General features: G+C 38.8%; 2 protein-coding genes and 1 long non-coding RNA gene across 4 annotated transcripts; all 3 read left to right on the forward strand.

The window, feature by feature from the left end:
* The first annotated feature begins 6,756 nt into the window (after positions 1–6,756).
* Positions 6,757–8,561, forward strand: LOC104226372 (uncharacterized). The gene is made up of 2 exons (XR_710836.2): positions 6,757–6,918; positions 8,139–8,561. It is a non-coding gene; the product is annotated as an uncharacterized lncRNA (long non-coding RNA).
* An 18,958-nt stretch (positions 8,562–27,519) lies between these two features.
* Positions 27,520–34,559, forward strand: LOC104226371 (calcium/calmodulin-regulated receptor-like kinase 1). 2 transcript variants are annotated; one of them, XM_009778348.2, is made up of 8 exons: positions 27,520–27,776; positions 28,629–28,999; positions 30,563–30,716; positions 31,379–31,505; positions 32,304–32,389; positions 32,611–32,682; positions 32,839–33,042; positions 33,972–34,559. In XM_009778348.2, the coding sequence occupies exons 2-8, from the start codon at positions 28,686–28,688 to the stop codon at positions 34,305–34,307; spliced, it is 1,293 nt and encodes a 430-aa protein (XP_009776650.1). In that variant the 5' UTR covers positions 27,520–27,776; positions 28,629–28,685; the 3' UTR covers positions 34,308–34,559. The 2 variants fall into 2 exon arrangements, with proteins under 2 accessions (XP_009776650.1, XP_009776651.1); XM_009778349.2 differs by lacking the exon at positions 27,520–27,776 and adding an exon at positions 27,946–28,052.
* Positions 34,560–36,238: 1,679 nt separating this feature from the next.
* Positions 36,239–38,844, forward strand: LOC104226369 (large ribosomal subunit protein uL24c). The gene is made up of 5 exons (XM_009778347.2): positions 36,239–36,395; positions 37,602–37,640; positions 37,978–38,208; positions 38,340–38,557; positions 38,673–38,844. The coding sequence occupies exons 1-4, from the start codon at positions 36,309–36,311 to the stop codon at positions 38,544–38,546; spliced, it is 564 nt and encodes a 187-aa protein (XP_009776649.1). The 5' UTR covers positions 36,239–36,308; the 3' UTR covers positions 38,547–38,557; positions 38,673–38,844.
* The last annotated feature ends 33,245 nt before the right edge of the window (positions 38,845–72,089 follow it).

Genomic DNA, 72,089 nt, shown 5'->3' on the forward strand with positions numbered 1-72,089 from the left:
TAGCAGCCTAGGTTCCCCCCCCCCATGAGCCCGGTAACCACAGTTCCGATGACCACCAAAATAACATCACCGATGCACCCAACCACCCTGAACATGAATCCGTTAACCGTTCACCTCGAATCAACCCGTAGCTTCTCGAATCTTCAAACGAAGATTCGAGCAAAAACCAGATCTACACCGATTGACCCCAAACTCACACCACAGCCCCTCCTGACCTCCCTCACCCCATGAATGGCTTTGGTTCCGTTCGAATCTGACTGGAATTGAACGGTTCCCAAATCGAATCTCAAGAACCCTAGGATTCAGATCTATGGGTTTTGTCCGAATCAGTGGCAGGATCAGGGCCTAGCAGACTTTTACCGAAGTGTTCTCAGTTGAGAACGCTTCGGTTAAAGTCCATTAGACCCCAAAATCACCTAGCCCGAGCTCGATCTTGAGTCAGTCTTAGTTTCAAGTCCCGGAGGTATTTTCCCTTTTTCTTTTGTCATCCTAAACTCTATCTGTCGTACATGTTCTGGTCTGTTTTGGTTTCTGACTCGTCTATCCATGTGTGTACATTTTGAGTTTAAAGTTGAGTTTGTTTTGTTGATTTTATTGGTTGTTTGCTGTATGTTATAGTTTGTATAGTCATCTAAATAAGTGTCGTCAACTGAATCCAATTGAATGTTTGAAAATTAGGAGCCTACATTTCAGTACGATTACTGTGCCTGTTTCTTTTATTTTATGATGTTGTTTGTAAGCCTGATATAGTAGCACGTCGATTATAGTTTACACCCTTGACTGCATATTGGATCAATTGGTTGTGAGTTGGTCAGGTTTGGCTCCCAATGTGGCCAACTCATACCGTTTGATTGGCATCCCTGTTTGCTTAAAGTTTGAATCATTGTTTGAACTTAGGCAGAAAATTGGCGACCAGCTTTAGAAATCTAACAAATCAGCCTGAAAGCAGTATTGAGTTTAATTAGCTAGTAGTCAGGTATTGGCTGAAATCAGAGAGGTTTATATACTGACTATTAAGAGTTAGGGTAATACAGTAATATGCAAGGTATAAGGGTAATCTTGGCATAAGACAGGGTCTGATTAGGGGATAATTTCAGAATATGTCAAGTGGTAATTAAAATATGATTAACCTAATGACAATGGGGAACAAAACATGAGGGCATGGGTTCAAAATGAATACTTTAAATACACCCATAATCCTTGATTAGAGCAATAGGACAAAGCATGGGGGCTGATTAAGTTTACCGAGAAAGATGCCTTTAGGCATGGGGAGTTAAGGGGTATGGGCAGATTGTAACTGGCAGGATCCAGGCAGCTTGACTGCACTGGGTTGTTGGCTTATAAATAAGCTGTTGCAGAACTAAAAAAGGGCTGGACTTTTAGTCTTCAGAAAAAAAAAACAGAAAGAGATTTCAGAATACTGTGAATAAGTATCATTTGAAAACTGAGAAAGAGTTCAAGTTGTTCAAGCTGTCTTTGCTGATTGTTGTTGGCTGTTTGCTGAGCTTTTGTGGTTATTGATTTTCTGCTGTTACTGCATTGAACATTCTGGTTTTTCTTGGCTGCATCGTATTACTCTTTTCTGGGATTACTTGTTTGGTGCTCGACCATCTGCTAGTTTTCTTTGTTCTGGAAACTGTTGCTGGTTGTCTGTGGACTGTGGAAAACACTTGTGGTTGTTGGTTTGTTGCTGTGTTGTCGCTGTGTATCTGCTGTTGCTGTGTTTATTGCATACTGCCCAGCTGATCATTCCCTTCTTCTTGTCCTCTATACCAGGTACACGATTAACAACATCAATGTAACTTGAAAGTTGAGCATGAATACAAAAGAGAAGATTTGAAGATTGTTTTTTATACATAGACTATTATATTGAATATCATGTAATGTATAATAGTTTACATTTTGTTTGGATACTAATGGTAGCTTGCACGCCTAGTAGATATCAATGTATGGTGATTGAATGTTAGTTCGTATATGTATGCTGTTAGGTAAAAGTATTCCCAATGCAGTAGGTTGTATCTTAGACTTAGTCTAATCGTGTAGCATATTCTCTAATACATGCCAAGCATGAAGCTATCCGTTGTTAGCTAAGTTCATTTCCTTTTGATAAACTGCCTTATTATAATTGATAAACCACACCTTTAAAACAAAGAACATGAGTTTACGGTCTCAACCTCACGAAGGTCGAGCCCAAGTTGAAACAGACCAAGCAGGCCTCGTCAGAAAATCAGTGGCCCAAGCCTGGCCAATCCCGCACAAACTGGGTTTGGGCCCATGAGATTCGATCGCTTGTCTGTGGGGCGCAGCCTTGTTTCTGATTTTTTTAAGCATTCTGAATCCTGCTATAAATGACCTGCAAGCATATAATTAACTAGGATTATCTCCGCTTTCAATTAGTAGAGACAAATGCGACAAGAAACGTAGTTGCTATAGGATATCCTTTTAAAATAAAGACGAGATGAGCCTCGACAAATAAAAACGCACAAGCTGCGGGGCCCTCGTTAAATGTATATTATCGAAGCATTCAGTTTCCAGGACGGGTCGTTTAGCAAATCTCACGGCCCTCCCAGAATAATAACGCGATAGTCTCTTTAAGCGCGTACCTAATAATGTTATCTCCTTAAACTCGGGTGCACATTTATGTGACCCAAATCCAAATCTCAACGGAATCGAAATGTGTCTCTAACCACGGGTACATTGATTGTAGCGTGGTCTGAGATGCACTTCCATGACGTTGCAAATTCCTTTTATAAGGAATGAGACAAGCCTCGACAAACAAAAATGTACAAAGTGCGGGGCCCTCTAAATGTATATATATAAAAATGCTTAGAATTCGGGACATGCCGTTTAGCGAATTTCATGGTTTTCCCCAAAATAACAATACGCTAGTTGCTTTAAGCGCGCCTTTAATAATTTATTTTCCTTAACTCGGGTGCACATTTATGTGACCCAAATCTAAATCTCAACCGAGTCGAGATATGTCAACAATCACGTGTACATTGATGTAACGTGATTCGAGGTACGTTTTCACGACGTTGCAATTCCTTGTAAAAATAATAATAATTATGAAAGCGGTGAAAGTTTAAAATTTGCACATAAGTTCATATTTGTATAAAATCAGATAATCAAGCCGAATATAACAGTTGAGCGACCGTGCTAGAACCACGGAACTCGGGAATGCCTAACACCTTCTCCCGGGTTAACAAAATTCCTTATCCGGATTTCTGGTACGCAGACTGTAATATGGAGTCATTCTTTTCCTCGATTCGGGATTAAAATTGGTGACTTGGGACACCCTAAATCTCCCAAGTGGCGACTCTGAAATAAATAAACCAATCCCGTTTCGATTGTCCTTTAATTGGAAAAACTCCCTTGCGCCCAGAAAATGCATTTGTAGCAATTTGAAAATGTTCTAAAAAATCTAAAAGAATTTTAACATTAGTCCAATCTTGAGTGGTAAGCATTTCATCATCATCCTCACCACCTACCCGAGAATTAAACGTTGCATTAATTGGGTTTCTATATTCATATGCTACTACTAAACTTTCGTACATACAATTCCATCTAGTCGGGCAAGGTTTAGGAACCTTTCTTTCTCTAAGGCCATATTCATCACATTTTTTAAAATACTCTCTAAGTCTACTTCTACGGTTTGAATAAAAAAGCCAATTAAGAGCCATTCTAACCTTTTCAATTTCTATGTTTAATATTCGCATACCATCACCGACAATTAAATGATAAATATGACAAATACATCTAACATGGAAAATATTAGTAAATGCAGGATTTAGTGTTGTTGTAAGCATGCCTATAGCACTAGTGTTACTAGAAGCATTATCCATTGAAATTGCCATTATTTTATCGCTAAAGCAAAAATATCTACAAATATCTGCAACAGTGTTAGCTATAAACTTACCTGTGTGACGCGAATTAATTATTCTATATGCAATTATGCGTTTTTGCATTATCCATTCCTCATCTATCCAATGACTTGTAACAGTTAGATAATCACAATCATTACCACTTCTACCAATATCAGTAGTAATAGAAATCCGATTAGGTATATGAGTAAATAAATACCGCAAATATTGTTCATATTCATGTTTGAATTTATAAATATCACTCTTAACTGTTGCGCGAGGCCAACCTTTATAAGTAGGATTAAAAACTCTTCTAATATAATGAACCCAATTAGGATTAGATGCAAAAGTATAAGGTAAGCACATAACAGTAATCATCTTTGCTAATTCTTCACGATCTCTATTTGGATCGTAATATAAAATACCTCCGGTGACAGTGTTAATTCCTGGTTGAACTAGATTTGAACCTGTACTAGGGTTAACCGCAGAATCTACACTTGTCCCCTCTAGTTGCGCTTTCATTTGAAAAAATCTAGCCTTATCTCTAGGGTGTGTTTTTATGTGCCTAGTCAAACTACCCGTGCCGCTACGGTCTCCAGTATATTTATGCACCATTAATTTCCCACAAGTTTTACACTTAGCCTTATTTTGTTCTCTTACTTGAGTAAAAAAATTCCAAACTAATGATGTTTCTAGGCGTTTAGCAGGTTCTCTATTAAAAGTAGGAGTTTCTACAGGTGGGTCGACCGGTGCATCAGTTGGGTTATTAAGAGGACTAGTAGGTGTATCATCTAAATCCGGTGCTTGGGTTTCATCATCATCCTCATTTTCCTCATTATTTTCTAAGATGGTTTCATTAGGATAAAGAGCATTCATAATTTCATCATCTAATCTTTCACCTGGTGCAACATTATGGTAAAATTCACTATCGGTAAATTGAAAACAAGGGTGATCACTATCAAGAATTACGGAAGGAGGAGGACGTCTAGGTTGGCGACTACTTTCAACTTGCTTATCTTTTCTAGGTCGGGGAGCCGGGGGAAGGGTAGTTGGTTGGCCACTACTTTCACCGGTTTTATCTTTTCCTTTACCAAACATTTTTTTCAAAGTAAATGCCATATTAATTATAATTATGCAAACTAAACCACACAAAAATATATTCTTAAAACGTAAGAGTTGAAACGAGTTTACCGGATTGCCGAACAACTTCTTGAAAATTGAAAATCGTTGAACACTTGAAAACTTCAATTCAACAACTTCACAATTTTTCACGAAATTTCAACAATAAATTAAGTAATTGTAGTAGAGAGATTGAGAGATATTGATGAATTGGTGAATAAAAATGAAAGAATGAGGGGGTATTTATAGTTGAGAAATGGGGAAAAAGTGTAATTATATAAAGTTTGGGGGCCAAATGGCCATTTTTTAAACTTAAAAACGGTCATATTTTCAGCCCAAACGGCTAGATTTTAAATATGGCCGTTGGAGAATTTTAATTTTTTTTTTTAAAAAAAATAATAGCCGTTGGGCCCGCCAGGACCGGCCCAGGCCCGCCTGACGGTCCCAGGCTAAACGGTCCCGGGCTCGTGGGCTCATACTAGAAGACCGGCCCATCACGGACTTCTCAGGACCACCAGGACCGGCCCGTTAGGACCACGGGCCCGGTCCGGTCCGGTTCAGGCCCGGCCCACCTAGCAGCCCTAAGTAGAACACAAATAGAGGAAAACTTGCACGTGTTTGCATGTGTTCGTCACATGTTGTTGGATCAGAAGCCCGATATGATTAAAACGTTGTGTTTCGGCGAAATAGGAGCATCTTTGCGCTAAAACACAATGAATAAATAGGTTTGTTTCTGATAGTACACATACCTTTACACGGCTAAATCGATTTATAATTATTGAAAACTCTATAATTAGTTTGATATTCGTTTCAACATTAATATATGTAATCCATAAGAAATCTAAAAACGTTATTTTTTTTAATTATAAATTGTAAAGGAATATGATATCCAAATAACACAACTTAAAATCTGTACTAAACACTGAACATCTCATATTCTGTGGTGGAATTAGAAAACAAATAAAATTAAAATAGTCATTGCAATATATGTGCAATTAACTTTGATTTATATCCTTTTATTACTTCAGTGATGATCTGCCCACTTGTTAAAAGAGGTAATTTAAAATGCCGTCTAGCAAGAATCCGCTTTACGGCTTTTAAGGGTATGCGGCGGAATTTGGGGGCGTTGGCTTCACTTGGTTGTCTTAAAGCACGCCCATTTGGTCCCCTCTTTACGCAACAGTGATGACCCCTACCCTAATTTTTCTGCTTTAATCAATATGGACATATCCCGTCAAGACATTCTGCTGCTCGATCTGTGTAGCATTTGATATATTAATGCTACCCCATTTCCATCCTTATAATGACTAGACTAGATTCCCCGAACCTCGTTTACGTTGGTTGATGAATGATGCACCACCTCTATTTAGTACTCGAAGTTACCAATCTACCCCTTACCTACTTGATGTTGTACTTGCACATTTTTGTAGATACTAATTTCGTGAATCCTTTAAAAAAAAGTCGTCAAGAGTAGTGAAGAGTAGTGATGGGATGAATGAGCAGTCGGCAAGCAAGTAAAGCTAGTGCTGAAGGGGCCCCAAAATTTCTTAACCATTAATATATTTATCAATTTTTAATAATAATAAATATTTAAAAAGACAAAAAAGCTGAAATTTTCAAGAAAGTGGCCGTTTGACAATGGAATAATTTTGACATCCATGCAGGCATGACAATTCCACTATCTTGTGTCATAATGCAGTATTATTATTATTATTATAAATGGGCCCACATTTATTTTTATCTCTTTTTAACTTCTTCTCTCTACTACTATTCATTTGGTTTCTCTGCATTTCAATCTCATTTATCACTAATAGAGCAGAAACACTACACAAGTACCATCTTTTTATTTGTTCTCAAGACTCAAGTTCAAGTATATTGACGTTATATCAATAATTTTGAAGTAGCAAAAGCTTATTAAGTTATCTATTTGTTGAATCAGGTTTGATTGTTCTACATTTTATTGTTTGCATCTATTTTTAAAATATTTTAATATATTTTCTTTGTAAATTGTAAGTATAGATTGTCTTTTTAGTTATTTATTAGAGCTTTGTTTTAATATGTCAACTATAAAATTTGAATTTGAGTGTTTAAAACATCAAAAAAGAAGAAGGATTGAAACTCTAATACAATCCCAAAAAGAGCACTTGATAAATTTGTCAACTAGAAAATATGAATTTGGGTCTCTTGAAGAATCTTTTAGAATTGATTACTTCTTATACATAGTAGACCAAGCTATTTTTTCACTTCAAAATAGATTTGAGCAATTTGAAGCTTATGAAAATATTTTTGGTTTCCTATTTAGTGGCAAAAATTGTGATCTCTAGATGATGAGAACTTAAAAGAAAAATTGCTTTAACCTTGAGTGCTCTTTGAAACATAATAGTCTCTGTGATATTGATGGTTTAGACTTATTTACTGAATTAAAAGTTTTAAGGGAAATAATACACGTAGAAGATGATACTCTAATCGATATGCTTAATCGATTATAAATAAATTATTAATAATTTCGCATATCAAAAAACTAGAAAAATAAATTTCAAATAAAACTATGAGTTTTCTTCTACAATAAAAATTTAGGGCCCTTATTGAAGTTTGGCTTTAGGCCACAAATATCATTGAGCCGTCCCTGTGAATGAGATCCTACATTCTTAATAGACGTCTGGAATTCAAATCTTAAAAATTGAGAAATTCCTGGTACGAATGTTTCCCCCTTAAATCTACACGAATTCAGATTACACACAAAAAAAAGTAATCTTTTTGAAAAAAAGAGAGAAGAGAATCCTGATGAATGGAGTGTGTGACTTTCCTCCACGTCCTTAGATCCAAAGATGGGATGATTCTCATTTCTCATCATCATCAAACAACATCGCTGCACGTTTTCATCCGTTCTAGACATGCATATATGCATGTTAAAGGGATAAAAGGAGTTGCTATTCACGATTAGTCTTACATATTAACAGACGCATTACCAGCTTATTGATGACGGATGAGAAACACACGGAAAAAACAAAGAAAATCAAAAAGAAACAAACGCATTCTCTCTTAGTTTTTTCTGCGACGTGCATTGATACATGGTGAACATGCAACTTAATTAGGTTTTATTAATCATCCTAGCTCTTGAAAACAAAATTATACCCTTATCAATTGTCATTGTTTTAGTATACGGGTGAAACCGAGCTTGTTGGACACCTCAGTTTTGGGTGAAGCAAACAGAGCAGAGGCGTGACCGTAAGGAATCGGAATCGGGGCGAGGAGCTCCTCATATCGAGATTCGTGAAAAATATCTGCCCTCGAGAGGCCACGTCCCTCCAGATCCAATTGAAATCCTAAAACTCCAGAGAGCATTACCAGACAATCGCGCACGACTAACAAAAGGCCGTGATATCTGTGCCCAACCAGATGTCAGCGTAATTCTCGGCTCGTATCAGCAATGGATTAGTGATTAGCAAGAAGAAGGATTTTTACCCTTTTTAGAATTGTACTTAGGGTGAAACCCCTCTACTATATAAAGGGAAGTCTAATTATTCATGAAGGGCATTATAGCATGCATATCAAGGCAATATACTATTATTTTTCTCTGTCCTTACTTCTGTTCATCAGTTCTCCATCACTGTGAGCCCAGGATCGAAGGCAGGCATTTCATTAAGCTGTTACTGAGTCCGGGATCACTCCCACTAATGGTTTGGCAATTTATTACATCTTTTCTCCGTTTAATCTAACGTTATTAATCATTTGTATTTAATTAATATGCATATCCTTAAAACCACATATAAATTCAATTGTTATCCATTTTTAGGGTAAACAGTTTGGCGTTCACCGTGGGGCTAAGGATAATAGTGGCAATGTGATACAAATTTCCATAACGCACTCTGCTTTACTCTTGTTCTTTGAGATCTTAATTTCAGGAAAATTTAAGAATGTCAAACAATCAATCGGCTCACTTGAACGTTGATGCTGAGTTTGGCCACCACGGGCGAGAATAATAATATAGTTCCCAGCAACGAGGTTCCCCCTGCTGACCCCAACAGAGCCCCAGGTCTGTGCCCCGGTCACAGACCCAATAAACGCCAACTCCCATGTGGCCATCGATGCTAACTTGCCCACCGACCCAGAAAACAGTGTTCGCGGAGGAGCCAAGTCGGTAGCCAGGGTACACTTGGTGGTGAAGGCAATATGATCAATTTGCAGGTGATTTTGAAATATTACAAGCTCAACATGTTGCAATATCCCAGTTACAGAACCAAGGCCACGCTCCCGGCAGAGTTGAGCCCGAACCATCCCGGGAGAATACCCGAAGAAATGAACAAACCTCGGAAAGGCCGGGTGAAGTTGAAATCGGGTCTAGCCCCAAAATAATAAAGATGCTCGAGGTTTGACAAAGCGGGTGAAATCGGGGGCACCCCAATAACTCCAGGGTTGATCAGATCCCAGGAGCACCCCAATATTGAAAGGCCTGGATTCCAAGAAATTTGTCCAAAAACCTTTCCGTCTGACCGTAGCTCCGAAACCAACCCTAAAGAAGTTCCGTATGCCCGAATTTTTGAAGTACAATAGAACAACTCATCCAAATGAACATGTGACCTCCTACACGTGTGCCATCAAAGAGAACGACTTAGAAGATGATGAAATCGAATCTGATTTGCTAAAAAAGTTTGGAAAAACCTTGTCGAAAGGAGCTATGATATGGTATCACAACATATCCTATAATTCTATTGATTTATTTGCTATGCTTGCAGATGCCTTGTAAAGGCGAACGCCGGGGCCATCAAGGTCGAAACCCGGAAGTTATACCTTTTCAAAGTAAAGCAAACAGATAATGAGATGCTCATAGAATTCGTGTCAAGGTTTCAAATGGAACGGATGGATCTGCCTCCGATCGAGAACGATTAGGCCGTTCAAGCATTTACCCAAGGACTTAACTCCCGAAACTCATTGGCTTCGCAGTAGTTGCAACAAAACTTAGTTAAATACCCGGCGGTAACTTGGGCCGACATCTATAACATGTACCAATAAAAAATCAAAGTCGAAGATGATCAGCTCGGGACCCCTTTCCGGGTCCGTGTATCCCATCAGAACTAGTGACATATGCAAAAAAGTCATCGATCATGAACCAAGATCTAACAACAATCGATATCAACCCTATAACAGAGATTGAAGGAGTAATGGGTCCGGACACAATCCTGCGAGTAGTGAAAAAAGAACAATCGAGGACACAATAGTCGAAGACCCATGAGCAAAAACGGTTTTGACAGGCCGCTCGGGGCCAGAGGCTCTGAGATTATCGGAATACAACTTCAGTCTCGACGCTGCTAGCATCATATCCTCCATTAGAATCATCAATGATACCAATGGCCTCGACCATTGCAGTCTGATCCTTCCCAAAGGGACCCCCAACCTAATGTGTAAGTATTATGGCACTCACGGCCACAAAACCAAAGACTGCCAATAACTAAGGGAAGAAGTAGCCCAATTATTCAATAACGGACACCTCCGAGAATTCCTGAGTGATAAAAAAAATCACTTCAGGAATAGGGATTCTAACGAACAGACCGAGCAAGAGGAACCCCAACACATCATTAACATGATCATTGGTGGAGTCGGCATACCCTATGGGTCGATGCTAAGGCGCACTAAGGTGTCCATTACAAGGGAAAACGGACTCGAGATGATATGTCGGAGGGGACCGTATCTTTCAACGATGAGGACACCAAAGGCATCGTACAAATACATAATGATGCACTGGTAATTTTTGTACTCATAAATAAAACTCGAGTTAAGCGTGTGTTAATTGATCCAGGTAGCTCGGCTAATATCATCAGATCGAGGGTCGTGGAACAGCTGGGTCTATAAGACCAAATAGTACCTGCAGTCCGAGTTCTGAACGGATTCAACATGGTATGCAAAACTACTAAAGGGGAGATAACCATGTTGGCGAACACTACCGAGACCATCTAGGAAACAAAGTTCTATGTAATTGAAGGATATATGAGATATAATGCTCTATTCGGAATGCCATGAGAGCAATACCCTCGACACTACACAAGGAATTAAAACTCCCCATACCGAGAGTGATCAAGACAGTTTACAGAGAACAGTAGGCCGCAAAAAGAAATGTTCGCAGTCGATGAGGTGACCCCTGTGTCCACACTCTCGACATCGAAGAATTCGGAGTCGGAAACTAAATAGCGATCACCGACACCAGTCCCGACCAAATCGGAGAAGCAAGATACAGGTGATGATGATGATTATGGAGATCCTAGGTCGTTCATAGCCCTTGATGATTCCGATGCCACCAAGTCGACGGTCGAGGAGCTGGAACAAGTCATATTGATCAAAAACTTTCCCGATCAGAATGTATACTTGGGCACGGGGTTGACTCCCGAGCTTAGGAAAAAACTCGTTAAATTGCTTATAACTAATGTTGATTATTTTTCTTGGTCCCATTTAGATATGATAGGGATCCCGCCAGAAGTAACCACTCATAAGCTAAGCTTGGACCCAAATTTCCACCTGGTTAAACAGAAAATAAAGCCTCATTCCAAAGTCAAGCATGCATTCATCAAAGACAAGCTATCCAAACTCCTTAAAATATGTTCCATTCGGGAAGTTAAGTATCCAGATTGGTTGGCTAACATAGTAGAAGTACCTAAAAAAGGAAATAAGTTAAGAATGTGTGTAGATTACAAAAACTTGAACAAGGCGTTCCCCAAGGATTCTTTTCCTCTGCCCAACATTGATCACACGATCTATGCGACGATAATGCATGATATTCTTAGTTTTCTTGATGCCTATACGGTACAACCAAATCTGGATGGACCCAGGCGATCAAGAAAAAACTTCCTTTATCACTAAATTCAGAACCTATTGTTATAACATAACGCTGTTCGGACTAAAAAATGCCGATGCCAATTATCAATTCCTAGTAAATCGGATGTTCGAAGAACAAATAGGAAAACCAATGAAGGTTTACATTGACGACATGTTAGTTAAGTCCCTATGAGTAAAGGACCATTTGAAATATTTGCAGGAAACTTTCGACATAATGAAGAAATACAATATGAAGTTGAACCCGGAGAAATACATGTTTGGGGTAGGATCCGAAAAGTTCCTTGGACTCATGGTGTCCAATCGAGGGATCGAGATCATTCCTGACAAAATCAAAGCTATAAAATATATCAGAGGCTAACCGGGAGCATAGCCGCTCGAGCCGGTTCATATCGATATCCTTTGATAGGAGTCATCAGTTCTTCTCATTGTTGAAGAAAAAGAATAACTTTTCATGGACCCCGAAGTGCCAACAGACTTTGGAAGAGCTCAAATGATACCTTTCGAGTCTACCCTTGCTCCATATTCCAAAAACAGATGAACAAATGTACCTATACTTAGCGGTATCCGAGATAGCGGTAAGCGAAGTCTTAGTCCGAGAAGAGGAAGGTACGCAAGTTCCTATTGATTATGTCAGTAGAACCCTAGGAGAGGTCGAAACAAGGTACCATGTTGCGACCAAAAACACTCACGCAAGTGCACGTGATCGTCAAGTAATAGAGTAGTGAGTAGAGTATCGTTCCCACAAAGACTTATGATTAACTGTTGATTAATTCAAACTCAATTAATTTGTCTATCCAAGAAGTTTTTCACAAAATAGAGATGTAATTGTTTTACTACCTAAACTACCAAGCAATAATCTAACTAGAGCAATTAACCAAACAAATAACAATTTCGAGTAACAAATAGTAGTAGGGGATATTCCAGGGTCACAAACTAGTTAACAATCGTGTTATGTTCTTAGCTTAAAATGACTAATCGATTTACCTAGATTGTTGATTGATAGGGTTAATGTTACTCATAAGAATCTGTTGAGTTCTTACTCGCCTATTCAAGTTAACTCAATGCCTATATGTCGATGGAATTAAGATTAACAAGAATGCATTTACAATTCCTGTATTTCAACCAAGCAAGGCAATTGGGTATATGTCTATCCCAATTGCTAATCTGTTCCCCGAGGTCCGAGTTCAAGAACTTGCCCTATTTAATTCTATATGCAATCTAAAGTTTCCACTTTCGAGTTCAACTAAAGATTCGTAGATAGTATTTCACTATTAGCTACTCAGCAAAATAATTAAAAGCAGAATTAAATAAACAACCCAATATGATAAACCAACTTTGTCAAATTGAACTTCAAACAACAACATTCATGTTTCACCTATGACCCTAGAACAATGGGTTTTAGCTACTCATGCTAGTGTTCATCACAAATAGATTCAATTTCATCCCAAATAGCAAAAACCAAGAGAAGAAAAGAAGAACTTGATGGTCAAATCTCCTCCTTGCCTCTTGTCTCTCTATTTCATGCACTAGACTATGCAAAACCTCCTCCCTCTTCCTTGGGCGAGCTTGACTTTATATAGGTTAAGTGAGTTTTCCTACAGATTTCCAATTCTGCCCCTAAATAACTCTTCTCGGATTTTGGACTAGCGCGACCGCGCACCTGGACGCACATCTGGCCGCGCTAATTGGCTGAGATTCTGTCATGGACGTGCTAAAAGTAGCGCGGTCGCGCACCTGGGCGCGCATGTCCAGTTATGTGTTTCATCACTTCTATTCCTCGTCTTCAAGCGTACTCAGCTCTGAGGGGTCTTTCTTGCTCCAAAATGGTTCAATCACAATTGTTTAAGGCATCACCTAGGCTCCTCATCCTGCAATATATACAATTCACAATTAGATCCTATTTTTCATCAATTAATCATATTATGATGTTGGAATATAATCAAGTGGGAGCATAAACAATCGCTAAATTACCTAGATTTAACCTATTATCATACCCTCACCTAGAAATATTAGCGCTGGCTTTGCTAGGCGTCTCCATAAAATTGAAGCCATACTTTCAATGTCATCCAATATGTATTATAACTTCTTACCCGTTAAGAAACATAATGCACAAACCTGAGCTCTCATGCCGGTTGGCCAAATAGGCAGTAGAAATTAGCGGGTACGATATCAAATATCTCCCCCGGACCGCTATTAAATCTCAAATTTTGGCAGACTTCGTGGCCTACTTCACACCGGCCTTAATATTCGAAGTCGAAAAGGAATTACTGATAACCTCGGGGACTTCCTCGGGAATCTGGACCCTCTTTACGGACGGTGCCTCGACTGCAAAGGTGACCGGACTCGGCATCGTACTGAAGTTGCCTATGGGTAACATAGTTAGGAATTCCTTTAGAATTGTTAAACTGACTAACAATAATTAGCTAAGAGCCTAGGGGCCGAAGTAGTTGAAGCTAAATGTGATTCTCTTCTTTTAGTAAATCAAATCAATGGGACATTCAAAGTATAGGAAGAACGAATGCAGAGACACTTGGACAAATTAGAGATAAAACTACATCGATTCAAGGAATGGACCCTACAGCACGTACCCCAGGATCAAAATAGTGAAGTCGATGATCTGGCTAACTTGGGGTCATCGGTTGATGACGATGAATTCAGCTCGGGAATGGTTGTTCAACTCATGAAATTAGTAGTGGAGGAAGGTCATTCTGAGATAAACTCGACAAGTTTGACTTTGGACTAGAGAAATAAGTATATAGATTAGTTTAAGACTGGGAAGTTGCCATTGGATCCTAAAGAATCAAGGGCTCTGCGCACGAAGGTGGCCAGGTTTAGCTTGTCGGAGGGTACTTTGTACAGAAGAACATTTTGACGGCCCACATGCCGTATGCTTGGGGCCGGGAGACACCGAATACGTCTTGATAGAAGTTCACCAGGACACCTGCGGAAAGCATTGGGGGCAGAGTCTTTGGTTCGGAAGATAATTAGGGTTGGTCATTACTGGACCGATATGGAAAAAGATGCAAGGGACTTTGTACGAAGATGTGACGGTTGTCAGAAACATGCATCGATGATTCTTCAGCTCGGGAAGCCACTATATTCGGTCTTGTCTCCTTGGCCATTCATGAAATGGGGAATGGACGTTGTCGGTCCATTACCGTGGGCATCCGATAAGGCTCAATTTATATTATTTATGACTGACTATTTTTCTAAATGGGTCAAAACTCAAGCATTCGATAAAGTCCGAGAAAACAAAGTTATTGATTTTATTTGGGACCACATAATATGTCGGTTCAGGATACCAACCGAGATCGTCTGTGATAATAGAAAATAGTTTATCGGCAGCAAGGTAAGCAAATTTTTTGAGGACCATAAGATCAAAAGGATCTTGTTAACACCCTATCACCCCAGTGGGAACGGGCAGGAAGAGTCTACAAATAAGACCATACTCCAAAACCTTAAGAAAAGATTGACCGATGCTAAAGGGAAATGGAAGGAAATTTTGCCCGAAGTTTTGTGGGCATACCATATGACCTCAAAATGTAGTACCGGGGCCAATTCATTTTCGTTGGTCTATGATGACGAAGCATTAATACTGGTTGAGTTAGGAGAACTGAGTCTCAGGTTCTGATATGCAACCGAAGAGTCAAACGGTGAGGCCATGAGCACGAGCCTGGAACTATTGGATGAGAGGCATGAGGCCGCCCTAGTCCGGTTGGTTGATCACATCCAAATTCACTCCTCTAACGAGGTATGATACGTTGTTTGCAATAATAAAACTAACAAGGAATCGAGATCGAATCCACAAGGAGCTGAGATGGGAGTTAGTAGTATATATTTGGAGTGAGTACGTAAATATCTACATTGCACTTCCACAAATAGGGTATTATTTATGTTGTTTTATTGATTGGGATGTATTATAGCTCACAACACTATGTTGCCACTCAATCCTCTCGGTCAGAGAGTGGTTTTGCCCAATTTTGCCTTTTCAAGTCCAAATGGGTATCTACCAAAACGGTTGATAAGAGCTCAAGTCGGGTTATTACTATCTCTAGGTAAACACCTTAATTGGGTTAATCAATCTCTCAATTGACCCAATTTCTTGTTAGCTGAGTTAACCTAGACAAGGTCTCTCTTTCTCAAGAAGAAACTAAGTCAAATAGGCATGAATCAATGTTTGCAACCATTAATTCCACAATTGAAGCATGAACCTAGCTAAATAACAACACACATTCATAAACAAGCATAAAATTAATCACCCATAAGGTTTACACACTAGGGTTGGGTCACAACCCTAGTACAAATCTAGCTATTCATAGTGGGTGTAGCAGAAAATAAAGAAGAAGAGATAATAAAACTCATATTGAAAGAATAAAATATAGAAATCCAATGTTAAATCACTAAAATAAGCTAAAGTTGCCTAAAGAAACAAAGATAAACGGCTACATCACTTTGAATATTCAAAACTTGACCTAAAAAAGTGAAACTATTTTATTTATACAACGCTGGAATTTTCGGACAAAAATGCCCTTTCAGAGGTTCTGCGGCCGCACAACTTCATGTGCGGTCCGCACTTTGCTTTAGCTTCACAGGACTTGGATCTTTGCGGCCGTACCATTCTGAATCGCGGCCGCATCTCTCATTTTCTACAATCCGCACATTTCTGGGTGCCGCTTGTCACGACCCAAACCTATAGGCCGCAACAAGCATCCTAATCATATATAAAGTGACTATTAAAGTCTTGCATAGATGGCACAATTTGGAGAATTAAAGTGGCTTAGTCATCCACTAAGTAGGGGCCCACACCCAAAAGACTAAAGAGAGCTCTTAATTCATTTTGGAATCTCTACAATTCAAAGAGAGGGCTTCTGTAATGATAATGTTCCAAATGTAACATGATTTACTTCAATAATGCATATGAAGATGTTATTATGTAGTGGCAACGTGAATTTGCAAATTCCAAGAGAGCACGGTCCAATCTTTCTTAAGAATATTATACGGATTTTTTCTACTTCGATCCGCCGTTATGTGATTTGTCGCAATCGACGTATGTTAGAGGGATTGTCAAGAGAATCGGCTTAGGTATGTTAAGGCTATCCCTTCTTTCTTTTTGGCATGATCTATACGACACGAACGAAATGAGCAAATGCATAACTTCCATAAATGACTCTATTTATAGAAGTATTAGAGATCCCTATATTCTTGAATTCCCATATGTCATATTATTTTATCATCTGTTAATGGGTCTCGGAAAATACGTAAGTTGATTTTATGATATTAATCAGAGGCATAATGGTCTTATGAAACTCCGAAATATTTTGTTGACGTACTTCTCATGCATTGCATTCATGTACATTGACCCATGATCAGATGACGTTATATACCCGTATATATGTACTTATATGTATATGGGATATGGGAAAAGGTTATAGCGTTACATTATCCACACTCTATTTCCCCAGTTCATTTAATTAATTTCCAGACATCTTTATAGTTTATCATCAACTAGACACAATTAATCAAGACATTTAGTACACATACGATCAATTATGAGTATTGAGCATATTGAGTTTTTCTCACCTGATATATTAGTTTCTATTTAAAATACAACTCAAAGCCATACCATTTTTAATGAACAACCCATACTTTAAACATCTATCGTTCAATATAAGGCTCGTTCGGAAAAGTCAAGTTTATGAGTTTATAAGGGATAACCCGGAACGTAGAAATTAGGGATTTGGGCCTATCATAAGTAAACTTATGGAAACATTATGGAATTTAATTTCGAGAGATAAAGTTTAGCCCACATACCTGTTTGAGCTTTCCTTAAGTTACTACAACGCACCAACACCTCTACACCACCACATGATCAGTTGGCACACATTGATAATGTTGTACACAGTGGCCGAGATGATATGATGAGATGCCCTCAGAGGCTTGGTGATATTATGAACACATGTACCTATGCTCGACATGATATTCATACACATATGCATGGCACTATAAGTATTTCATAAATTACAGTGTTGTCCAGACTTATAGGTTGAGTCATGTACTTTATATTTCTTCCATGTCTTTTATGTACTTATTTATGTACCTTACATATTCGGTACATTATTTATACTGACATCCCTTTTGCTTGGGGATGCTGCGTTTCATGCCCGCAGGTCCCGATAGACAGGTCGAGAGTCCTCTAAGTAGGCTATCAGCTCAGCGGAAGATGTTGGTGCGCTCCATTTGCTACGAAGTTGCTTGTTTGGTCAGTATGATTTAAACGCGTATTGTTTGGTATGGCGGGGCCCTGTTCCGACCCTTATGATAAGTATGTACTCTTAAAGGCTTGTAGACAGATGTCATGGATACGAATGCTAACATGGCCTTGCCGGCCTATGTTTTGAGTTTACAAATGATGATGTTGGCCTTATAGGCCCGTATATCATATATATAAATTTTTATATCAGGTTGGGTCATCCTATATTGAGTATTCCTCTATATTTATTCTGGTTAGCCTATGACGGTACGTTTGGTCCATTTTCCAACAAAAGTACAATAAGAATGATATGTTATGTTAGTACTCAGTTAAGTAAGGTACCGGGGGCTTGTTGCAGCCTATAGATTTGGGTCGTGACATGTTTGCACAAGGCTCTTTTGCGAACCACACATTTTTGAGTGCGGCCTCGTAGCTAACTTCTGCGGCTGCACAATAATTGTGCGGTCCACACTTACTTTGAGCTTGAAATAAGAACTCTCTGAAATTATGCTCTTGCTTAGATTCTGCGGCCACACATTGCACTTGTCTCTGATAAGCTTGCCTTCACAATCTGTGGCCATAGATGATATTCTGCAATCTGCAATTTGAGCTTCTGTGCTTGTTTTTTTTTCTTGAGTTCAAATCACTCCTTCTTGAGTTGGATTTCATCTTAATGGCTCATTTTCCATTACTCCTATAATTAAGCATATTTTATCAGTTTTCGGGAACACAATTAAATTCTTTTGGACTAAATGAAAGCTAAAAGGCACTAATATTGGCCGCCCAGAAACAATGGATAGAAAGATATTACAACCGAAGAGCCAATCTCCAACACCTCAATATCGGGGACTTGGTGTTAAGAAAAATAACACTGAACACTCGGAACCCAAACGAAGGGAAGTTGGGACCAAATTCGGAAGGCCCATATCGAGTCATTAGAATTACCAATAAGGGCTCGTACAAACTCAAAGCGGGGAACGATACACAGCTACCGAACAACTGGAACGTGACCCACCTAAAATGGTACTACTGCTAAGGTATGACCTCATTCGCTTATATATATATATATATATATAGAAAATTGAGCTAACACTTGCAGGTAATAGCCAAAGGAGAATGTAGCTTTTAGGTCTGAAAGCACGTGTTGCACTCTTTTTCCCTTAATCCGATTTTGTCTCAAATGGATTTTCCGGCAAGGTTTTTAAAGAGGCAACAGTGGATCGTGCTAACTTAGAGTCGATGACCGATTTTAAATTGGAATTGATTTTCGCATTAACAGTATCCAAGCCCTCTCGAAGATCGACCTCGAATAATGGGGCCCATCACCCTCGGGTCAAGATTTTTAGAAGGGGGGGGAAACTTTGTGCTTGAATAGCCTCAACTTTGTGGATAGGATTTATAGTAAGGGCCAAGTGGTAGAATGAACTGTGCCCGCATAGATGACCTAAGCCATAATACGAAGCTTTTACACCTCACAACCCTTGTATGTTTCGCACAAAAATGAAAGAAAGTTTCTACCTTGTTGATACACATTTTTGTTCCATAAAAGTATCGAACCCAAGGGACACCCCTATCCAAACCCAAAAGATTACCCCCACTCGGGGAATGTCATCCGAGACGAACTCAAAACGCTCGGATTGCCAAAAATCGGAGACACAAAGCCTATTATATAATGCCTAAACTTAAAAGGCTACGACCACCCTAAAAACGGCCCGAACCCAAAGGGTAACCCCACTCGGAGACTGTTGTCCAAGACATACTCGGACGGCTCGGGTTATCAAAACCTGGAGGTACGAAGCCTATTAGGTAGTGACTAAACTAAAAGGCTACTTCCACCCTAAAAACAGTTCTGTGAACTCCGAAGCCCGTTTTCAAAACATGAGGCCTTCAAACAAAATTCCAAACCTATTCAAAGTTTACCATCGCAAAGATATAGTCTTAAAACACATAAATAAGCACCCCCATCCCCCATAAGTTTCGAGCAAAGATTGCACCGAGGATAGGTCTTATTCGAACCTCAGAAAAAAATGACTTATTACCACGTTTGATTCTACACTAAGGCATTTGAAATCTTTGCAATTGTGAAAGGATGCTAAAGATAATAGACTTGAAAATTACAAAGGGAAAAATACTTTATATACATTCTGGAATATCTTTATAAAGGCCAATGAAAATGGCCCCAACAAAATAAATGTGCAAAATACAAAACAAAAACAAAAAATCCTAAGGTATATCCGCCTGGTCTTCACCGGAATCCGACCCATCACCAGAATCCTCGGGGCCTTCGGACTCTTCAGATCCCTCGGAGCCCTCTTCACCTTCGGGATCAGCTATCTTCTTGGCCTCGACCTCAAGTCCTTTTGCCTCCTCGATCTCAGCAGGTAGGTCGAAGCCTCAAGTATGGATATCTTTGAGGGTCTCCCTTCGAGATAACCACTTCACGTACTCGACAGTGTTTTTAGGCGGGCCTCGGCTACCTCGACATCGTCCCTATACTGGGCCACCATCTTTTCAACATAGGCGGAGGTTGTGCACATTTGAACCTTTATATCTTCACACTCACTGCCGAGGGCATCCCACTCTGCTAGGGCCAAATTCAGTTGAGCTCAGAGTTCATCATTCACCTGGGCCGGCTTATCGACTTTCTCCTTCGCCCCCCGAAGTTGAAACTCTACCAATGCCAGCTGAGTTCGGGCAGTTTCCTTCTCCAAGGCCAACCGGTCCATTTTGCTCTTCTAACCATCGGCCATAGCCTGGACCTCATTCATTTCAGCTCAGAGCTAATCTATCCGGTCAATCTTCTGCTGAACCTGCGAGGTTTGGTCATTAGTCCCCATGGCTAAAGCCTCATTGCTAACTTCAAAAATCTTTACTTATTCAACCAGATTAACATGTTCCCTCCTTAGGGTCGAAGCCTCCTTCTGAGCCCCGTCCATGCCAACTTGAAGATCCTTGATAACCCCTTCGTGTTGCTCACTAAGAAGCTTGAACATGTCCCTTTTCTGGGCAAGCTCCTTAACCTCGAGCTCAAGTTGGTTGACCTCAGCCCGGTACCGAAGGAAGCTCTCGTGGTAGAGTACAGAGTCCTACAAAAGGATGAACAAAAAACATTAGAAGTATAAAGACCTAAGTAAAGGCTCGAAGGGTCATAGTGACACCTTACCTGATTCAGCGCCTACTGCGCCTCATTAAAAAGGCAAAACATGTCCACCTCATTCATCTTCACCTAGTCCTCCTCGGTCACCAGGCATCGGAGGTAACTCGCTACTCCCACGGGAGGTGAAAGAACCCGGGAATCTTCCCGGACGGTGATGATTATCGATCTCTTGCGGCCGGGATCCGTACTCGCAGCGGGGAACTAGTTGATTAATTTTGGGCTCGAATTCAGTTCGTCGATTTCTAAAGACGAATCCTTTATCGACACTTCCAGTTCGCCCAACCCGGTGAAATCTTCTAAAACGGCCAAGTCCACACCCTCGAAAAAGGAATGAAGGTCATCCGCATCATGAGCCCCTTCGTTGGATCTCTCATTCACCGCTCGGGCCTCCTAGAGCATAGACTCGGTGTACGAGGGCGACCCTAAAATCTCTATTATAGCCGGTAGAATGGAGCCGATGTCCCAAGAGGTCTCAGACCTCATCTTTTTATCGGTCTCCCGAACCTAAGGGAGATTGACCTTTATGGTCTCCTCCTCGGCTGCTGCCTGCTCTTCGGAGGAGGTCAGCCCATGGGCCACAAAAATATCATCTTCCTCGGGCTCGTCCCTGATCCAAAGGAGTGACTCCGAGTCTGGTGCTCGGGAACCGGAGCGTTTCTTTGGCTTATGAGCCACTCTCTTTTTTGGCTTCACCGCGGATCTCGGGGAGCCCGAAACCTTTCTTTTCTCTTTCTTCTTTTCCCCCACTGCAAACCCGAGCTGGCCCAAAGCGGAGGGATCAAGGGACGAGGGCAAGTCCTCGTTTCCTTCTAAGGGCCTAAGATCATTGGTCTTAGGCAAGCCTGTAAAACGAAAAGAGAGGAAATGAGAATATTTTGCTAAAAAGGGAGCCTAATGTTACTTATTTGGGAGGGAGATCTTACCGTGAGAACGGGCCTCCCAGCGGTCCTTAGAGAGTTCGCGCTATGTGCGTTCAGAATAAAGAACCTGCAAACAAATGCCCTCGATCCACTCCTTGAACTGATGAATGACATTTGGGACTCGAGTAACAACTGCACCACCACAAGTACTAGTGAGGAAAAAGAAGAAAAACATAAAATCAACATTTAAAGGAAAGTCGTGCTTGTGTGATGCATTCCACCTCTCAGGGAATGGTATGAACTCGGAAGGGATCAAGTCTTCAGTCTTCACCCGAACGAATTGTCTCTGGTAGCCCCGATCCTGGTCCTTATTGATGCTCGATAATGGGGCTTGTCTAGCTCGGCGTGTGAGTTTTAGAGCTTTATTAGTCCCCCTCAGAAGATTCAGGGACTGTATAGGCAGAGTAGGTGATCTATGGTGAACCGACGGGATTCGGTCTTGTTCACGAAATATCGAAGAAGGATCACAATCCTCCATAGTGACGGATGGATCTAACCGAGGCATACTTCGTATCTCTTACAGAAGTCCGGAATAAGTGGGTCCACCGGGCCCAGTGTAAAGGGATAAGTGTAAACATTTAGATACCCCTCCGCATGGGTAGTAATGGCGTCCTCAGGCCCGGAGATTACTACGTCCTTACCTACCCAGTTGTAGTCATTTCGGACGTCAGGAAGGAAGTCTTCGGTGATAGAACATATGTACCTTGATGCCACCTCACCCCGACCATGCACCGACGAGGGCCTTTCAATCTTATAGTCATTGGAAACCGAACAAACCCCGGGGACAAACATTTTTATGGGAGGTTTGGGAGCTGGTTTCTTGGTAGCCACATCAGGAGTGGACATCTCGAGGACGACTACATGAAGAGCGACCTCCTCGATTTCATCGATCGGTTATAAAGAAGAAGAAGTGACTTGTTAAGGAACAGATTTGGAAGATTTAGCCATTGTTATCTAGAAAAAACTTGAAAAATAGGAAGAATAGTTGAAAGATGAAGAATCAAGTGCACTTATTTGGGTGAAAACTAGGTAAAAACTTGTAACTTACTAAGAAATCCTGGGGAACGAAGGTAAAAATATGAGAGTATAAAGAAGGGTAATGATAGCCTGAAAACTCGAAGGTAGAAACTTGGTCAAAAGGTAAAAAATGAATGAATGATGGAAGTATTTATAGAGGTTTTGCGTTGCTTCGCCTTCAAGGATGACCCGCCTATGGCTGACACGTGTTCGAAGTCATAACGACACGACTGACGGGATGCTTCAGATTCTTTGTCGTTTCTATCACGGCGTATTGAAGAAGGAATCGAAGTGCGTCTGTCGTTTCTCATCGTTTCAGTAAACCTACTCTCTGAAAAACGAGGGGACTATCTATATACGGGTGAAACCGAGCTCGTATGACACCTGGATTCTCGGTGAAGCAAACGGAGCAGAGGCGCGACCGTAAGGAATCAGAATCGGGGAGAGGAGCCCCTTGTGTTGAGATTCGAGCAAAATACCTGCCCTCAGGAGAATCGAGGCTACGTCCCCCCCAGATCTGATTTAAATCCTAAAACTCCGGAGAACATTACCAGACAATCGCGTATGACTAACAAAGGGCAGTGATATTCGTGCCCAACCGTATGTCACAGCGTAATTCCCGGCTCGTATCAACAATGGATCAGTGATTAGCAAGAAGAAGGTTTTTACCTTTTTTTAGAATTGTACTTGGTAAAATCCTCCTACTATATAAAGGGGAGTCTAACTATTCATGATGAGCATTGTAACACGCATACATGCAATATACTATTATTTTTCTCTGTCCTTACTTCTGTTCATCAGAGTTCCATCACTGTGAGCCCGGACTGAAGGCAGGCATTTCATTAAGCTGTTACTGAGTTCGGAATCACTCCCACTATTGGTTTGGCAATTTATTACGTCTTTTTTCCGTTTAATCTAATGTTATTAATCGTTTGTATTGAATTAATCCGCATATCCTTAAAACCACGTATAAATTCAATTGTTTCCGTTTTTGTTAGGGTAAACAGTTTTACTTATTTTATCTTACCGATTAATTTACATTTACAGACAAATCAAATCAAATCACCCTTTGGCCTATACCGATGAAAGCCATGTGTCGTACGTTGCGAATCAAATAAGGATAGCTATTTCCTCGGTATCTAGATAAGTTCTAGGCATGTTTTGGATTTCTTTTTAGGTTAAAACTATCCTGGTCAACTTCTAAGTTAAGACAATCAGGATTAGAAAAAAACAACCAACCAGTAAACACACATATGACGTATATAGATTTCATGAGCTGGAAAAGAATACTAAAATGAAGCTTTCACATTCAAGAAATTAATGTAGTCGCTCTTTTTCTTCTTTAATTTGCTTTTAGGAGATGAGGGAAATGAAAGTCGCACTCAAACATGGTTCCAACGTGGGGGCTGTCGTATGGTTGCCATATCTTGTCGTGTTTGAAATTTGCTGATATGATTATTATATATCAAACTTGGTTGGGTTAGGTTTACAGTTGATTACTGCCATAGCTATTTCATCCGAATTCATTAACTGCCAATATCTACCTCTTTTATCTTGAGTTTCAACAACAATAATAATGACCCAGTAAAGTTCCACAAGTGAGATCTGGAGAGGATAGCATGTACGCAAATATTATCTCTACCTCTGGAGAATAGAAAAATTGTTTCCGACCTTCGGCTCAAGAATTTCATTTTGAGTTTCCTATTTCATTAATTTCCAAACTTTAAAAAGAAATAATTAATTGCAATGGCAGATCTGGATAGGGTCCTAATTAATAAGTCAGACCAAACACCCTTATCAATCCTAATACCATTAAGTTGTTAAATCAAACATCGGGTATTAAATTGTATTAGAGGAGATGATTACACGATTTAAAATGTTAAAATATTAAATAGAAATTTGGGGTTTGAATTTCCTTGAGAGTATGATAACTCTTTTAACTTTATTTTCGTCCTTTATAAGTATCTTCTAATGGTATTACATCTAAAATGATTTCACTATATTTATAATCTCCCGAATGGCAAGTTACTAAAATATTCATCGAATCGTTGTATGTGGCAATGTGCGGCATGATATGCAAACACAACAAACACGAATTTTTTGAATTAAACCTTGCAGGTTCTTATTGATTGGTTGATTAATTGTGTTTTGTGTAGTTTATTAGTACAACTTTGATAGTTCATATTTCATGTTGTGTATTATTAAAAAATCACTTTTAAGGGAGACTTATGGTATGATATGATGTTTGACAATTTAGATAAATGGTTTGGTGAGGGTTGACATGACTTAATTTGATTTTGTTATTAATGTTAACTTCCCGAGCTTACCAAAACACAAATAGACAAGATATTAATCAAACAATGTTTGGTACACGGAAGTCACATTCCATAAAAAAGATTACGAAGGATGCTTTCCTTAAAAATGTTTTCGGTATTTGCTTGGTCAACGAAAAAAATTCGGAAGAAATAATATCACATTAATAATAATGTTAAAATCTTGAAGATTGTTTTGATGAGATTTTCGTGTACTTAAGATTAATAACAATAATATTTACATGTTAGTTGGCTAGTAATATAAAATTAGAAGGTAATGAGATAATTGTAAGAAGAATGATTTCACTCATTAATGAGAGAACGTTTCCTCTTTTAATGAAAAATATATTTTTTAAATTAATTTTTGATAACCAAACATTATAAAAGACTTTCTTATGGAAAATATATTTTTGAAAAATGACTTTGATCATGCAAACAACAAAGGTCGAGAGGTTTGTAACATAATCCACACATAGGTCGCAACAAAACATAATACGAACCATTTACCAAAACATCATTTCAGTCCCAAAAAATAAATAAATTAAAGCTAATAATAATAATAATAAAAATAAAAGATGCCTTTTAATTTCTCTAATTCAAATTGCACAGATGTGTTTTTGAATTCTCGTCCATGTTAAAATGTTCCTTTAATGCAGCTTTTCTATATCCCGATTCATTTTTTAAATTCTTCTAGAGCCATAAGATGTCTTGTCAACCTTTTGAAACTTCAAATAAGTATAATTTTTGTTGGTTTTCTACCTGGTGTCCGGTACTCGTATTGGAGCCTGATTATATCTGAATTCGCACCGTGTAGGGCCTCATTCAAGGGGGAAGCGCTTCCTACCAAGGATTTTCCATACTCAGGGCTCGGATCCGAGACCTCTAGTTAAGGGAGGAGTAATCACATCCAGTGCACCACATCCTTTGATGGTCAAATAAGTATAAGTTGCTACACTATCTTGAGCAAAAAACAAATACTCTAGCTATGTTGATAGAACTATCCGTTAAATTGTTACAAATTGCCATAGAACTATCCGTTAAATTGTTACAAATTGCCAATTAGTAGTCTCTTTGTTTCATCACACTGAGTAAAAACTTCAGGACCATTATTCATGGATAATGATGATAAAGGGAAGTTATGTACTCGTAAAAGCTTAAAGGGTTATGCTTAGTTGTAGTTAAACCCAAATAACGGTCAACGTGGATCCACTTTATCATGGACTAATGATTGTTATTTGCTGCTAATTAATAATTTCCATGTTAGATTGCCTAACGCAGCTAGCGAAATTTTAAGGTTATACATTGTAGAGTGATTGAAGGAGAGCCTTGGAGCAACGGTAAAATTATCTCCGTATGAGTTATAGGTTATGAGTTTGAGCCGTGAAATCAACCACTAATGTTTGTATCAGGGTAGACTATACCCTTGGGGTGCGGCCCTTCTCCGGATCCCCCATAAGTGCTTTTTACATTGTAGAGTGATTACATTAATTTTGTCTACACACTAAAACTAGTTTACATTGTAGAGTGATTACGTTAATTGTAAGATTTTAGGATATTTGCTTATATTATTTATATTAAAGAAATTGGGGCCTAAAATAGTTAAGCCCTTAATCCTTATCATGATAAATCATCAAAATTGAATGTTGTGAAAAGTTTGTGTTTCACCATCAAACAAAAATGATTAAATGAGTGAGATTTCTCACCTTTAATCGGAGAAAATAATTTAATATTTTCAAAAATAAAGAAGCTTCTTGTGAAAAATACTTTTCCCTTAATAAAATGTAGGAGCTTAAAATTTTAATAAATTCGACCGGTAATTTGTTAGAACTGATTAATACTTTTCCCTTGATGAAATCCAGGAGCTTTGTCTCTCTCAATCCCCTTTTTCCTTGTAACACAAGAAAAATAATGCAAATTTATATAGGGCCCATAAAGTGGCTAGACCATCATTTATTCTATTTTATTCATCATAAAGAAAGAAAAAGACGTGTGAATTGTCTGAATATATTGTGTGTATAAATATATAAACTATAAGGGCATTACGGGAAGGTAAAATAATCATCATTCGTCACGCGCGTTTAAGTCTCAACGTAAATGTCGAACGAGTCCACCACAGTTGCCAAAAGAACACTCTGCTCTCGCCTCTTTTATTTGATTTTTCTGAATTTTCCTCTCTCTAAGCAATTTCCGCTGTTCCAAACACTGTCTTAACCAGATTCCTTGCTTTTTTTCATCTCAAATTCCCTACTTTTTGTTGCTTCGCAACGTGGCTTAGATCCTTCTTCATCACGCTTTGTAACTGCTTCACTCAAGGTACAATGGATGAATGCACGTTAACAGTCTATCCCTTGAAAATGGCTCCTTTTCAGAGCTTCCTTTTTCATAATTTCTTAGTACTTTTATCATTACTGTTTGATCTGTACTATTCTACTTTCTCATGTTTAGCTTTGTACTAATATCGATGTGTTTTTTCATTTGATCTGTTGTTTGGTTGTCCACAAATTTATGAGCAAAAGGAATGGAACATTCATTTCTAGATTTTGCCTTTTTCGCTGCTGGTGGAATAAGCTTAATCGTTTTAGAATCGCTGTAAGCTCAGTGATTTTTTTATTTTCTAAAATTAGCAAACAAGACTCTTCTCGTAAAGCATGTTTCTGTTCTCTTATCGATATAAATTTATTTTATCATTACGATTCTCTTTATACCGATGAAATTGGAGATCCAGTTTTGGATTAAAATTTAATTCATTATTTCTTTGAACGAGATTAGCCTACACGAAACTAAATGGTTATTGAGGATTCCTATGGCTGATCTCAACTAGTTTGGAATTGCGGGAAGTTGTTGTAGTTTCTTTCTCGGAATTTGAGTTGTAGTCTAAATGAAATTATGCTTTTACAGGAGCTGTCCTTTCCGAGATTTATACGTCACTAGAAATATAAAGAACAGGAGTCATTAGTTCTTTGAACGAGATTAGTCTACATTATGCACTTACAGGAGTTATTTTGTATATTACTGGCCTGAGATGATATAACTGACCCTAACTTGTTTGGGGCTGAGTCTTATTTGTTATTATTGTTGTTGTTGTTGATGATGATGATGACTCTTGAGTGCAAAAGATGCTTGAGCCACCAAGTGCAGAAGTTAACTGCTTTTAATTTCTTACAGCTATTTCACGATGCGATCAATGCATAAGTAGCTGAAAATTCGAAGTGCGCAGAAGAAATGGAGAAGGAGTCACATGGATTAATTATAGGCATCTCAATTGGAGTGGTGATAGGAGTGCTTTTAGCTATACTTGCATTTTTCTGCTTTAGGTACCATAGGAGACATCCTCAGATAGGGAATAGCAGTTCTAGGAGGGCTGCCACTATTCCTATACGTGCAAATGGTGCCGATACTTGTACAGTATTATCTGACTCTTCCATTGGTACTGAGTCACCAAAATCGACTATCCAGAATGGCATGTCAGTGTGGCTTGGCGGCCTTAGAAAGGCAAATGTTGTTTCTGCATCCGGTATACTCGAGTACTCCTACAAGTATGTACTGTGACTATATGCAAAGAGTGTTGCGACTTTTTAGTTTGATTTCCAATCTACTGCTCTCTCATTGTATGTGCAAAGTGAAATGAGATTCAACAGTTTTTCCATGGCTTATTATTGTAGAGCTTGTTCAAAATCAGTACTTATTCTATTATAGTTGTTTCAATCACCAGAAGTAGAATAAAGTAGAAGGATCCTAGGAAATCCAAACTTCCTTTTTCATTTTAACCATGTCCTTACAGTACTTGCCATAGCAGAAATGAAGCATTCCTTTTATTTACTCTTTATCACAGAAAGTATCGTGGACTGTAGGAAGCTTAAGTTCAAACAGCGACCATCCTAATGTCTGGCTCCTTTGAAAATTTTCTGTTTAAAATTCCAACAGTGTATCTTTGTGGATGTTCTGTAAAACTAGGAACATACTCCAGTAGCAAGACTTTGCATCTTTGAGCCATGACAATATCCAATTAATGCCTCTGATTCATAAGTCTGATGAATGGTCTTGCAATTCCCTTCACATTATTGACCATAAATTGCACTCTTCAATAAATAGACCTTGCATCTTAGGGCCATGATTATCTGCTTTTGATTCATAACTGTGCCGAATTATCATACACTACTTTTTCATGACTGTTTGGCATTACTTGCACCAGCTAGATCCACATCTTAATCAATACACTATATATGTTAGCCTTTCAACCAGTATCAACCCACTTAGCTCTCCTTTGAGAAGCACAAAGTATCAACATCAACCAGACTTTTTGCTAAGTAATCGCAATAGGAAGGCATATAATGAAGCTGCTGAGCTGCCTAACTCACAGCAGTTATGTCTCAGTAGCCCTTTCACCCCGTGATAGTCTGTCCATATGCTAACTCAAAATAATCTACATTTGATATGCTTAAACCTTATGAATGTTTGTTGCCAATTCTCCCACAAAGCAAACCAGCAATCAACCTTCACCCATCCTTTTTCTACAACAACATCCCCAGTGTGATCCCACAAGTGGGATTTGGGGAGTGTGGAGTGTACGCACACCTTACCCCTACCTTGTGCGAGGTACAAAGGTTGTTACCAATAGACCCTTGGCCCACCCATTCTTTTTCTGGAATGGTAAATATGCCATTTCACATATGCTAACGCGTGTCTCACTTCTTTCCCATTTGTAAACTTTCCCATGTGGTTTGCATGCCTGATGAAGCCTCTTTTGAAGAGTTTTGGTGTCAATGTAGCGGTTAGGCAGAAATAGGAGATGTTAGCCTGAAATCAAAAACTTTGAAAATGAATATTAGTGCCTATTGGGTAATGAATTTGTTTTAATATGGTCAATATTGCGATTAAGGATTTGTTTAAATGTTAAACCTTTGTATATGCATATTTTAATTTTACCATTTCTAGAACAATGTGTTTTCCGATATCAGAATGCCACAGAAGAACCTGTAATCAATGAGCAGCTTTTGAACCATATATATTTATCTTCTATAATCCTTTACATTCTATTGAAGTTTTTATTCTGAGAGATGCTTAAACATTTAGTTAACGTACTCTTTCTTAATGGGCAGGGATTTGCAAAGAGCAACCTACAACTTCACCACATTGATTGGTCAAGGGGCCTATGGTCCTGTCTATAAGGCTCAGATGTCTACTGGTGAGACAGTTGCTGTCAAAGTGCTCGCAACTGATTCCAAACAAGGAGAGAAAGAATTCCAAACAGAGGTACTCTAAACGTCAGAGAAGCATACCTTTCATGATGGTTTGCCATCTATTTGACAAGTCACCTTGCTCAAACATTTCTCGTAAATTTTGACAACTTTTGGAACTGGGAAACAACCATGTTGACTGCGTTAACATATGGAAAAGCCAGTTCACTAAACAACCAGTTGATAAATATGGTGTAGTCGTGGAATGCTAAATAAGTTTACTCACTTTTTTTACTTCGTAAATTTTTTACCTTAAATCATGAGATATCACTTAGAGAACATGCTAGCATTACAACCTCTAGTGATCTTTAACAAACATCCAGTTTACAAACAAAAAGAGAAGGGTATATTTACTATAACTCCGCTCATATTTTGATTCAGTAGTTGGTGAAGTGCTTGCAACTGATCCTAAGCAAGAGGGGACAGGAAATTGCTGTATCCTCCTAATGTGTACAATGTTCTCTAAATGCCACAGCACACCAAAACATTTATGCAAATTGTAGTGCTTTTAAGTTAACAAAACCTTTCATCCTGTAGGGTTCCAGATATCCTCTGAGCCTCATTCTTTTATTCGTATTTTGTGCTAAACCATATGTGTATGCTGTAATTGCTGAACTACATTTTATATTGTAAATTTTAAAAAACTAAATTGACTTCCAGCTTCTTTTATTTCCACAGGTCATGTTACTGGGAAGGCTACATCATAGAAACCTGGTGAATTTGGTTGGATATTGTGCAGAGAAGGGTCAGCATATGCTTATCTACGTTTACATGAGCAGAGGCAGTTTGGCTTCTCACTTGTACGGTATGCTATGGAGAACTCTGTCTGATGATTTAGTGGGAGAAACAATTCTTTGAGAGGCATTCTTGACAGTGCCTTTTCCCGCAACATTCTACAAATTGAAAACATTCTCTGATTGGATGATGCTGATATTACCAAATATTGCATGCCTGGATGTGCATTTTTCACCTCAATTATGTTGCATTGAATGACATATATTGGTCATCGTTTGATTAAGGCAATAATTAACTGTGCATATTATCAGATCTCTCTCAAATCACCAAAATCACAAGAAGTTAATTTGCAGTAAATTGAACTATAGTTAGGGTAAACTTGATTAGTCTTCAGCAGTTTACTGCCAGCAATAGCTAAGTTTTGGGTGTTGTCAGTCTGGTGCTTACCCACCACTGTATATTCAAGCAGTCTAGAAATGAGTTCCGTTCTGAACAATATTTTCTTATATCCGTGATGTCCTCCATTTGTATGCGTTCAGCGCAAACTATTTAATTAGTTTATAGCACGGCTCCCTAAGGCCCAGTTTAGCGCTGCCAGTCCATGACACTTGTGGCTGCACATACACTGAATACTAGGGACTGTATATGACTATATCTCACCACCTCAAATTGGAAATTCTCCATTGTGTTCTGTGAGATTCACGTTATACTGGCATTTGTCTTTTGACTAGCATATTATGTACTCATGCAATCAAAGTTTTCATAGCAAATTGTAAAATATTGTAAAATCACCAGATATTTGCTTCCAGGATAACCTCTCGCATGCATGATAATATGTTAGTCTTTTAACAAAGTTACTGTTTGACAGATGAAAAGCTTGAACCGTTGTGCTGGGATTTGAGAGTTCAAATTGCTCTTGATGTGGCTAGGGGCTTAGAGTATCTTCACGACGGGGTAATCTTCTCCCATAATTTGCATTTAATGCTTCTGAAACATGATTAACAACCAATCTCTCTTCTGTACCACGGTTCCTTGAAATAAGCACAAATTACCATTCACATACAAAATACATTTTTGGGGATCTCAATTTCTGAATCATGCGTAGTGGCAACTCTCCTGCTACCGTATATTGCTCATTCACTGACCTCTTTAATCTTTGTTATTTCCTTTTTCAGGCAGTTCCTCCAGTTGTACACCGGGATATTAAATCATCCAATATTTTGTTGGATCAGTCAATGAGAGCTAGGGTATGCAGTTGCCAAATATATTTCTTATTTCTCTCCAAAAGTGAAGTAAAAGGCATAGATTTCTTTGGTTTTGATGATAATTAAATGGCAGATTTTGCGGCGGTCATACTGTAAGGCCATTTCGGGCTAATGCTAATCATTGGGTTTAATACATAGGTTGCTGATTTTGGGCTTTCAAGGGAAGAAATGGTCAGTAAACATGTATCCAACATCCGTGGAACATTCGGATATCTTGATCCTGAATATATATCAACTAGGTCATTCACTAAGAAAAGTGATGTTTACAGCTTTGGGGTCTTACTATTTGAACTTATTGCTGGTAGAAACCCTCTTCAGGGGCTTATCGAGTATGTTGAACTAGTAAGATCTCTCTCTCTCTCTCTCTCTCTCTCTCTCTCTATCTCTCTCTCTCTCTCCCCTCTCATTATGAGATGTGAGACTGCGTACAATAGGCCCTAGTGGTCCGGCCCTTCCCCGGACCCGCGCATAGCGGGAGCTTAGTGCACCGGGCTGCCCTTTATTTTTTGACGATGATATGGTGAGAACTAAGGGCCCATGATTTCTTGAGCATATACAGCTTTATGAGATTGCTTATGCCTTCTTTCTTTTCTTTTAGTTTTCCTTACTTTTTTGTTGTAATATCTTTGTTTACTCCTATGTCTTTCCTGGTTGTACTTGGATGACTTCATCATATGTTTATTTTCACTCAACATTGATTCAAATAAGTCCGTTTTTCACATTGGATATACTGTATAGTATCTACTTGCAATAGAATTTTGCTTCTAGTAGATATTACTCTCTTTGCTCTTATATTGCCTAATTCAGTTTTGAGTGCCATGTTTCACATTGGATGTACTGTATGTTTACTCTCTTTTGTTTCTGAGTGCACAAGTTTTTAGTGGAAAAGCTTGCAAGGACCTTGTTGCATAATTGGTGATGGTGGTGAGTTATGAAGGAAATGAGACAAATTTCACAGGGCATTTCTTTCTAAAAATGAGAGAAAATAGTAAAAGAATGCAATAGCTGTTTCATAAATCAAACAGACCCCAGCAAAAGAGATACTGGGGTCTGAGTCTTCAAGGTTCCTGCATCCTGTAGTCCATGTCTGCAGTTAGCTTATCACTGTTGCATGTATTACTCCTCAAAATGTCACTACTAGCTTTAGGGACACGTGAGCACTGATTGTCGAGCAACTTTTGCAAACATCACCCCCCCCCTTTATTATCCAGATGTTTCTTAAGCCTATTCAGTAATATAGAAGTTAAGCTCCAAATGATTAATGATCGTAGGCAGCCATGACTACCGATGGAAGAGGTGGATGGGAGGAAATTGCAGATTCTCGTCTTGATGGGAAGTATGATTTGCAAGAGCTTAATGATGTAGCTGCACTTGCATACAAATGTGTGAATCGTGCCCCCAAGAAACGGCCTTCCATGAGGGACATTGTGCAGGTTCTGTCAAGGATACTCAAATCTAGACACGACAGAAAGCGTCACAAGCGTTCTTCATCTGCAACAGCAGAGGAGGTTACCATCAATGTTGAACAACCAGATCATCGGAGTCCAAACTCTGGACACCGACGGGGGGAATCTATGGACAGCACAGCTGACTCATGTGAAGTTTAACTCAGTTCTTCCATTTGTTTATTTTTTTTCTGTTTACTTCTTCCTCTTCTTTTGTTCTTGTAAAATTAGGTTCTCCATTCGCAACACACTTTTGCCTTTGGTGAGTTCGATTGGGATATTTAGGATCTGTTATAGTCTGCGTGTAAGATAGCATTTCTTTCTTTCCAATTTTGTTAAATTTTTGTAAATTTGCGTGGAAGGTAAATGAATGGCAGAAGGAAAGGGGGAAAAGCCCGGATCAGCATTTTCCAATTCTATGGATGTTCATATCATCTTCAACAGCCAAAAGTATCTTTTTTCCGACTGGATTTGTAGGATTTACACGACTTTGCTGGAATTAGCAGGAAAGCACAATGGCATCTAATTTCCGGTATTACTAGCTGTTGTTTTGCTCTTAAAAATATTCGTGAGCTAGAATTACCTCAATGAGCCAATGCGTTCTAGTACTATTGTGTTTATGGAAGGCAGTTTAGACTTATTATTTTTCGTAGTCTAATAGGATTTGACATGATTGCAAAGGGCAAGAAGTTGTCGGAATTTAAGTGCAAGTTTGATTCGAGAAGTATTTAAATATTGTAACATCAGAAGATACATTCTTTTTTGTAGAGAAAAGAAAGGTAGTAACTGATACTAGCTACAGTTGGATCTCTTGCAAAATAGGAAGTAAAAACATCTTAGCTAATTAGTTTTTGTTATAGTAATGATATCCCAGCTACTTTCTTCACACCTTAATTATTCGTAAAAATAGCACGGTCTAGCCAGTTTTCGAACTGGTCATTCAAAAATAGCTAGCATTTACCAAGTCAATGAAAAATAGCCACTATTTTGCTGCAACAGAGACCGGTTCAACATACTATACTGGAGTTCGGTGCACCTGTGTATGAACTTCTAGTATATTATGCTGGACCGGTATACTTTGTTGGCTCCAATATATTATGCTGGAGTATTTTTTCGGATTTTGAACAGTGTTTTCGTTCAAATTTATCTTTACATGAAAAATGGCTAAATTTTGATTACTTTTGAAACTGGACTATTTTTGAACGACCACTTGTAAATCTGGCTATTTTTGAATTTCTTTCTAATTATTCTATTGAATACATTGTAGTACTCTTATCAATACGCCTATTAAAATTGTTAAAATAGCACGGTCTATCCAGTTTTCGGACTGGTCATTCAAAAATAGCCAGCATTTGCCAAGTTATTGAAAAATAGCCACTATTTTCCCGCAACAGAGACCGGTCCAGCATAATATACTGGAGTTTGGTACACCTATGTATGAACTTTCAGCATATTATGCTGGACCGGTATGCTTTGCTAGCTCCAGTATAATATACTGGAGACTGGAGCACCGGTGCTCCAAACTCCAGTATATTATGCTGGACCGGTATATTATACTGGAACTCCAGTATATTAGCCTGGAGTTCCAGTATAATATACCGGAACTCCAGTATATTATGCTGAAGTATTTTTCCAGATTTTGAACAGTATTTTTATTCAGATTTATCTTTAAATGAAAATGGCTAAATTTCGATTAATGTGACTATTTTTGAATGACAACTTGTAAAACTCGCTATTTTTGAATTTGTTTCGAGAGATGATAAGAAACTGCATATAAGTAAATTAATAAAAATACAAGACAAATAACCGCGAGAAGTGGTTCCTCAAACGAATTGGTGAACTACATGGTCTATTTAAGAACTCCTACATCATCCTGTTCAATCCAATTTTATTAGAAAGCATCAAGATATATTTTGAATCAATCCAGGTTTTAACTGCTTTTCCCCAAGTTTCCCACCCCTCTGTCAAAGTTGGTCAAACAAAATCAGTTTTAGATTTGGATAGGCTCTTTGTTAGTTGGGCCGGACTCGACCCGTCCAAGGTCCAATCATTCGGATCGGTTGTCTGGACAGAGAAGAAGAAGGTGTTTATTATCCTATCCTCAAAAACTCACCTGTGTGTTCTTTCTTACTACACAAAAGGATTTGAAGCACGCCCTTTGGAATGGCAGCTCTGCAGAGCTCCTTTGCTGGTCTCTCCACCTCTTTCTTCGGCCAACGCTTCTCTCCTCCTCTCTCCCTTCCTCCTCTGGTATGGTTTTGAAAATACACCGTCTTTATCCCTCACTCTCTATTCTCCTAATTTAATTTATTACGAAAGGTCTCTTTTTGACTTCAATGTTTTGGATAAGGGATAGTTGGTATCCATCTCAATTGATTACACCTTAACTTTCTAACATTTGTCTCCATACCATTGTCATTGTGGTCACCATTGCTAGCCGAATTATATGTTTTCACTGTTCCAACTTTTGAAATTTTGGTCTATTTCTTGCTCAGTATGTTTGGACGAGTATATATCTAGCTGCAAGTGAAAATTTTAATACTATGTTAAGACGCCTAAGCTCCCCTGCAATGATTCCTCAAAATGTCTTTTGGAAAAAAAATGTCTAAAAGTGTATTAAGCATATGCTAATTGATTAACTCAAACTTACTCCATCAGTTCCAATTTCCATGACAGACACTCTTTCCTTTTCCAAAGTTCCAAAAGGTTTACTACCGTTCTTTTTGTATATTACCTTCACTACTTTAAAGAATCTAATATTTTTAACTATTCAGCTTTAACTATAAAAAAAATTAACATGATTAACACTTCTATACTTTGATAGTATGATGTTTCCTCTATTAAACTAACTTCTCAACCATTGCTTTGATATTTTTATCTATCATCACTAATGTAATATATAAATCAAACTAATATCTTAAACTACGTACCAAGTCAAATATGACGACAGAACATGCTCGACCATTCTAGTTGTATTACTTCTTGATTCAGTGTGCATCTGATTGGAGAAGTTGCGCGTATATACTTGAACACTTGTGCTAAGATGCTATGCCGCTGATAAACTTTGCTGTACCATTTATTATTATTTTTAAACGAGTCTTTAAGGGAACATTTCTTTTATTTACGTATTATTTCGATAATACAACTGTTGTCATATCTTTGCTATCTTTCCGACATGTTCACCATGACGGATCACAAACAGTGATAAAATTGTTGCATACATGCCTGTAAAATCATAAGCAATAGAAAGCAAAATATGGAATGAGATTTGTCTCCAGGAAATGCAGTTGCTCAGTTGCTCTTATTGCACTAATGCTCTTCATTGCAATTGTCTACCCTGTCCTCTTTGGTTACCATACGTGCTTTACACAATTTGCCAATTTTTGCTGCATCAAACAGCAAACATAGAATAATCTTTCACCACTTGAATGATGATCTCCATATGACACTATGCAGGTCAAATCAACAGAAGGTCCATGTCTGATTCAAGCAAAGGTTGGTATCTTGTTCATTTTCTGGTCTTTTAATATTTGTGTAATTGTGTCCAAGAATTTTTTTGCTGCAGCTACTTTTATAGGGTTACCGCTATGCGGTCATGCACTTCTTTTATAACTTATGACCTAATGAGGGAAGTGCTTAAACTAAATCATTAACAGTTTTTAACAATTTCCATGTTTTCTATTGCTGATCTTGGGGATTAATTGTTACTTGTTAGGAAACTGATATATCACTTGCATCGGGAGTATGATATTCTGTAGATGAAATACCAGTATCCGTGATTACAATTAGTTTTATCATTGAATAAGAACAATCTTTTTTGTCTATTTTGCAGCTTAAGCGATGGGAGCGGAAAGAGTGTAAGCCAAACAGCCTTCCAGTACTACACAAAATGCATGTTAAGTTGGGAGATACAGTAAAGGTAATATCCGGTCATGATAAAGGTAAGGTTGGGGAGATCACCGAGATCATCAAGCACAACAGCAAAGTAGTAGTAAAAGACGTGAACTTGAAAACCAAGCATGTGAAGAGTAGGAGTGAGGATGAACCAGGCCAGATAGTCAAGGTTTTATTTTGATTCCTCTCTTCTCTAACTTGCCTGAAAATTGTGTTCTTGAGCTTTTCGTTTGGTCTTGACTAGCATTGGATAAACCCTTGACCTACCAAGAAAGTAACTTTTTGTGTTAACGTTTTCAGATTGAAGCTCCTATTCATAGCTCAAACGTGATGCTTTACTCGAAAGAGCAGAAGGTTGCCAGTCGGGTGGGTCATAAAACACTAGACAATGGAAAAAGGGTCCGCTACCTCATAAAAACTGGGGAAATCATCGATAGTGCAGAAAACTGGAAGAAAGCAGTCAAAGAGAAGGAGAAAACAACAGAAGCAGTAGCTGCTGCTTCCTAGGAGACTGGCCTGTAAATTCTAGTTGATTTTGCTAATTGTGAACCTTCTTTCATTGTTATAGTATTATTCTGTTATCACCTTAACCTTCTTAAAATCAGTAACAGAAGAATTTATATTAATGAGCAGAAACCAGCATTAAGATATTGGTGGGAGATTACAAAATTTGTGCCAGATGAGCTGTAGTGACGTCAATTAGAGTATGTATTTCTTAAACATTCTTGAGATTGCACCGCATGGCTAGTTGTTATAAATACCTATATATTTCAGATTATACAAAGATTCAGTTCTCCTTCGAAAATCTTTGTTTCTTTCCTTCCAAAGAACCCACAAAACACTGGAAGGAAAAGTGATCTACATGTTCTTCACTTTTTACATTCCTTGAAAAACATGTACCATAAAAGTAATGCATTTGGAAAATAGGACATACTCTTGAGCCTGGCTAGTGAACTATTTCAAGGTAAGGCATAATGAAATTAAAAAAAATCACGTCTATTTTGCACCTTGTTTGGGGGGGGGGGGGTGTGTGTTGTGTTGAATTCGACCCATTTTGCTGTCAAAATGGCATGGCATAGCCCTTTTTATGTGTGGTTATTGAAAAATAGTTAGTGTATGCAAAGTTATTGAAAAGTAGTTACTATTTAAGGCGGAGATAAAATCTGGACAAAAGTACCCAAGATGAAACAGAGAAAGTTTCAGCATAATATGTTTGCTTATGGAACTCTTACGTATAAACTTCCAACATATTATGTTGGAAGTTTAGCACATTATGAATTCCAACATGTAATGCTGAAATCTCATATGTAAAAAATTCGAACTCGAGCATATTATGCTGGAATTTTTTTAGATTTCAAAGGGTGTTTTTGTTTAAATTTTATTTTCATATGGAAAAGTTGCTAAATTTCGATTACTTTTGAAATTGTGGCTAATTTTCAATTACCAGTTGTAAATTTTGGAGGTATTATCACTTTTAGCCCGCCCCAGAAACTATTTACATTTGGTAGCCGAAAAAGTGTATAAAACTTGTATAATTTTTGTATATTATTTTTGTGTGTGTATATATATATACATATATTTTTTCAGCTATTATTTTTACACCGACTATATAGTATCATTTTTTTTTTTCCATTTTGCCTTGCGGTGTGCAAGTCCAATCCCTTTTTTCCTTTTTCTTCCTAATCAATGAGGGACACTTCCTTTGAGATACTCCCTAATTTCTTCGAACAGAATGTCACCTATAATAGGATATGAAAACTTCTTGGTAACAGAGAGGGCAACGGGGGAATTAATGTCTTCAGTGTTATTGAGCAATATAATTAACAGGCATCAACAAGTTATTAATGATGTTTACCCTAAAATTCGAGTAACAATTAAACTTGTATTGTGGTTTTAAGAATATGTGATTTAATTCAATGCCAATTGATAAACAAGGAACTAAATAGATAAATTAAGGAACAAGATAGATCAAACCAATGTGTAGGCAAAATCTTGACCTCGACCTATGACAGTCTCGAGGTATGCTGATGGGAATAAATGATAAAGCAACTCTAAAGAACAGTAAGTAAAATAGCAAGAGGATAATGTGCGTATATTTTCTTATCAGCAAAAAATAGTCGTTACAAATGAATGAGATCCTCCTTTATATAATAGAAGAGTCCTAAATAAGGTACACTTCTAATAATAGTAAGAAATCATATTTGACAGCTGTCTAACCGCCAAAGACCAATCCATTCCGAAATTTACGCCGTGATCTCCGGCCCGTTGCGGGTATCTCGCTCTTTCTGTTATTGAATCATAATGGTATCATCTCGAAGCATGCCTTCTTCTGACCTCGGTAAATGATATCGACCTCGATATTGAAAAGGAGCTTCGACCTCGAGCTCCTGGCCTCCCGACGTGGTATCACTTTTTCCATCGAAGAACGAAATCGGGCAGCCCCAATTTCCACCGTATACAGATAGTCCCCTCGTTTCTTAGAATAAAATGATAAGAAACGATTTGAACCTAAATTTTCTAGAGGCCCGATGATGATGTCATCCCCATGACGTAAGCGCTCGAGGTGACCGAAACTTTCCGTTGGTTCGTTTTCCCAAAATATTAAAATCTTGTTAGTGATGGTCGGCCACTAGCGGTATCGAACCGTCGTCGTGAACCTACAAATACAGGTTTCTCATTTGAATCAAACTTTACTTCCATCTTGAGCAATTTCTCTAAGTATTTTCATCTCTCCATCTCTTCTCTTCCACCGCCCGTTGATCAATCTTTTAGGACCAAAAATGCCAAACTCCACTTCTTTCCGCTTCATCTCATCTGAATCAATGGCGAAAACCTCCAAAGCCGTCCCTCAAAAGGAGAACGTCTCTTCTTCTTCTTCTTCCCGGCTGACCGGTGACAAAACGCCGGTGGAACTGCTCATTCATGAGATTGTTCCTGAACCTTGTGTTCTAAAAAATGACTTCAAAGTCAATAACCCTCCATCGGTCCCTGGCCGATGTGAACACGTATCGAGGTATATTTGCTCGGTAACGGCGAAACAGCTCGATGCTGTGAAGGAAGATTGCAACTGGGGGCCGAGGTCGTGGTACAGATCCCCACCCCCGAGGAAAGCATCACCACTCATGTGGAGAGGTTTCTAAGTGTTTACACTTACCTCTTCACATTGGGTCCTCTTGACCCAGTTACCATTGACTTTTGCAAGATGTACCAGGTTACCCTAGGCCAGGTGCATCCCTTATTATGACGCATAGTAATTATGCTCCGCTTCTTCTCTGGTAAGGCTTAGGGATTGGAATTTACTCTCAGCCACCTTATACGACTGTATCGACCAAAACTTTACCGGGGATTGATCAAGTTTCAACGCCGATCATCAGAGTCTTTTTTTACAAGTATCGATAAAGACAAGGACCGAGGTTGGATGAGCTGGTTCGTGTGGGTAAGGACCTATGACCTTATCCCCGAGGAGAAGCTATCGTTCCCCGAGAAGTGGAACCCCAAACGTAAGTGTTAGCCATTAATCTTCGTGCTTTATTTTTTGCTTTGTGTGACATTTTTATGGGTTAGGAAGCGGTTTCCTGGATGCCCCACGCGGTCCCTGACCTCGAAGACTGGGTTTGGAATCTGGCTGCAACTTCCTCCTACGCCGAGCTTGGCTGGCATGACCTGGCGAAGGGTAAATAGGAGGCTAAAAATCACGGTAAGTTTATCATGTATGCTTACGACGTCCCTTTCTGAAACAATTCTTTCATACATATTTGATTCCCTTCTACGCAGGCCTCGGGGATGTTTCTGAATTGAGGCCAGCCCCGCCTGGGGGAGAGGTGGTTCTCAAATTGGCCAAGGACAAGAAGAAGAGAAGGGCCTCACCTTCTGATACCCCGGAGCCAAATAAGAGCAGGGCTCGTAAGCCGATGGGCGACTCTGCTACACTTTCTGTTGGCGTAGCCCAAAAGCTACGAGATGAAGAGGAGAAGAGGGAGGACGCCGGTTGTGAGATGGTCTCTCGATAGAGGGGGAGCATCAAAGCTTCAATGACGGCTGGGCCGGTGATGGCCACGGAGATTTACCCTCGGGCCGAAGAGATCTCAGAAGGTACTCCGAACAAAGTCCCCAAGCAATCAGGGGTAAAAGATATTTCCTGTCGTGATCAACAAATGGCGAGTGTGCTGCCTCTACGGGATCGACATGCTTTTCAAAACCACTTTTCCTTATAAGCCCTCGAAAATTTTATCCTCGATCGTTTCTTCGATCATTCTGGGAGGGATTGCTTCCCGAGCTATTGTTCCTTCGATCTGCGGTATATGGTTGATATCATTCTCTGTTCGACCTTGGTTCCTTGTCGATGTCCCTCGGGATTTTAACTGCCAACCTATTTGGATGTACTGAACCGGAAGGGGATCCTAATTGGTCATCCTCGACCCTGATCTTCGATTGATATCGATTGTGCATATCGGCCCAAGTTATAGCTGGATACTCGACCAAATTTTGTTTCAACTGTCATGATGCTATCGAACTTTGCTCGTTCAACCCTTGGGTGAAAGCTTGAACGGCCCAATCATCTGTGACCGATGGCAACTCCATGCGTTCTATTTGAATTTGGGATACAAACTCCCTCAACATTTCGTTATCCCTTTGTCTTATCTTGAAAATGTCCAATTTTCTTGTTGCGACCTTTATGGCCCCGACGTGTACCTTCATAAAAGAATCTGCTAACATGGCAAATGAGTCGATGGAATTTGGTGGCAAGCTACGATACCAAATCAAAGCTCCCTTTGATAGTATTTCCCCAAATATTTTCAACAAAACAAACTCGCTATCATCGTCTTTTAAGTCATTTCCCTTTATTTCGCATGTGTACGAAGTGATGTGTTCATTAGGATCGGTGGTCCATTTTATTTAGGTATATCCAACATACGGAGCTTCTTAGAAATGGGCTTCGGAGCTGCACTCTACGGAAAAGGCTTTTGCACGAACTTTTTTGAATCCAAACCCTTTAACATCGGGAGTGCCCCATGTCACACCTCCTTTTTACCTACACCCTGAGAGGGTGTATAAGGGAGTTTTTTTCAATTTAAGTGACAATCGAAACAGGGTTATTTGTTTAAAATCAGAGTCTCCACTTGGGATAATTTATGGTGTCCCAAGTCACCGGTTTTAAATCTCGAATCGAGGAAAGATTGACTCTATTTTACAGTCCGCCAATACAGAAATCCGTGTAAAGAATTTTGTTAACCCGGGAGAAGGTGTTAGGCATTCCCGAGTTCCGTGGTTCTAGCACGGTCGCTCAACTGTTATATTTGGCCTATTTACTGATTTTAAGTACATGTTTTAACCTATGGTTCAATTTTAACTTTTTAACCGCTTTTATTCATTTTAGGAAGATTGCAACGTCATTTAAAATATGTCTTGAACCACGTCACATAAATGCACCCGTAGTCCGCAACACATTTTATATAACATTGTTGAGATTTAGGTTTGGGTCACATAAATGCGCACCCAAATTGATATTTATGTATCGTGACCATGCCATGGGAACCGTGCCCATAGTCACGACAATTTACTATTAATCGCGCCTAAAACAAGCTATGACATTCGCAATTTGAGTATTCCTAAGATTTGGGATGAACATGAAGCCATGAATTATGGATGATTATTATGGGAGAGATAATGTGACTTAGCTTTTGTAATTATTTTCGGAGAAAAATACCTATTAAAGAACCAAGCACTGACTATCTTGTTAAGGCCAGATTAATGACCTGATCTTCTCTTTCCATTATTATACAAACTCCTAATTCCCATGAATTCTTTATTTAAAAAAAAATTGAATTACAAAACTAAATCCATTGAATGTTCAAATTATCCCGACTAATGATGGCTCCCATATTTCATAACGAGATGCACAACCACAAAGGGTGAATGTGCGCGCGCAGACTATAGACACCAGAAATGGCCAAGTTTTTTAAGAGATTACTATATTATCAATATTCATATAACATATGGCTCATTATATACTCCAGTAAATTCTATCAGAAGAAGAATCATTTTTTTAACTTTTGAAAGGAAAAGCCTTTACACAATTTTAAAATCAAACACTATTTCTCAACAGGTTAGATAACAACATGAGCCAAGAGTAATATGCATCAGATTCTCTAGACTTATAAGAACGTTTTAAGCAAACAATGAAACAAGCAGAACAATCACATGGCAAACATAATCGTCGAAGCTAAGAAACGAGAAAACAGAGAGGAAATTTAAGATTAGAGTAGGAAATTGACCTCAAAGATTGACAGCCTTTCCAGTTACAGCAAGGGTATATGAGTGAAAACCCGAACCGAAGAACCTCGATGGCAACGGAAAACTCGACTCAACGAAAACCCACCTTCTCTGTGAAGTTTGAACAGTACAAATTTGGAGAATAAGAATTGTTCTTTGCTGCTTTCCTCACTAAGCTAAGGTGATGTTTTCTAGGATTTTGACCATCAGTGAAAGAGTGAAGTAGGATAGATCTAAATATTTTACAATATCCATTCTCTTGAAATCAAATTTCATCCATCCTCACTTCCCTCTCTGCTTCGTTCCCTGTTCTTTGCAGCTAGGTAGTGTCCGTTCCTTTATTTGTTAGTTCTTAATTCCCTTCAATTTTGTCACTTTTTTGTTGCTCTATGTGTGTGTTTATCTATTTGTGGGGTGAGTTGAGGTTGACAGGATGGAAAGGGATTTAGAAGTGGGTTTAAGGTTTGGGGGAGTTGGCAGATGTGGAGTTTTTTGGGTGATTTTAGCATGAAATAAAAGTGATGGAAAAATTATTATGGTTTTTCTTTAAAATTCAAAGACATTGACGATGGAGTCCTCGATAATTCTATGGGTGTTGCGGCTGACTAGGGGTGTTCTCCAAATCAGAAACAATGGCTGGTTTCATTTGTTGGCTAGCTCATTTACAGGCGTCCTGCCCCCTCCCTTCAGATTTTTTAGGTGTTCTCTTTATGTAGAGTCTAGGTTTAGGTTATTATTTTTGTGTATTTTCCAATTAGCCCCTAGGTTTTTTTGTGTTAAGTCCTTAGGGTCTTTTTTATTTGTTTTTGGTGCCAAAGAAGAGTCTAGAAGGGTCCCTAGGCTTAATGGACTAATCCGAATTGGGCTCTAAAACTCTTGAAATTGTGCTCGAACACCTTAATTGACTTCTTTTAAAAAAAGATAAAAATACTACACAATGCAAAAGCTAACATGAAACTATTATGTATTTTTGTATTTTCAAGATTATGTAAAGATAAAATTAAGGTACTATTTTTGTATATTTTTTATTTAAATTTATGAAAGATACGTAAGCTAAATTTTTTTTGTTGTAATTTTCCATTTTTATGACGAAAATAAAGTAAAGAAGTCAAAAATAGTTGAAATAGCTATATTAGGCCTAAATCAAATATTTACATGCTAAAATATAAAAAATCTTGGGGAGGGTCAAAAATCACATGTCTACAGCTGCCCCTCTTTGACTGGAAACGCGAAGCGTTTTCGGACAAAGAACGACTAGACAGGTATTTTGACCCGATCCTTATTTAAAGAAACCAAAGCTAAGAGAAAAAGGGAATGTGACCGAGCCTTGGTATCTGAGCTGCCTACATATCCTTGGCTATAAAGGTATCAGGCCACGTGTAGTTCAGAGATGAGTGAGATGACGGAGTATGCCGAAGTGAAGAGCCGATCGAGGTGCCGTTCCGCTGAGGTTCCGTTCCACGGTCCTGTTATTACATCAAAAAATCAAAAGATGAAAAAGACTAGCTAAGCCTGTCAACTACGAGTTACAAGATTCCTATCTATAAGTCTTCTGAAGCTTGATCTTGTAGCTCTTGTTGCCATGTTGACTTGTATTCTCTCGGTGGAATTCCTTTGTTGTCGACTTAAATTATAATCTGAGATATTTTTCCTCTCTTCAGGTGGACGCCTGATTTCCAAAAACTTGAACTGTATTCCCGTGCTCTCTAGGTGGGGCGCCTGACTGCTGAACTTGAAATGTATTCCCTTGTTCTCCAGGTGGGCTCCTAATTGCTGAAACTTGAAATGTATTTCCCTTCTTCTCCAGGTGGGCTCCTGATTGCTGAAACTTGAAATGATTTCCTTTGAATTTGTGCCGTCCTCCCTTTGTTCTCCAGGTAGGTGCATGATTTCATCAAAACAAACGAAATTTTCTGCCCCAATTTGCACTAGGAATATTTGTGAGTTGTTAGCAATATTGTAAACCACTTATACTATTGATGAAATGATGAGAGTAAACTAATGACTAGACAGGATGTGCGTCTCCTATGAGTAAAACCCAAAATTTTGACTAGCAAATGCGTCTGCTAAAAATAAAACCTGAATGAACCAAACTAGGAAGTGTGTGTCCTAGGGGTAAAACTTGTATGAACCAAAACCAAGAAGTGCGTCTCCTAGGGGTGAAATCTCAATTTAGGAAGTTCGTCTCCTAAAACAAAATATAGCTTGACATACCTAGACTAGGAAGTGCATCTCCTAGGGGTGAAACATCAATGACTCAAACTAGGAAGTGGGTCTCCTATGAATGAACTTAAATGAACCAAACTAGGAAGTGCGTCTCCTAGGAGAAGAATATCAACTTCGGAAGTGCGTCTCCTGAAAATGTATCCTGAAAAACTCAGACTAGGAAGTGCGTCTCCTAAGGGTATAACTTTAGTGCTTAGAACCAGGAATTGCGTCTCCTAGGGGAAAGCTCAATGTAGGAAATACGTCTCCTAAAACAAAAGTATAACCTGGAAAACCCAGACTAGGAAGTGCGTCTCCTAGGGGTGAAACTTCAATGGCTCAAACTAGGAAGTGCGTCTCCCATTAATGAATTTAAATGAACCAAACTAGGAAGTGCGTCTCCTAGGGGAAGAATATCAACTTAGGAAGTGCATCTCCTAAAAGTGTATCCTGAAAAACCCAGACTAGGAAGTGTGTCTCCTACGAGTATAACTTTAATTCTTAGAACCAGGAATTGCGTCTCCTAGGGGAAAGCTCAATGTAGGAAGTGCGTCTCCTAAAACAAAAATATAACCTGAAAACCCAGGCTAGGAAGTGTGTCTCCTAGGGGTGAAACTTCAATGGCTCAAACTAGGAAGTGCGTCTCCCATGAATGAATTTAAATGAACCAAACTAGGAAGTGCGTGTCCTAGGGGAAAAATATCAACTTAGGAAGTGCGTTTCCTGAAAGTGTATCCTGAAAAACCCAGATTAGGAAGTGTGTCTCCTATGGGTATAACTTTAATGCTTAGAACTAGGAATTGCGTCTCCTAGGGGAAAGCTCAATGTAGGAAGTGCGTCTCCTAAACAAAAATATAACCTGAAAAACCCAGACTAGGAAGTGCGTCTCCTAGGGGTGAAACTTCAATGGCTCAAACTAGGAAGTGCATCTCCTATGAATGAATTTAAATGACCAAAGCTAGGAAGAGCGTCTCCTAACAAGTATAATCTGAAAGATCCCTACTAGGAAATGCGTCTCCTAACGGGTAAAATTTCAATGACTCCAACTAGGACGTGCGTCTCCTAGTGGTGAACTTAAATGCCCAAGACTAGGAAGTGCGTCTCCTAGGGTTAAACACTTCAGTGAGTAAAACTCATATGATCCAAACTAGAAAGTGCGTCTCCTAAGGGTAAAATCTCAATGTAGGAAGTGCGTCTCCTAAAACAAAAATATAACCTGAAAAACCCAGACTAAGAAGTGCGTCTCCTAGGGGTGATGTGTGATATTCTCAATAGCCTTTGCGTAAGCAGAATTGGGGCATTACACCTGAAAATTTCAACCTTCCAGATATGGACATAGCTTCCGTCCCTGTTTCAGACAAAGAAAACTTGTGAGTTTAAACATGGTGGTTGGTTTGTGGCCTTGACTTTGCGGCGATTGCTCCTTCACTTGCCATGATAACTTTGATTTCACCTTGAAAGACATTGCTTGCTTATTGACTAACCAATTTCTCTGTCACCTTTATCACAAAAATACCTTTGATCCGTTCACCTAACATCCTCTATCTGTTGCATTGTTCATGAATTGATATATGCCAAACCTTTGTATTTCACATGAATCCCAAAGCATGTTGGTTGTTAACAACTCAGTGCGTACGTTGTTCTTTCCTGACTTATGCCACTTTGATGTGCTAGCCAAATTCCGTTTTATACAATTGGAAAGTTGGTAGAAAATTTTGAAGTCATTTCTCACTTGTTCTAACCAAATAGACTCAAGAAGGATAAGTAAACAAAACAAAAGGAACAATGTAAGGACAATGGAAAGAGATGATTCCTAACAAGAAAACTAAACACGTATCAGATGTAGATACCAACTCTAATAATCGTGACATGCACCTTTGGATTAAATGGCCTAATCTGCCAAGCAAGTCCGATGTTCAACTCTTATTGTACCTCTTTGCCGTGAAACTGGGCTTCAATGCTCCGATTTTCCAATCTGATTCATGATCCTTACTCGACTTGTAGTGCCCAAAGGGTTTTCACCATCAAGCCTCTCTCATTTTGTTCTTTCTCTCAACTTACTATCGCCTTATGGTGCCTGTGAAGGTTTTTACCGATAAGACTCTCTCATTTTTGTTTTACTTGTGTAGAACGGAGTGTTGCCCCTGATGTGAATCATACCTCTAACTTTCTTGCCTTGGCACTACACAAAGATTGATCGGAAGGTCTTTCTTTGGACCGTAATGTGGGCTTTTGGATGAGGTTAGAAAGAAAGGGTATCATAAAGGCTCAAAAACAGCTTAAAAGGGCTCAAATTTACAACTTTTGGAATCAGATCTCTTACAACAACCACAACTTCTGCCCCAGTTTCTTTGCTTGGGGACTTTTGAATTTTTATTTTGATGGGACCAAATCGTGAGGCTGCCTATGTATCCTTAAAAGGAATCAGGTCGAACGTAGTTCATGGAGACCTTTGTTTTTGTTTTTCTTTTTTGTTTTGTTTTCTCTTCCTTTTTCCTTTTTGTTTTGTTTTCTCTTCCTTTTTCCTTTTCTTTTTCCTCTCTTTTCTTCATTTTCTTTTCTTTTCTTTACTCTTTTTCCATTTTTCCTTCTCTTTTTCTTTTTTTTTCTCTTTTCTCTCCCTTTTTCTGTATCACATTTCTAAACTCTGCTTCTGATTCCAAAAGAGGGATATAAAAGAAAATAAATAAGGCTCAAAGGGGTGACAAATGATAAAGTGTTTAGATAGTAGAATAAAATGCCTTCGTCATTCCAATCTTCAAAGCATGCCAAACACAAACAACACAATTAAACAAACCAAAGAAATCATACATAATATCTTTTGACTTCATCAGAATTGATAGCCATATCTACACATTTGCCTTCTATATCTGTTAAATACGAAGCACCATTGGACAACACTTTCATTACTATGAATGACCCCTGCCAATTTGGGGCAAACTTGCCTTTAGCTTCAACCTGATGCGGCAGGATGCGTTTCAATAGTATTTCTTTTTGTTCTATCTGCCCCAGTTTCACAATTCGGGCTTGAAGTGATCTCAAAATGCCTTTACTTTTTTCCCTCAAATGTCCCTATCATCTTCAAAATTGTTTCATTGCTTCATGACAAAACTAACTTTTTAAGACCGGGCTGAGAATTACGAGTGCATGTCATGTCACTAGAGTCAACAGGAAAAGGACTATAAAAGAAAAAGAGAACTAAACAAAAATGACTAAAAATAATAGAAAACAGAAAATTGCATTAGACAGATGGTGAAAGGGTTTGAACAACAAACCAAGCAAACTAAACTGGGCTACAACCCTGGAACAAACCTAGACAACACTAAACAAGTTACTACGAAAAATAAACTTGGCAAAAAAAAAGGATAGAAGGGTTTGAATCACAAGACAATATCCGGATTACAACCCTGAAAATAACCCGGATAACAAAAATAACAACAAAATAAACCACGAAGACTCCTTTCCAGCTAGCCAAGAGATGGGTTCCACATCAAGCACGACATCTTAGCCACTGGGTTCCACATCAATATTGCCAAAACTATTAACAACTTCAATATCATTAACTTCAGTCCGCAAGTTCCCAAGAGGATTTCGCATGCTCCCTGTCACTGTCATTGATCATAATTACCCCTTTTTGAATCATTCTTTCTATTTCCCTTTTCAAAGAACGGCAATCTTCAATGCTATGCCCTTGGACATTAGAGTGGTACATGCATCGTACAGTAGGATCAAAGCCTTTTGCATATGGGTCTGGAGTATAGCCGATGAGCGGCTCAATCAGGCCAGAATGCTTTAACTTTTCAAACAAGCTTGTGTAGGACTCCCAATTGGCGTGAAACTATTTATTTGCCTTTGTTCCCTTCCCTGCCCCTATTTTCTAGGGTTGTTGGGTGCTCGAAAATGTTGTGAAGGCAAGAATGCATTATGTGGTGCTGGCGCTCGCCATAGGGAATGACTTGGTGGTTAGACATATGACCGAACATTGTTCGGAGGATAATACTGAGGTGGATTATGTGGAGCTCGAGGACAGGTTTGGGGTTGGAGTTGAGGCTGGGTATATTGGTGAGGCAGACCTTTTGGTCCACGTCGTGACTCTAAAACAATCATGACAAAATTATCATGTTCCTTCTGACCCAGCAAGCTTCCTGTGTCATTCTGAATTACTTGTGTTATTGCTTTTAAAGCAGAATAACTCATGATCTTGCTGGACTTCAACTCATATTCTACCATTTCTCCCATTTTTACCACATCATTAAAAGACCTACCCACAGTCGTGATCAAATTCCCAAAGTAAGTTGGTTCTTGAGCTTGAAGAAAGTACTCGACCATATCTTTTTCTTCCATGGGAGGATTGACTCTGGCAGCTTGCTCTCTCCATCTGAGCCCGTATTCCCTAAAGCTTTCATTAGGCTTCTTTTACATCTTGGCGAGGGACATGCGATTTGGGACAATTTCTATATTGTACTGAAAGTGTCTGGCAAAGGCCTGAGCCATATCATCCCACGTGTACCACCTGCTAGCATCTTGGCGGGTGTACCACTCCAGAGCTGCCCCACTCAGACTTTGACTGAAATACGCCATCAATTATTTGTCTTTCCCACCGACGCCTCTCATTTTACTGCAGTAGCCTCTCAAATGGGCCACGAGATCTCCATGTCCGTCATATAAATCGAACTTTGGCATCTTAAACCCATCAGGCAGTTGGACGTCAGGAAACAAGCACAAGTCTTTGTAAGCCACGCTCATCTGGCTCCCTATCCCTTGCATGTTTCTTAAAGACTGCTCTAAGATTTTCACCTTCCTGGATATCTCATCTTGCTCCACTGTCTTAGTAGGATTTTCAGTTTCACCGGGAGGCTCAAAATGAGGAGCAGGAGAGTATGAATATGAGACTTTGAAAGTTGGTTATGGAGCATAGTGTTGGGCATTAGGGACTTTGAACACAACCTCATTAGAGGATCGAGGAAAAGTAGCTGGGGGAGGAGCTACAACAGCATGAATGGCCAAAGGAGCGGGATACGAGGTGGTTTTGGCGGGTAGAGTGTGAAAAGGTTGTGGGGTGATTTCAGCAGCAGTGGGAATCTAGATTTGTGATAGTGATGGGACAGTTGCAGGGTTTTCAGTGTAGTTAGTGGGGAATGAAGGTGGAGATGTCCCCTGATCCAAGACTGATACATTTCTGCCATCTGTTGTTTCACCCTTTGGACCTCCTCTTTTAATTCAGACACCGACTCCACAAACTCCCTTGATGGGTCAACAACTCTTGTGCCCAAGGTTTTGCTAGCCATGACTACCTTGCCCTTTGACCTTGTGTTGTAATGGACGAGTTACCTTAAGAACCACAAACCAACCACCCTTCTGCTATAATGAGGAGAACAAAGAGGAACAAAATGAAGTCATCATGTTAGCGTTAGGGCATTTAACAGCTAAAAATATCACATTTCGTGCAATGCACCTAGCAACAATTAACGGTTCAAGAATGACTTCGAGGGTCACAAGATCACTTGGCATCATCCCAATTTGTCCATTTGAATCTTCTCTTTTCTTTTCTTTCCTCGTACTTCTTAGCTCGCTCATTTTCTTTTCTTTTTTTTCTTTCTGATTATCGCTCTTTTCTTCCTTCTCATTTCTCACATCCCATAATTTCACCTATTTTTTCCCTTTTTTTTCTCTCTTTTTTTTCCTCTTTTTTTTCTTTTAATAAATAAAAAATGATTCGATCGAACCCTATGTAGGTTGCCTACGTATCATGACTCCGCATGAATCAGATCTTTGCATAGTTCGGGAAGATCGGGAATAAAGTAAACAAACTAACGTTCTCATTTTCTTTTTTTCTTTTTTTTACCTTAATAACTACTCTGATGAGCAAAGAGAAATAAAAGAAGCAAATCTTTTTTTTTCTAGACTTAATGTTCTATAACCTATTCTAAACTCAAGCTTAACGAGCATGTTTTTTTTTTGAAACAAATAATCTATGGGAAATTATTAAGGGAAAAAAACTCTACAAGAGAAAAAATATTTTTGATTTTTTTTTTGGAAGAAAATCTAAAGAATAAACCAAAGACAAATATTTTGAATTTTCACTTGATATCCTGAAGAAAAGATTTCGAAACAAGAAATAAAAAAGATAAAAAACTATTTTTGGATTTGAATTTTTGATTACCTAAGGAAGAAACTCTGAAAATAAACCAAAGAAAAAGTATGTTTTTTTATTCTATGTACAATATCCTAAAGTTCTAATGAAAATAAGAAAAGGGTTTTTTCCATTTTTCATCAATTTCCCAAAGAAGCACCTCCAAAGAATTTTTTTTGGATTTTTGGAACTAAAATCTTAAAGAAAACTTCTAACAGAAATATAAAACGTGAAATCTCTTTTTTGTTTTTGGATTTTTGAGTTACAGCACACTTTTTCAAATATAAAGTAGAAAATACAATAACAAAAGACTCGGCGGTACTGTACAAAACTAAAAAGTAAAAGACGACATAAAATGAAGAACATACTCAAAACATAAAAACTAAAACAAATCTCCTTAAGCAACTCCTGAATGAGCGATCCTGACTGGATGATCACAGAGTGTCTATTATGCTCAAACCCCGGTAAGTAGATCCATACATGTATGAAAAAAACTTAAACCAACACTAGGTGAGATAATAACATTCCTTACTAGACATATGCCAGACGTGATTGAAGCTATTTCTGCAAAATTAACCTATGCGGCTAAAAGTGGATAAAATGCAAGATTTGGCTAAAACCCCGCAAAGCCAAGAACCTAAGACTTACTAGGAAGACCGGACCCTATGTGGGTTGCCTACGTATCACGCCCCAAAAGACGAGAATCAGGTATGCGTAGTTCGGGTGGATAGGATACGGACGAGAATTTTTTTTTTAAAAAATAATAATTCAGAGAAAACATATTTTTCGTCTTCTTTTTTTTTTTAAAAAAAATGATGAAACATGTAAACTCTTTTTTTGGATTTTTTTTCTTTTTTTTTTGATTTTCTAATTTACGGAAAATGATGAAAAAGTACAAAATCTTTTTTTTTTGAATTTTCAAGCTTTTTTTAACAAGGATGTGACAACAAACATAATTGGGCCCCACTCGCTTTATTACACTTCACCCTCTCTTTTTACTTTTTTTTTTCATTTTCCCTCAACTATCATTGGTCCTCCAAATGACCCTTTTACCCTTGGAAATTGCAAAATGTAGCATATAGAATGCATCAGGATGACCTTTCATTTTTTTGGATTACACCTGTCCTAGACGGACCCAATCCCTATGTTGAGTCCCCAAAGTCAAATGCACATGATGCAAACAAGCATTCCTACTAGGGATCCGGCATGAGGCTGAGTTATTCTAGGTTCAAAACTTAGGTATGTGTTCTAGAGTGTGTACCCGAGCGGACAACTCGAGCCGAGGATGGGCTACGTACCGGGAACCAAAAGGCCATCCGGCTTAGTAACTTGTCCGAGCCTCTTTCTTATTTCAAGGTGTGACACTAACAGAATAGAGAGTCTCGACCAGCGAGCACATCCCCGAAGATGAGAAGAGAAGGGTTTCGTAGCAGTTTATATACAGTTCAGATAATATCAAAGCGGTAAAAGCATCACTTAGCACATTAGGCCCAAACATGTGACAAAGTCAGATAAAGCCAAATATAACAATTTATCTAAGCTCGAATTCTGAACCCTGAACCAGAGATTCTGGGTTCTTTTCCCCAGAGAGTCGCTAGAGCTGTTACACCTCCTTTTTACCTACACCTCGAGAGGGTGTATAACGGAGTTTTTTTCAATTTAAGTGACAATCGAAACAGGATTATTTGTTTAAAATTAGAGTCGCCACTTGGGATAATTTATGGTGTCCCAAGTCACCGGTTTTAAATCCCGAATCGAGGAAAGATTGACTCTGTTTTACAGTCCGCGAATACAAAAATACGGGTAAGGAATTTTGTTAACCTGGGAAAAGGTATTAGGCATTCCCGAGTTCCGTGGTTCTAACACGGTCGTTCAACTGTTATATTTGGCCTATTTACTGATTTTAAGTACATGTTTTAACCTATGGTTCAATTTTAACTTTTTAACCGCTTTTATTCATTTTAGGAAGATTGCAACGTCATTTAAAATATATCTTGAACCACGTCACATAAAGACGCCCCAAAAGACGAGAATCAAGTATGCGTAGTTCGGGCAGATTGGATACGGACGAGAATTCTTTTTTTAAAAAAATAACTAATTCAGAGAAAACATATTTTTCGTCTTTTTTTAAAAATGATGAAACATGTAAACTCTTTTTTTTTTGGATTTTTTTTTGATTTTCTGATTTACGAAAAATGATGAAAAAGTACAAAATCTTTTTTTTTTAAATTTTCAAGCTCTTTTTTTAACAAGTATGTGACAACAAAACATAATTGGGCCCCACTCACTTTATTACACTTCACTCTCTCTCTTTTTCCTTTTTCCTTTTTTTTTCATTTGCCCTCAACTATCATTGGTCCGCCAAATGACCCTTTTACACTTGGAAATTGCAAAATGTAGCAAATAGAATGCATCAGGATGACCTTTTATTTTTTTGGGGTACACCTGTCCTAGACGGACCCAACCCCTATGTTGAGTCCCCAAAGTCAAATGCACATGATGCAAACAAGCATTCCTACTAGGGATCCGGCATGAGGCTGAGTTATTCTAGGTTCAAAACTTAGGTATGTGTTCTAGACTGTGTACCCGAGCGGACAACTCGAGCCGAGGAGGGGCTACGTACCGGGAACCAAAAGGCCATCCGGCTTAGTAACTTGTCCGAGCCTCTTTCTTATTTCAAGGTGTGACACTAACAGAATAGAGAGTCTCGACCAGCGAGCACATCCCCGAAGATGAGAAGAGAAGGGTTTCGTAGCAGTTTATATACAGTTCAGATAATATCAAAGCGGTAAAAGCATCACTTAGCACATTAGGCCCAAACATGTGACAAAGTCAGATAAAGCCAAATATAACAATTTATCTAAACTCGAATTCTGAACCCTGAACCAGAGATTCTGGGTTCTTTTCCCCAGAGAGTCGCTAGAGCTGTCACACCTCCTTTTTACCTACACCTCGAGAGGGTGTATAACGGAGTTTTTTTTCAATTTAAGTGACAATCGAAACAGGATTATTTGTTTAAAATTAGAGTCGCCACTTGGGATAATTTATGGTGTCCCAAGTCACCGGTTTTAAATCCCGAATCGAGGAAAGATTGACTCTGTTTTACAGTCCGCGAATACAAAAATACGGGTAAGGAATTTTGTTAACCTGGGAAAAGGTATTAGGCATTCCCGAGTTCCGTGGTTCTAACACGGTCGTTCAACTGTTATATTTGGCCTATTTACTGATTTTAAGTACATGTTTTAATCTATGGTTCAATTTTAACTTTTTAACCGCTTTTATTCATTTTAGGAAGATTGCAACGTCATTTAAAATATATCTTGAACCACGTCACATAAAGACGCCCCAAAAGACGAGAATCAGGTATGCGTAGTTCGGGCAGATTGGATACGGACGAAAATTCTTTTTTTAAAAAAATAACTAATTCAGAGAAAACATATTTTTCGTCTTTTTTTTAAAATGATGAAACATGTAAGCTCTTTTTTTTTGGATTTTTTTTGATTTTCTGATTTACGAAAAATGATGAAAAAGTACAAAATCTTTTTTTTTTAAATTTTCAAGCTCTTTTTTTAACAAGGATGTGACAACAAACATAATTGGGCCCCACTCTCTTTATTACACTTCACCCTCTCTTTTTACTTTTTTTTTTCATTTTCCCTCAACTATCATTGGTCCTCCAAATGACCCTTTTACCCTTGAAAATTGCAAAATGTAGCATATAGAATGCATCAGGATGACCTTTCATTTTTTTGGATTACACCTGTCCTAGACGGACCCAATCCCTATGTTGAGTCCCCAAAGTCAAATGCACATGATGCAAACAAGCATTCCTACTAGGGATCCGGCATGAGGCTGAGTTATTCTAGGTTCAAAACCTAGGTATGTGTTCTAGAGTGTGTACCCGAGCGGACAACTCGAGCCGAGGAGGGGGCTACGTATCGGGAACCAAAAGGCCATCCGCTTTAGAAACTTGTCCGAGCCTCTTTCTTATTTCAAGGTGCGACACTGACAGAATAGAGAGTCTCGACCAGCGAGCACATCCCCGAAGATGAGAAGAGAATGGTTTCGTAGCAGTTTATATACAGTTCAGATAATATCAAAGCGGTAAAAGCATCACTTAGCACATTAGGCCCAAACATGTGACAAAGTCAGATAAAGCCAAATATAACAATTTATCTAAGCTCGAATTCTGAACCCTGAACCAAAGATTCTGGGTTCTTTTACCCAGCAGAGTCGCCAGAGCTGTCACACCTCCTTTTTACCTACACCCCGAGAGGGTGTATAAGGAAGTTTTTTTCAATTTAAGTGACAATCGAAACAGGATTATTTGTTTAAAATCAGAGTCTCCACTTGGGATAATTTATGGTGTCCCAAGTCACCGGTTTTAAATCCTGATCGAGGAAAGATTGACTCTATTTTACAGTCCGCGAATACAGAAATCCGTGTAAAGAATTCTGTTAACCCAAGAGAAGGTGTTAGGCATTCCCGAGTTCCGTGGTTCTAGCACGGTCGCTCAACTGTTATATTTGGCCTATTTACTGATTTTAAGTACATGTTTTAACATATGGTTCAATTTTAACTTTTTAACCGCTTTTATTCATTTTAGGAAGATTGCAACGTCATTTAAAATATGTCTTGAACCACGTCACATAAATGCACCCGTAGTCCGCAACACATTTTATATAACATTGTTGAGATTTGGGTTTGGGTCACATAAATGCGCACCCGAATTGAGATTTATGTATCGTGACCATGCCATGGGAACCGTGCCCATAGTCACGATAATTTACTATTAATCGCGCCTAAAGCAAGCTATGACATTCGCAATTTGAGTATTCCTAAGATTTGGGATGAATGTGAAGACATGAATTATGGATGATTATTATGGGAGAGATAATGTGACTTAGCTTTTGTAATTATTTTCGGAGAAAAATACCTATTAAAGAACCAAGCACTGACTATCTTGTTAAGGCCAGATTAATGACCTGATCTTCTCTTTCCATTATTATACAAAGTCCTAATTCACATGAATTCTTTATTTAAAAATAAATTGAATTACAAAACTATATTCATTGAATGTTCAAATTACCCCAACTAATGATAGCTCCCATATTTCATAACGAGATTCACAACCACAAAGAGTGAATGTGCGCGTGCAGACTATAGATATCAGAAATGGCCATGTTTTATAAGAGATTACTATATTATCAATATTCATATAACCTATAGCTCATTATATGCTCCAGTAAATTCTATCAGAAGAAGAATCATTTTTTTAACTTCTTGTTTTTCTTTTTGAAAGGAAAAGCCTTTACACAATTTAAAATCAAACACTATTTCTCAACAGGTTAGATAACAACATGAGCCAAGAGTAATATGCATCAGATTCTCTAGACTTATAAGAACGTTTTAAGCAAACAATGAAACAAGAAGAACAATCACATGGCAAACATAATCGTCGAAGCTAAGAAACGAGAAAACGGAGAATAAATTTAAGATTAGAATAGGAAATTGACCTCAAAGATTGACAGCCTTTCCAGTTACAGCAAGGGTATATGAGTGAAAACACGGACCGAAGAACCTCGATGGCAACGGAAAATTCGACTCAACGAAAACCCACCTTCTCTGTAAAGTTTGAACAATACAAATTTGGACAATAAGAATTGTTCTTTATTGCTTTCCCCACTAAGCTAAGGTGATGTTTTCTAGGATTTTGACCATCAGTGAAAGAGTGAAGTAGGATAGATCTAAATATTTTACAATATCCATTTTCTTGAAATCAAATTTCATCCATCCTCACTTCCCTCTCTGCTTCGTTCCCTGTTCTTTGCAGCTAGGCAGTGTCCGTTCCTTTATTTGTTAGTTCTTAATTCCCTTCAATTTTGTCACTTTTTGTTGCTCTATGTGTGTGTTTCTCTGTTTGTGGGGTGAGTTGAGGTTGACGGGATGGAAAGGGATTTAGAAGTGGGTTTAAGGTTTGGGGGAGTTGGCAGATGTGGAGTTTTTTTGGGTGATTTTAGCATGAAATAAAAGTGATGGAAAAATTGCTATGGTTTTTGTCGATAATTCTATGTGTGTTGTGGCTGACTAGGGGTGTTCTCCAAATCAGAAACAACGACTGGTTTCATTTGTTGGCTAGCTCATTTTCAGGCGTCCTGCCCCCTCCCTTCAGATTTTTTAGGTGTTCTCTTTATGTAGAGTCTAGGTTTAGGTTATTATTTTTGTGTATTTTTCAATTAGTCCCTAGATCCTTTTGTGTTAAGTCCTTAGGGTCTTTTTTTAATTTGTTTTTGGTTCCAAAGAAGAGTCTATAAGGGTCCCTAGGCTTAATGGACTAATCCGAATTGGGCCAAGAATTGGGCTCTAAAACTCTTGAAATTGTGATCCAACACCTTAATTGACTTCTTTTAAAAAAAGATACAAATACTACACAATGCTTAACATGAAACTATTATGTATATTTGTATTTTCAAGATTATGTAAAGATAAAATAAAGGTACTATTTTTGTATATTTTTTATTTAAATTTATGAAAGATACGTAAGCTAATTTTTTTTGGTTGTAATTTTCCATTTTTATGACGAAAATAAAGTAAAGAAGTCAAAAATAGTTGAAATAGCTATATTAGGCCTAAATGAAATATTTACATGCTAAAATATAAAAAATCTTGGGGAGGGTCAAAAATAACATGTCTACACCCCAGGTATCTGATCAACTCAGGAGTTGATATGTTTCCACTTTTATATCCTTATCTTCGATTTTCTTCTCTCCCGACTCAATTCTTTTAGTGAGCTCCTCGAGCATTTTCATAATTGTAGGATCAGTCCCTGATCTATTACCATTCGACCTTTCCGGCACTGGCTCGGTACGGTGAGTGATTTCCGGCTTGACCACACTCGAAGTTTCTATGTTGACTTTGAAGGTGAGCAATAGCGGCCTGCTGAGCCTGTAACATCTCGAATATTACCTAGAGACTAACTCCCCTGTCTCCTACGCCCTGTATTACTTGGCCACCATATTGGCCTTTTCTGCGTACACTCCCTTTGGGGTCCGCACCTATATCCACATTCAAAGCAATGTGTGAACTGATATCGACGATTGGTGCTCCTCGAGATTAGCCGGTGGCACCCCGACTTCTGGAGAAATTACGTTGTCGTTTTCCCATGAAATTCAAGACCATCATCACCATGTACGAGGTGCGTTTTGTTAGGTTGACATGCTTTAACCTGAGAGCAAAAATTCTTGACAAGAACAAGTGTGAAAATAACGTGTGTTATCAGAATCAGCAATGGAGCAATCACTATTATCCTTATCCCCATGGTAGACGCCAAACTGTTTACGCTAAAATTCGAGTAGCAATTAAACTTGTATTGGGATTTTAAGGATATGTGATTTAATTCAATTCCATTAAACAAGGAACTAAATATATAAATTAAAGAACAAGATAGATCAAACTAGTGTGTAGGCAAAATCTCGACCTCGACCTATGACAATCTCGAGGTATGATGATGGGAATAAATGATAAAACAACTCTGAAGAACAGTAAGTAAAATAGCAAGAGGATAGTAAAATAGCAAGAGGATTGTTATTGAACAACAAAATCGGGTAGCCCCGATTTCCACCGTATACAAATGATAAGGATAAGGAGAAGCAGAGCTAAGATTCTCATTTGAATTCAAATTGTTGTATATATCTCCTAAACCTCTCTTCCTCATCTGCAAAACTCGTACTACCATTGTACTTCTTCAGATATAAATGTACCCATTTACATGACTGGATAATACAAGTTGGAACACTAAATCTTCACAGTTTTATGGTATCAGAGTCGTAAGCTCACACGAGCAACTCCAAAAGTATACAACCTTTTTTCCCCTCATCCAGTTAAAGCTTAATGGGAGAAAACTCAAGCACCACCACCTCACCAACCATTTTCATCCATGGACATGTGATCCAACCAACACAACTGATTTCCTTCAACCCAGCATCACAACTCTCGATCAAACTGATGGGAAGCTCAAACTATTCGACTTGGATAGCCCAAGTAACCAACTTACTACTTGGATATGATCTCATTCCTACATTGATGGCACATCTGTTATTCCTCCAGTGCATATTGCAGATGATAAAGGCAGTCAACTTCCTAATCTAGACTACAAGTTATGGCTAAGGCAAGGCAGCCTTTTTCGCAGTGCAATCATGGCCTCTGTCGATCCATCCATTGCCCCACTGATTGTGCAAGAAGCTACTGCAAAAAACGCATGGGACAATTTGCAAATGACCTATGCAAACAAATCTCAAGGAGGAATTTTTGGTCTTCGTGAGTTACTCTCAAACATCAGGCGAGACTCCAAGTCCATCAATGACTACATGAAAGAAATTAAATCCATTGCGGATGATTTGGATGCCTCTGGCTCACCTCTAACAAATGAGGAACTAGTCATCAAAGTTTTGAGCGAACTTGGAGCAGATTATAAAGAGATATCAGTGGCTATACACGCTCGTGATAATCCCATATCTTTCGAAGAACTATTTGACAAACTTCTTGCTCATGAAGTTTTGGTCCAGCACTCAGAATCAAAGAATGAGCAGCCTATTATCACTTCACAATTTAGCCAGCAACGCACCTCGTCCAACTAATCTAAAGGAAGAAACCACACTGGTTCTCAGTGACGAGGAGGGCATTCCAATTTTATGCCTAGCAACTGTAATTTTTCTGGATAAATGACCAACTCAAAGGCGTTCAATAATAGGTTTAATCAACAAAGAGTGTAGTGTTTGCGACAAGTTTGGTCATATAGCTAAGGTGTGCCGCTCTAAATCTCACGATGCACTTGAAGCTCAGGCAAATTTTACTAATCATGCAAACTATGCTGCCAATCACTCAAGTTCATGGATTATTGACTCGGGGGCTTCTCACCACATCACAGAATCCCTTCATTCTGCTACTCACTTTTCAGGCAATGATGAAATCATAATCGGCGACGGTAAAGGAATACCAATAACTCATATTGGTCAAACTACATTTTCTTATGATAACACTAAGCCTTTTCATCTGCATAATGTTTTTTATTCTCCAAGAATCAAAAGAAATTTAATTTTAGTTGCTAAATTTTGTCGCCACAATGAAGCATCTTGTGAGCACGTTATTTTTGCCCTATATGAGTTACTCCCATAAATTCAAACAAAATAATTTTTTTCCAGTGTTTGCAATTTCGTGGATTTTTGTAGCATTTTTTGTTAATTGCTTGCATTTGTCTGCGCATGTTTAATTTTGTTTAATTCATGAAAATACCAATATATATATATATATATATATATATATATATATATATTTCATTTGCATTTAGAATTTAATCTTACATTTTTAGATTAATTAGTAAATTAGTTTGTTTTATAAAAATGGAAAAAACCACAAAAATAACTTATTTTTGCATTTTGTTAATTTGAGTTTCGAATTTTGGGAGTTTTTCTTTTAATTTGGTATTTAATTATTTGTGGTAATTGTTATTTAGAGTTAATTAATTTAATTTGGTAGGATAATTTGTATTAGGAATTAACTTAGATTTTTATTTTTAATTTTTGAAAAGAAAAAGAATTTTTGAATAAAAGAAAAAGAGAAAAAGGGTTTGAAAGAGTCAGATTTTTGTTTTGGGCCAAACCATGGAAATTCCCAAGCCCAATTGATTTTATTCCCTGAAAACCTGGCTAAACCCGTTTGACCCATAGCCCAAACCCGTGTCCACCCGGTCCAACCCCCCAAAATCCAAAAGACGCTGTTCCGTTTTATTTTTGATCAAGACCGTCGATCTCAAATGATCGGACGGTCCGAAACTTATTCCCATTTTATATATAAGTGTCCGAACTTCCCCCTACACCCCTAACTCATCTCCTTCGCCCCCTTCACCTTCCTCTCAGAGATTCACCATGAACCCTAACGCTGCCACCATTCCCCACCGCCTCGAGCCCAGCGGCGCCACCTCCGTTCACCACCAAAATTGCACCCCATGAGCCCCGTAACCCCCTCTTCCTAAATCATAGACCAGTTACTCTCGAATCTGCCCATAACCTCTCGAATTTGGATATGAAGACGAACACTAAAAATTCAAAAGAATCATAAATCGAGTTTCGTTGTGTTTTTCTTGTCTAAATTGATTTTATTCGTTTGTTAAGAACACATGATTAACTTCAAAATTGGCTAGAACTTGGAAGGTTTTAAGACCCGTTCCGGCGCTCTGATTACCTGGAAGTTTTAGGGTACTTCCCTTTTCTTTTAAGTCAGTTTTCTTTTCACATTTGTCGACCTATCTTCTGATTCTTTTCTGGCCTTTATCTGTTTTCTTATTTTAGCTTCTTAAGGTTTGTTTTGATATGCATGTTAGTTTAAACCTCTTAGGTCATCTAGTCTGATTATTTAGGTTAGTTTCTATTTGTTAACTTCTTTAATCCCAGTCCGTTAATTGAATTTTTAAAGTTGTTTAAATTGCTTCTGGTTTTTGTTTTCTTCAGTAAATTTGGTTTTGATTTGGGCCTAGTGTCTTGCCTTTAGATTTCAGAATCTTGGTTTGGGTTGGGTTTTGAGTGAATTCAGCCCAGGGTCAATTTGACCCATACCCGTTTGGGCTACTTAGGTAAATAACCAGCGGTTCAGGGGTAATTTGGGGTAATTGGGTAGAAAAATCTGTTATTAACTAACTAGGAAGCTTCCTAGAAGCTAGGGTAGGGGCTGTTTTGATAATTTGATAAATACATTAAGGGTAGTTAAGCAAAAAGGAAAATTAGCTTGGGATTTCTGAGTTAAAAAACAAAATTGGAAAGGGAGTAAGGGGTAAAAACTAATTCCTAAAGGCTGCCCTACTACCTTGCCTATAAAGGCATGCTTTCTTGCATTTCAAGAAAAGGAGGGGAAGAAGAAATTAGAGATAGAAAATCTAGAAAAACCAAAAACGGCTGAAGTTCTGAAACTGTACCGATTTCCAACACTTTTTTCTTGATAAAAATTGATCAAATTCTGTATTAATGGGGTCTTTCTGATCTTTTTCATGAGCTAAATCTCTAAAAGCTTTACATTCTACACTTGAGTTGAGAAATGGTTTGAATTTGGCGGTTCTGAAAGCTTTGTTCTAAATTTTGCTGTTTGGTTACTGTTTGATTGGTTCTGGGCACTGTTTCATTATTCTCCTTGCTGTTCCTTGGCTACTGATCTCATATTTCTTACTTCCTTTCATTTCCCAGATATTCTCCTTGACTGTTGAGTGGCCATCGAAGCTTTGAAAATGATTTGTTATGTATAGAACATAGAGGGTCCTTTCAAAAAATGTAATAAGATTGTTCTCTATTTGAAGTTCATGTTTTCCCTAGGTTAATGCGAGTTATTCAGTCTTGTTTGTTTCTCTTCCTTCTTCCTTAAGTGGCCTATATGGATGATGAGAAATGTATAACTAGCTTCATGCTGAAATGTTTAAATTTGTGCCAATCTGTGAAGTGAGGTTCTGACTTGTTTCTGTTCAAGAAGTGTTCTACGTGTAATTCTTAAATTGCATATGTTACTATAGGATTTCTTTGCTAATGATGTGTTGTTGAAATGAATTCATGAAGTTAAAGGCTTTGATATGCCATTTAGAGACTCAAGTGAAATGTAATTAGTTCCCTGCATCTAGTTACTGATAGTGAAAGACGGCCTATGAGTTTCCATACACTCATTTATAAAATCAGTTCAGAAATGGGAAGTAGGCCCGTACACCTATTGGTTTTGTTATTAATTGAGAATGAGATTATTTGTTTTGGTGTAATATAAGCTATTGGCCTTTAAGGTTTTGTACTAGTAGGGATTCGAAATGGGACCTTGTTGCTGAATCTTTCATGATGAGCTTGGCCTAAAGATACTTGAACGTTAATATTCAAAGCTTAGTTGGTTGACTCACATTTAATTAATTGAAGTTCAGAAGTAACTTGACTAGTTTGATTTCTTGTTTTCCTATATTTATTACTAATTGGCTTTAATTGACCGAACAAAGGTTTGGGTTCTGAGGACTGGGCCTAGCGTTGGCCCAATTGAGAGAGATCACTACAGATTCGACAATTTGTCTCATGCTTTGGATGTTTTCTTATACTATGAAATGGGGCTCACTTTGAGCCCGAGCCTGAAGGCACTTGTAGTTGTTTCGTGCAAATAATTGGTTTTTCCTTATTTTAAAAAGCAAGTTCTTTTAGTTAATTTGATGCGGTGGTTTTGAAGTAAACTCAAACTCTTTTGATGCCTAAATAATCAGATTTCATTAATAGGTGGATGAGCCCTGTTAGATAACGCAGTTAGTTCAAGGCCCTCCAAAGCTTATTTTGAATTTCTTTTTAAAATTGGAATTGAGGTGCGCCGTGCCAAATAAAATCTCAAAATGCACTGCCCTCATTTAGTTTGTCCTTTGATATTTGAGTCTTTAGAATCGAGGCGTGCCATTTAGCAAATTTTTATGGCCCTCGCAAAGTTGCAAACGCGTAGCTGCTTTAGGCGCGTTATTTTAATAATTTACCTTCCTAAACTCGGGTGTGCATTTCATGTGATCCAAATTCAAATCTTAATAATGTTGAATAAAATGTATTTCGGATTGCGGGTACATTTCATGTGGCGCGGTCCAAAAACATGTTTTTGACGACGTTAAAATCTTCCTTGAAATGAATAAAAGCGGTTATAAAGTTAAAAATATACATAGGTTTAAAAGTATATTAAAATCAGATAATTAGGCCAATAATAACAGTTGAGCGACCGTGCTAGAACCACGGGACCCGCGAATGCCTAACACCGTCTCCCGGGTTAACAGAATTCCTTTCCCGGATTTCTAGTTCGCAGACTATAAAATAAAGTCAATCTTTTCCTCGATTCGGGATTTGAATCGGTGACTTGGGACACCATAAATTATCTCAAGTGACGACTCTGATTCTTTAATAAATAAATCCCGTTTCGATTGTCACTTTAAGTTGGAAAAACTTCCTTATATACTCCTTTCGGGGGGTGTAGGAAAAAAGGAGGTGTGATAGCTCTGTCGACTCTTTTGGGGATCGAACCCAGAATCTCTAGTTCAGGGTTCAGAATTCGAGCTTAGATGAATTGTTACAGTTGTCTTTATTAATTATCTGATTTTGTTACATGTTTGGGCCTAATGTGCTACGTGTTGCTTTTACCGCTTTGATATTTTGTGAACTGTAAATAAACTGCTACGAAACCCTTCTTCTCTCTAAGTCTTCCAAATCATGGAGGAGTGTGCACTTCGTGTGACTTCTCTTCTGTTAGAGTCATATCCCAAATTTTAGAACGAGGTTCGGACAAGTTGCAAAGCCGGTGAAACTTCTGTATTCCCAGTAAAATGCCCCCCCCCCTCCGGCTTGAGTTGTCCGCTTGGGTAAGCCAGGTCTAGAACAATAAACCCAGGTTTCAAATCTAGTATAACAAGACCTCATGCCGGATCCCTAGTAGGAACGTTTGCTTGCATCACATGCATTTGACTTTGGAGACTCAACACAGGGGTTGGGTCTGTCTAGGACAGGTGTACCAAAAATGAAAAAACCATCCTGATGCATCTTACTTGCCACTTGTGCATTTATTTGATTTGGATTTGCATGCTGACCGACTTTTGAATAATGGGAGAAAGTTAGAAAAAAAGAGAATAGCAATGTGAGGGTTAAGTAAGTTAAATCACCTATTTTGGAAAACCAATGTCCAAATAGTACTGAAACTCTGCCGAATTTTTTGAGAAAAAAAAAGAGAACAAAAAAACGGTTGTTTTGATAAATAGTTGATTTTATTTTATTTGCCCGAACTGCGCCAGTTTGATTCTCACAGGGTGTGAGATACGTAGGCAACCCCCATCGGGTCCAACTTTCTTTTTGCAAAAATAACCCAAAAAGAACAAAAATTTTAATTTTATTTCAAATAAGTAAGGTGATGTCATTCTTGTCTAATGTCCTCAAAAGGGCGCCGGAAGGCCGTTTTTGCAAGAATAGCACTTTTGGTCATTTTTCAAGGTTTTTGCCGGTTAGCAAACACAGCCTTAAAATCTTTGTTTTCGGAGTGCTGAAAGACCGTATCTGCAATGCCGGATATTTTTGTGAAAGTTTTGAAAAAATGGTCATTTTTCTTGAGCCAAAATGAGTCATAGTTTTTTTAATTAAAATCACCTTAATAAATGTGCAGGATGAGCACAATTCAAAATGAACCTTTCTCGGTCCGTGAAGAGATCCGTTGGAGCTACATATGTGGTGGCATGATTTTGGGGGACAATAGCAGAAAAGTTGTGACAAAAGAGTTAGGTGGTCTTGTCGGGCGCTTGAAGGTTAAGCCGAGAAAGGACATAATTGAGGCCTTGATACCGTTTTGGGACCCAGCACATAATGTATTCCACTTTGCTGGTTTCGAGTTAACTCCTACACTGGAAGAGATAGCAGGCTATGCCAGTTTCAAGGGGAATCTTAGAAATCAATACCCAGTAGCACCGAGAACAGTAACCCCTCACAAATATTTGGACTTGTTAAGCATTAGTCGGGACAACCGAGACGGAAACTTGGCCAAAGGATTCTGTGCCTTTTACTTTTTGTACCGACATTACAGGAATCCTCGTGGATTCAAGACACCAGATATCTGTCTTACTCACACGGGAAACCAAGACAAGTGGGAAGCTCAGAGAGGATTAGCTTTTATAATTGCGTTCCTTGGTACTTTGATTTGCCCCAGAAAATACGGAAACATAGAGTTAGAACTCGTGGGGATAGCCGACTTTGTGATGAAAAAGGCAAATGGGACCATAATGCTGATGATTTTGGCAGAAATTTACCGAGCTCTGACCCTTTGTCGAGAAGGGGGAAAGTTTTTTGAAGGGTGCAATATGTTGTCACAATTATGGATGGAGGAACACCTTTGCCACTGTCCCGGATACTTGAATTGTGATATGACTGGCCTCGAGTGCATTGAAAAACATGAAAAGCGAGTAGAGGGTTATGAGTGCCCGGATGGTACGGATGCATGGCATGATCATTTGAGATCTTTGACTGCAAATAAGATCGAATGGATATTCGGGTGGCTCTCGGTCAGTGAAGTAATTTATATGTCGGCTGAGGTATGTTTTCTGCTGTTGATAGGTCTTCAGAGTATCCAGCCTTATGCTCTGCACTGAGTTCTACATCATTTGGGCTGATAGCAAACCATCCCACACGATGAGGATTTGAGTCCGCATGTTATTGAGTTGGAACCAAAATCCGCTTTTCCAGAAGAAAAAGTGCGTCGAATTTGGCATCAGTGCAGATTCTTAGGGCCTAGAACTCAAGTACGAGATCTATCCAGAGGCGAGGTGGAGCCTAGTTACATTTCTTGGTATGGTAAAAGACCCCAAGTTCATTATGAGCCCGAAAGGCCCGCAAAGAAACCCCATGTCCAACAATTTACAGCCGGAGCACATGTGCAATGGGACTGGTTGATCAAAGAAAATGAGTACCGAGCCACCATAAGTAGGATGGAAAAGCAAGTCATGGACCTTCAGTTTAAGAATGGGTTGCAAGCCGCCACAGATGAAGGCAAGAAGAAGAAGTTAACTCAGGAAAATAAAGCCCTCAAAGCTCACATCCGGAAGATGAAAATAACTACTAGAAACCCGGAAAGAAGCTGAGCGGATGAAAGGCTTATAAGCAGTCTGAAAAAGAAAGCCCTTGAGTATCAAGATGACCTAGAAATGTTTGAGGCCAGTCTAGCGAAAGTCCGGGCTCAATTGGCAGAAAATGCAAAAGGTCGGACATAGTTTATGCAACAAATGAAGAGAAAGTATGAAGGGACAATCACCAGCCTAAAAAGAAAAGTAACTACTCTTAAGAATGAGGCAGCCAAGCAGGATAAAGATTTCAAAGCTGATAGGGAACACTGTTATGATTTGATGGCTCGGATGGAGGAAGAAATGCCAGTTGCAAAATCAACATCTCCATGATACTCAGGTGTTATAAGCCCGGAATCAACAGGTAGGGCGTCTGCTTCAGGAAAAGGGTAGAATTCGAGAGAAGGTCAGAGCCATTGCCGACTACATTGTTGTGAAATGCCAAACATGTGAGGATATGACTCGCACCACTTTCTTCGCAGTAGTGATCACGTTTGTCCGACAGATGATGAGTGATTTCGAGAGGCTTCAAAGGGATCTTGCATATAGGCCCATGGCGAGACCAAATGATGTCACGCGGGCCCTAGGAGCATTTGAGGCATTAATGTATTGATGATTTTCATTAGAGTCTGTTAGTCTGTTTGCGAATTTTTTTTTTTATTGGAGTCTGTTAGTTGGTTTTCGAGTCTGTTGTTTTCACCTTTCTGTCAGAGTCTGTTGGTCTTGTTTTGAGTCAGAGTCTGTTAATTTCCCTTTTCGAGTCTGTTAATTTTATAGTTTGGTAGAATGAGTGGTTGTAATCAAAACTGTTTTATTTTATGGAAAAAATTTGAAAATCCCAAAATGTTTTGTTATTTATTTTATGCACTTATCTCCAAGAACTATGCTTGGTCTGATTCATGCGGGGTCATGATACATAGGCAGTCTCCATAGGATTCGACCATAACCAAAAAAAAAAAGAAAAGAAGAAAAAAAAGAGAGGAAAAACAAGAAAAGAAAAGAGAGAAAATAAGGAGCCGTGAGAAGGAGACAATGGCAAAATAAGAGAGAGAAATAAGAGAATAAAAACAAAGCGGCAAGAATGAAAAAGAGAGAAAAAGGGAAGTTTCAAATAAAAAAAAGAAAAAACCGGGATGACGCAAGCAACCGACAAATGCATAATAGAAACGGTTAACTTCTAGGTGCATTCACTCCTCAAATGTGCGGTTGCTTATCTGTTAAAGCCCTAATCGCTAACAAGTTTGTTATTGATGAAATTCCAGTTTAGACAGGTGGTTTGTTTGGTTGGCATTCTGGCAACTCACTCTTACAACACCCGGTCCAAAAACAAGCTGAACATGGCCAGCCAGGAACTTGAGGCAAGTATTGTCGATCCATCGAAAAAGGTGGAAGAATTAGAGGTTAATCTGAAAGATGAGTTGTATAAGCTGAAGTAGCAGATGGTTGAAATGTACCAAGCATGGGCAAAAGGGCACCTACCGCCAGTTTACCCCGCCAACCCTGCTTTTATCCCGCCATTGGCTTAGCCCAGGAACCTCCCACTGTGAACTCATCTCCGGCCTTTCCCCTCTACCAATAATGCCACGGCACCACTTCCTATACATCACAAGCTCCAACACCCAAACAAGTCCCGTACCCTCCTCCACCAGTCACTCCTATTTTTGTGGCACCCCACCTGCTGCATTACACTGATCCTCCAGTGAGCCTCTATTCCAGATTCATGACAACCAGTATTACCCCCGGGATCCCACTTTCAAGGTTCCCGAACCCTATTCCTACACTCCTCATTTTGACCTCCCTGCAGAAACAGAAAAACCATCTAAAAATCCCGAACATGAGGAAATGTTTAGGAAAGTTAAAAGCCTGGAATAGTCATTCAGAGACATGCGAGGGTTGGGAGGTCAAGTAACTACAAAGACCTATGTCTATTTCCAGATGTGCAATTGCCTGTAGGATTTAAGATGCCCAAGTTTGATTTGTATGATGGGCACAGTGATCCAGTGGTGCATTTGAGAGGTTTTTGTAGCAAAATGAGAGGAGCTGGGGGAAAAACGAGTTGCAAATGGCATATTTCAGTCAAAGTCTGAGTGGTTCGGCGCTGGAGTAGTACACTCGGCAGGATCACGAAAGATGGTACACATGGGATGATCTAGCCCAGGCATTTGCTTGTCACTTCCAGTACAATCTCGAAATTATTCTGGATCGTCTGTCTTTGACGAAACTTGATAAAAAGCACAATGAAAGTTTCAGGGAGTATGGTTTTAGGTGGAGAGAGCAGGCAGCAAGGGTTGACCCTCCAATGAAAGAAAGTGAAATGGTGGATTATTTTCTGCAGGCCTTAGAACCTACTTATTACGGTCATCTGGTGTCAGCTATAGGCAAGTCCTTCAATGAAGTGGTAAAGATTGGCGGTATGGTAGAAGAAGGGCTCAAGACATACAAAATCATGAGCTATTTGGCTATTAAGGCAACTACCCAGGCCATTCAAAGCGGAACTGGGGGGTAATTGGAAAGAAGAAGAAAGAGGATGTAGCAACGATCGATTCAGGAGCTTGGTTCGGAACTAGGTGTTCACCTCACCACTATAACTAGCCTCGACCCCACCACCAAACCTACCCTCATCCCCCATATGGCCCACCACAACACTACTACCCACCACCAGACCCCCATTGTTCTATCCACCATGACCAAACATACAACCAACCCCCGACCCATGCACAATGGCATGTGCCAGTCCCACAAAATACATACCCAGCGCCACAAAATGCCTATCCACCCCCAAAAGCCTACCGAAACCCTCCTGGATCAGGTTTCCGGCCTAACCAAGCATTTAAGAATGAGAGGTTGCAGAAGAAGAAAACCTTCACTCCATTGGGAGAATCCTATACTAGTTTGTTCCACAGGTTGAGACAATTGGGTATGCTGGGTCCGATCGAGCCAAAACTGCCAAACCCTCCCTCGAGGAATCTTGATCACTCTGTGAGCTGCGAATATTGTTCTGGTGCTCCAGGGCATGATATAGAGAATTGCTGGCAATTGAAAATAGCTATTCAAGAGCTCATTGATACTAATCGAATTGAGGTCCAAGCTCCGAAGGAACCCAATATCAACCATAATCCGTTGCCTGCCCATCCTGAGACAAATATGATCGAGATAGTGCATACAGGAGAGGAGCCCAAGAAGCCTTCACAGACCATCATGATGATTCAGTCTAGTGAAGTTAGGTCGATTGAAAGGTCAACAAGTGAGAAGTCAGTGATCAAGTTGAAAGGGATAAACAGTGAACCATCTGCGGTAAGCAAGAAGGAGTTTTCAAGTGGTATTGCAGTGAAACAAGAAAAAGCAAAAGTGATGGTGCCAGGGTTGGCGAACAAGCCTGTCGTAATTGTGGAGGGTGCTCGCACAGATCCTGTCATTATCAAACCTGTAACTCAATTATCGATAGTCAACAACAAGGCGGTCCCGTGGAATTATGAACGAGTGACAGTGACTTACAAGGAGAAAGAGGTTAAAGAAGAAGTTTGTGAGACCCATGGTTTGACGCGATCGGGGAGATGCTTTGCCCCTGAAGAGTTGAGAAAAGCTAAGATCTCCAAAGATAACCCGGTGCTAGTGAAGAAAGCTGTGACTGAGGAAGAAGCAAAGGAATTCTTGAGAAATATAAAAGTGCAGGACTATTCCATTGTGGAGCAGTTGAGGAAGATACCGGCTCAGATTTCACTATTATCATTATTGATCCATTTAGACGAGCACCGTCGGGCTTTGATGAAGATCCTGAATGAGGCCCACGTTCCTGACAAAATCTTAGTAA

This window comes from Nicotiana sylvestris, chromosome 7 (assembly GCF_000393655.2).
Source record: "Nicotiana sylvestris chromosome 7, ASM39365v2, whole genome shotgun sequence".
In the NCBI taxonomy this organism is placed as follows: domain Eukaryota; kingdom Viridiplantae; phylum Streptophyta; class Magnoliopsida; order Solanales; family Solanaceae; genus Nicotiana; species Nicotiana sylvestris.

Bases quoted from the DNA above. Each gene is read 5' to 3' on its own strand.
- LOC104226371 (XM_009778348.2), top strand. From the start codon at position 28,686: ATGGAGAAGGAGTCACATGGATTAATTATAGGCATCTCAATTGGAGTG. The intron at 30,717-31,378 runs GTACTCTAAACG...TTATTTCCACAG, and splicing joins AGAAAGAATTCCAAACAGAG to GTCATGTTACTGGGAAGGCT. The intron at 33,043-33,971 runs GTAAGATCTCTC...TAATGATCGTAG, and splicing joins TTATCGAGTATGTTGAACTA to GCAGCCATGACTACCGATGG.
- LOC104226369 (XM_009778347.2), top strand. From the start codon at position 36,309: ATGGCAGCTCTGCAGAGCTCCTTTGCTGGTCTCTCCACCTCTTTCTTC. The intron at 37,641-37,977 runs GTTGGTATCTTG...TCTATTTTGCAG, and splicing joins CATGTCTGATTCAAGCAAAG to CTTAAGCGATGGGAGCGGAA. The intron at 38,209-38,339 runs GTTTTATTTTGA...TAACGTTTTCAG, and splicing joins AACCAGGCCAGATAGTCAAG to ATTGAAGCTCCTATTCATAG.